Genomic DNA, 72,089 nt, shown 5'->3' with positions numbered 1-72,089 from the left:
AATTACACCCTCATTTTATTACCATGTCAACATTCCATTTCTTCTAAATGTTACTAGTCTTAGACTCATTTGAGCTCATTCAGGCAATACTAAGCTTTATATAATTTATAGAACCCATCAGCTTTCTCTCATTTTCATGAGCTTAATCCCGAGGGCTTATCCATTCTTGTCACTTTCTCATTCGCCCTTTCGTATCTTTACTCCTGTATTCCTACAACCTTATCATTCTATCATAGACCTATCAGTACCTAGAAACCATAGGCTGGAAGATATACCACTGATGACGCTGCTATCATTCCTGGATACTGAATCCCAGTGCCTCTAGTCTTTTACCTAAAGTATGGACCACTCTCATCCTTCTATACTCGAGTATTTCATAGGTTTTTCATCTTTACCTTACATACTTTAAAATATCACCTCACATTCTTCTATCTCTCTTTCATAACCTCCCTCCGATATAGGTATAAATCACATCAACCATTTGAAGCTTTATTGTAATACTTGCACCTCTGGTGTCTATACAATTCGGTGGGAGCTCCATACTGAATTCTTATGAGGCTAGTATTTTTCTAACCGGCTTTATCGTAGAGCCGTTATAGAATATGGTTTGTGTAATATCTCTCTTGCACCTCTAATATTAGAGTGATTCTGCTATGTTCTCAATCATGATTCCTATAACTTCTGGGTCCAATAATCGGATTCCTGATTTACTTCGATGATGTCACTCTTTAGTTTCCTCCTTCTTCTGATCGGCCTTTATGTCGACCTAAGTTATATCCTGATCTATGGTTCATGGTATTAGTTATTCTGTTTAGCCTTTCATGGGCGCTGAGGAATATGCATGATACAATTCTTTAACAATTTAATCTTTCGTCTATGACCTGGGCTAAGATCTTTCTTTTAACGTATACTAGAATCTTGTACGGTTGTATATGCTACATGTGTAAAACTCTGAACCTTAAGTGCGTTTATGATGTAGCCAACTCTGGATCATTTATCGAATAATTTCTTCCGTTCCATATTAGCTTTCTTTTAATGTAACTATTACTTTTCCTGGTCTTTTTACCCCCTTGTTGCATCCATACTTAGATTATCTTAGTAGCCACATATGCCAGAGTTTTCGTGTAACTCATATGATCTTGAATATTACTTTTGATTTTACTTCCAATTCATTAGCCACGGTAGGTGTCACTTTCCTTTGGAGTGCTTACAATGTTTTTGTGAGACTATTGTTACACGACCATTTCCTCTTTAGGTCGTTGTGCTTAGTTTGAAGCCTTCTTCCTTATTTCCTCAGCTAGTGTTTCATTGTAGTACTTAGGGAGAACCCTTGACTCTCGTAAAGCTGTAAGCTTATTACGGACCTTTTGATGTCCTTCCTTGCCGATAATCTTCCGTAGTTGCTTACCTCCACATCCTTGTACTTGTACAGTTGCTTCTAAACTGATATTTTGACTGTCTTCCCAGTGGCACTTTTTTAAATTCCCGTAACACTTATACGGTACCTTTAACTACCCCGACTCTTATTTGAATATATATCAAGTATTATAATGACATTACTGCGAAGCTGAATTCTTCATGTTGGGGTTTACTATCTCTTGTCTAGTAATGACTAGGCTCTTCCGAAATCAACTACTAACTACTCGTCGGCCCATTCTCATATCCATATTCTACATAATCTTTCTTGGTTTATTTCCTTGTCTTAACTTACCTCACATATTGGCTCCTTATCTATTAATAACATCCCGAGCAGGAACCCTCTTCCTTTTCTTGACGTCGTACTTACATAACGTTCTAGAATCATAGCATGTCTGTAACATTTGGATAAGTGCAATCTCATCCCTTTCTCATTTTTATCGCATCCTTCCTTTATCATTCCATTTATCCATTTTAGGGGAGTAATAAGACTTGGAACTATAACGACTTGCCTATTGATGTTTTTCCTCTCCACCCTTGGCACCCTTTCGCATCATCAATGACCCTTACTCGCCTTGCGGTAATCCTTCTACACCAAGGATAACAAAACTCCTCACTCGCAATGGTGACACTTAGTGTAACTGGCACATACAGTCCCTTAAGCTGAACTTTGCTCATATTGCTTGATTTAGGGAAGCGTCTCCCTAAATGACCATTCTCTGAATTCATCATGGATCTTCTTCTGTTGTCCATTCTATTATTGCCAGAATGCAATCTGAAATTCTCATGATGCTGGCTATTATCAAATTATTCAGTTCCTAATTCATGTTTATTTTATCTTGTTCACCAGTCCATACTGATTTCTATTACTCTGGGGTATAACTTTTCCTTCTTCTAATCACATTAGAGTGACAAACTTATTCTCAAAATGAGGATGTGACTGTATGGCCTATACTCTTTTGTTGTCTTAAGGCCCATCACCTCTCGTCCCTTTCTTTATTTGACTATAGATTCTGTAACACTCTACCATTGCCATCCATGTATCACATCTCACTCAAAATGCTTCATTATCCCTTCAAGGTTTCCTGTTCCTATCTTTGTAGTATGCATATCTAACTGTACTACTTTAGAATGTACCATCTAGGTATCTCACAAGGAGATCTATTAGCACATTTGCAATATCCTTTGGCAATGTCAACTAACGCAAATAATTCATCCACCATTTTGGATCACTCTAACACCATCCAGATCGTGATATTATGTCCTTCTCTTAAACCATATATGTTATCTCCCATAGAGAATAATTGAGATAGGTGTAGCTAATTGTATATATCTCCGTTACAGTTGAAAGTAACTCGGATTGCTTATATTCCCCTGCTTGAATTGTAAATATTGTTAATCTTCATTAACTGGGTACCTCGTATCCTTCTTCAGCTTGCTTCTTTTACTTGTTGAAACTTATGTCTATCTTTCGATTCTCTTATTCCTTTTTACCATATGAGTGGATAGATATTATTTCCTCAAGGCTCCTTATCGAGAAGCTTACACGTCCTAGTACATACATGTTCTGTTGAAGACCTCACATTTATTCATCATAATCATGATGCAAAATTGAGTTCCTCTAACTCAACTTTTCCACAACTACATTAAATCTCTTACCAACTGCCTTTTGGACGTAGGTATTGTCTTATTATGAATGAGATAGAATTCAGGAATTTGAATTTCTACGACTGAGCTCTACCACACGATCTGGAGTAAGAAGAAAAAGTGACAGTCTTAAATGCCATGTAGCCTCCTGCTTATAAGTGTGGTGCATGACATACCCATAAATAAGACTCTACTAGACACGACTTGTAGACTCCCTAGGACAGAACTGCTCTGATACCACTTTTATCACGACCCAAACCTATGGGCCGTAATGAGCACCCTGATGCCTTAATTAAACGAGTATCAACATAACATATCTTTCTTATTATACTTTCATTGGCAAATGGGCCAAATAGGCCGTCATGGGCTAAGCAGAATAAACATTGGGGAATACTCAATATAGGATGGCCAACCTGATATAAAAACTTATACATGTGATATACGGGCCTGTAAGGCCAACATGATCATTTGTAAACTCAAAACATATGTCGGCAAGGCCATATAAGCATCTGTATACATGACATCTGTCTACAAGCCTCTAAGAGTACATACTTAAATGGTCGGGACAGGGCCCTGGTATACCAAACAATACGCGTCTAAATCATACTGACTAAACAAGCAACTCTAGAGCAAATGGAGCGCACCAACATCTTCCGCTGAGCTGATAGCCTACTTGGAGGACTCTCGACCTGTCTATCGGGACCTGCAGGCATGAAATACAGCATCCCCAAGCAAAAGGGATGTCAGTACGAATAATGTATCCAGTATGTAAGGAAAATAAATAAGTACATAAAAGACATGGAATAAATATAGAGTCAATGACTCAACTTGTAAGTCTGGATAACTCTGTAAATCATGAAATACATATAGTGTCTTGCATATGCATATGAATGTCATGTCGTGCATAGGTACATGTGTTCATAGTATCATCAAGCCTCTGAGGGCATCCCATCATATCATCTCGGCCACTGTGGGCAAAATCATCAATGTATTCCAGTTGATCAAGTGGTGGTGCATATATAATGCCGTAACCTTTTTCCATATCCCATATACATATATATACATATATACACGTATATAATGCTATCTGGTCATGGGTCAATGTACATGAATGCAATGCATGAGAAATATGTCAATAAAATTTCTTGGAGTATTGTGACTTTAAATAATATCATGAAATAAACTTTATAAACTTACGTATTTTTTTAGACCCATGAACAGACAATAGGATAATAAGAAATATGGGAATCAAGAACATAAGCATTTCTATGAATAGAGTCATTTATGGAAGTTATGCATTTGCTCGTTTCATTTGTATCGTATGGATCATGCCAAAAAGAAAGAAGAGATAGCCTTAACATACCTGGAGTAGGGAAAAATCCGTATGATGTTCTTGGAAAAGGTTGCACTCTACTCCTCTAGAACCGCAAAATTATATGTTGTTAGGGTTCTAATAATTCTCGTCGGATTTCTTTTGTAGGAAATGGTTGAAGAAATCGCGTTGCTAATGTTAGTTGTAGGAATTTGAAGGAATTTTGTAGGATTTTTAGAAGTCACGTTACTAATCTTTGCAAGTGCTTTACATCTGATTGTATTGCAAAGGTTAAGAAGGAATGTGTCTTAGGTTGCCATGTTAGGAAAGTGTCTTAGGAAAATATTTGTATTTAAAATCCAAATAATAAGGTGTCTTGTAGTCACTATATTAGATTGCCATTTAATCCCAAATCACCCTTAGTCATTTGTTTGGTTAGGTCATTGCTGCCACGTGGGGGGGGGGGAAATTTTAGGCTTTATCCTCTAATTTATTAATTAATTAGGTAATGTCATGTTACCCGGTAATTAATAAATTACCCGTGTAATTAAGAATTTTATTAATTTACTTAAAATTATACTTATTTTTAATATACCCTTTTATATATCATACTATTATGGTCACCTTGTATGGTACTAGTCCATAAATATTGGGTAGTAACGCTCGGCCCATATTTTATGCCAACATGCCAAACTTGGACGAAAATTCATTTTCTTTGACTTGTTTCCCCTCTCACCTTCACGAATTTACTCATCACTTGTTTGAAATAACATAATCCTTATAATCTCTAAATAATATTCTCCTTGGACTGATTTCAATTACCTTATGACAAATTCAACGGACAGTACTACAGGTTGCAACATCTTTGTAATTTAATACTGCGAAGCGTAACATCATCGTAATGTAGCACTGCAAGGCGTACATCATCGTAATATAGCACTGCAAGGCATACATCATCGTAATATAATACTACCGGACATAATATCGACGTAATATTGTGGGGTGTAACACTCCTGACCCAAAATGGCCACCGGCTCCACATCATATGTCAAATGACCATCCAACTAAATCGTGCTGAAATCCAAAATATGAGACAGATCGCCAACATAATTTCGGAGCATAGAAACATGAAATACTGGATGCACACTCGACAGACTAGGCAGCAAGGCAAGCATGTAAGCCACCTCCCCAATCCACTGAAGCACCTCAAATGACCCAATATACGGAGGGCTCAACTTGTCGTTCTTCACGAACCTCATAACACCCTTCATGGGTGATACATTAATCAGTACCTTTAGTGTCAATCAATGTCTGGATCTTATCCTTCTTAGTGCAACATTCATCGATGGTGTGTCCCTTCATGCCCGAGTGATAGGCACGTGTCTTATTCGGATTAACCCACTAGGAAGAGTTTTCCATTCCAACAACGGGAATGGGGGTGACATAATTGGCAGCCTTCAGTCTTTCGTAGAGCTGATCAATGGGTTCAACAATATGAGTGTATTGTCTGGGTGGTCTGCGACCGAAATTTTCTTTGGGTTTCTGGTAGTTTTGGCGAGCTGGTGGTTGTGAGTAGTAATATGCAGGTTATGTGTTATAAGTATGGTAGGTTGCGGCGGGTTGTTGGTATTTGGGAGGTGAAGGCTGATATGTGGGTGGTGGGGTTTGGTATGTTAGAGAAGATTTTGGTCCTTGGGCTACCATCACGGTTCCTACTTCTTTCTTTTTGGATATACCCCCTGATTGCAAACTTTTATTTGTAGCCTGTAATGCCTTAAAATTAGTTACCATTCTGCTCTTGATTCCTTCTTCAATCCTTTCCCCCAATATGATGATGTCGGAGAATTTATGATTCTCAATAACCATTAACTTTTCATACTATTGTGGAGCTTGTGCCCGAACAAAGAACTTGTTTATCTGCTCTTCTTCCAATGTCGACCTCATTTTCGCAGCTTCCGATCTCGATCGAGTAGCATACTCGTGGAAAGTCTCTGTTGGCTTCTTCTTGAGATTCTGGATATAGTATATATCGTGTGCATTCTCCATATTAAACCTGAACTGATCCATGAAATGCGATGCCATACTTACCCAACTAACCCACTTCTTTGGATTTTGACTGATGCACCAAGATAGGGCATCTCTAGTGAAGCTCCTCATGAAGAATTTCATGTGAATCCTTTCATCCTTTCCAACTCCTATGAGCTTGTCACATTATGTCCTTAGGTGCACCTTTGGGTCACCTGTTCCATCAAACATCTCGAACTTAGGAGGTTTGTAACCGTCTGGTGAATGCACAAGTCCTCAAAGTTCAATCCCTCAATGTCTTTACCCCCTTTGACACCTTGAACTCGACTTGTGAGTTTCTTAAGTTCCTCTTCCATATTCTTGATGAGTAGGTCCTTCTAGGTAGATTAAGGTATGTATAGGGTTTGTTGTGGAGTGTGGGGTACGGTTTCCACATATATGGGATTACTTTGATAGACTCTAGAAATTTGGGTATAATGGTGGTCGTTAGTTGAGTTTTGAGGACCGGGAATAGGTTGTGATGCATTCTGAGGAGTGTGATAGGTAGTGATTTGTGGATATTAGGTTGGCTGATGATGATGTTGTGGAGAAGTCGGTACTGGTGGAGGATTGGGATTTTGAGGCGGTGTGGCATATTGGTGAGGTGCGGGAGGATTTTGTGGATGCTAGTTTGGTGTATTTTGGGGAGGTTCTAGGTTTTTTGGTGTTTTTATGGTTAATGACGGGGACGTTCAGGGTAAGGGAGACATTTGCCTAGTTTTGGACCTGCTCAAGTTCCCCTTGTAACTCCAATATCTTTTGTTCCAACAATAAAACTAAGTCGTTCGTTGCTGGAGTGCTTCGACTATCTGAGGTTTCCACATTCTCTTCATGCGTGGCATTGTCTTTCTTGATATTGCTTGAATCATCCATTCTGGCCTTTCCTTTGCTTTTTGGATCGTTTGGAGGAGGAGGAGGTGGAGGACCTCTTGATCTTGTATGATATGCTGACGATGACAGTATGCATGAACCAACCTTAGGGGATGGGAATAAACAAATCAAGAAAAGAAGAAAACAAAAAGGTAAACAAGTCAGTGAGGGGTATTAAAAGGTTGTCTGCCGTGTTTAAATAGATATTGCAGAATTATAAATTAGTTTCCTAATTTGGGCACCTCATTATGCCCGAGTAGGCCTAAACGACATATAGATTTGGAGAAAATTGATGCCAATAACTGCATCATTTCATTAATATGATAAATAAACTGAATCTCTACTAAAATGACAATAATGATAAAAAGTTACTAATGGCATGTTCCTTATTACAACCAAAGCCTAAAACGAGTCTAGAAAGCAAGTAAAACATAATTTCTAATCTATTTGGTCCCAAAAGGACCTTCTCCTTGCTTGGCCTTCGTTGCTCCATCGATCAAGTTCTCCAGGCCGCGCATGTCCAGCAGCAGATACGCCCTTTCTAGGAGACCTCATTCACTTTCATCCATGTTTTGATAGCCTGTAGCCCTGTTTCTCATCTTTTCTTCCAGGTCCATCAATCCCTACTCTAAATATTATAACCTCTCTGTTGATTTAGTAGAAATTTCTCCCCACTCATTGATTGCTTCCATGTCCGCTTTGTGCTATTCCAAATATTTGTCCTCAGATTCAAAAATCCTTTTGTGTAACCTCCTATATTTGACTTGGGCCTCGGTAGCGTCGTCTATGACTCTATTTTCCAAATCAATTCCTGGCTTCACTTCTCCTTCTATGTCATCGACCAACCATGATAGATAAAAGTGTGCATGGCCAGCATGGTACCGATCTGGTTCAATGGTATCCTTTTCCACTATGACCTTTAGATGCCACATGTGTTGTGCCTCATACTTGAATGGAATAGCATCATCATGGAAATCTGCTTTGTAGTGAACCATCTTGGAGACCCGGGGTATAACTTGTTTCCTCCCAGCTTGCCTCATGACTCTGATAAGGGCATACGGATAAATACCCCTTAATTAAATTAGCACTATATGAGGAATATCTCTTGACTTGATGATGAACTCGCTAGTAGGGAACCACTCAAACATCCAATGAACCTTGTCGTTGGTCAAATTGCTAAAGATATGTAACCATTCCACAACATTTCCTGGTTGTGCAAACCTGTCCGGGATGAAGGTCATTCTTTCTGGATGGTGAAAAGCTATGTGATCGTTCCATGATTGCTGCAGAAATTCCTAATGGTATTGTCCCCTTTGAAGAAGTTCCAACAGTCATACTTGTAGTAGCAAATTACAACCCTCAAAATGTCTGAATCCCTTCTTGCAGCGGTCCAAAGCTCGGTATATTTCTGCCACGATCATTGGGATAATAGTGTAGGTCTGTCCCTCAATTCCTTACATTAGGGTCTTGGTAACCATAGCTAAACGGATGTGAATTCTTTCATTGGGAATACCAGCATCCCCAGAAAACAGACAATGAACACAAAAACCCGACTGTGGGTCCAACCCAATGAAGTAATGGCAAACTCACCATGGTAAAGGCAGTAGGATTTGTTGTGCCCATAATGTTCTTAGAGGAAGTTGAACGGTATGTAAGACTTCTTCAGGCAGATCAACTCATCATTCTTTCTTAAACCAATCATTTTTCGAACCCTCGAGAAGTGCAATTTTCAGGTACAAATAGACCAGGGCTATCCCAGGGAAGTCCAGCAAAGCCCCCTATTTCCTCTAGAAGGGGAGTCATTTATATATCCTCGAAATGGAAAACAACCCTCTTTTCATCCCAAAACATAGTAGCAGCCTCAATCAGTACATTATTCGGTTGAATGTCTAGCAAAGAAGGTAAATTCCCAAGAACTCTTTTCACATGCTTTTTGTCGCTTGGTGCAACATTTTCCCACCAATCCAGTAGCAAAGGTGAGATATTCCGGACCATGCTGAATATGGGGACCTCATGCCTTATTTCTGCAAAACAAATAAAGTTAGCCCTCACCCCCCGGATTCAGCTATTTACACGTAAATGATCAACATACTGGCATATTTTCTCCAAATAATGCACTGATCATGATTGTGTCCATTGGGATCATGGAAATCCCGACGGACTTTGGACAAGGTTTGTCTTAGTAAGTTATTGAGTGGACAGTGTTCTAACTCGTACTAGGTTTATACATGATGCATGCATAGTTGATTTTAGAATGGGATTTATAGGAGAGTCTAGACTGGTACCCTCAAGTGGACAACTTGAGAGGGAAAGACATGGAACCATCGATTGCACTGCTGATCGATTAGTTTTACCACAAATAATCCTTTTCAAATTTAAAGGGTGATTTTAGGAAGAGCGCGGACACTCATCAAGTGCCGCTATGGTATTAATACACATGAATGGAATATGACACGGAGCATGCTTTATGAAAAAATAAAATAACACGTTGTCAAGTATTTTCACATGTTGAAAATAAATGCAGTATTGAATGAAAGCAAATGCATGAATGAAAGAAAAACAGGGAAGAAGTTAGTTCACGTAATGAGAGAATAAATCAAATAAAGGGATAAGAATTGGAGAAAGGCATGATATAGCAAATTTAAAAGTTTTGAACAAGTGAACATGATTAGGAGATAAGGGGAAACGCACGTTGTAATCAAATTAAATGAAGAGTTGAATATAAGGGGGAAAAAGGAAAAAGGATGTGCATGTAGCAATAAAAAGGGAAAATGGGAGCGGGAGATTCAGGTAACAGAAAAGTCAAAGACACACCTATCAGAGAAGGCAAATTCACAAAGATCAAGTTCATTTATGGTAAGAGCCTAAAAATATCCTCAGCAGAGTCGCCATGCTGTCACGCGCCTTTTTCTCGCGAAATCGGGTTTCGACATTGTGACAACTCCTTTAAGGAAGGGTTTAAAAATAAGAGTCGCCACCTAATAGTTTTTAAGGTGCTTTAGGGCATCTATTTGCAAATAACTCTGTCTAACCAGTTTACATCACCAAAGATCGGGTAAGGGCTCGAAATTACCTCGAAGAGAAAGTTTTAAGTACTCTTCGAGGTCCACAAATATGGGTCTCGGCCGAACTCAATTATATGAATTAGTCTATATGATTAAAGATTAGAAAAATAGAGGGATTTGAGGAGTTTACAAATAATAGATTGAAAGGCAAGGTGGGGGGGGGGTCCTAAGTTTTTTAGCCTAAAGGATTACCCCGTGCAATGTAAAATAAGAAATCCTTCCTAATTTCACTAACACCACAGAATTGTTATTACAAAATAATTATTACAGTCCAGAAGTTAATGTAATAAATTACAAAGTAAGTATAACTATACGGAGCCTACAACAGGCCCAAATAAACCTGGACATGCCAGACCTTCAACCTACAGCAGCTCCAAAATTCATGTTCACAGATATAAGCTAACCAGTTGTTGAGCATACAAAACCCAAATCCCTAGTGTGTTAGAGTTCTCAAGGGCTTCAAGAACCTAGGGCAGTGCTCACACTAGGGAAATTAACAGAGATCATTCAGAGGAGGGACTAGAGACCAAGTTATAGTGTGTCAGAGTTCACAAGGGCCTCACATGGATCCCGAGCAGTGCTAACACTAAAGAGAGGTCAAAGGATAGAACCTGAATAGCCTTGGCTTTCAGCCATCTAAGAAAAGAACTTAAGCAAGAGGTGAAAGAGAAAAGACTAAAGTTGAGGGAAAGGAATTGAGGGGTTTAAACAAACACGACCAAATTGAACATACTAGACAAACAGTTGAACAAATCCCAGAACCTAAGAGCCAGCTTAATGTAAAAATAAAAAAAAATCAACACTTGGCATAGACACAGTTACATGCTAAAGAGAGGCTGATAAGACCGTGTTTGTAGGATTGACTGGGGTTATCATTACTAGACAAGTTGAAACATTATTGGGAACTATGATAAGTATATAGGCAACATTATACTAAACCACATAATCACAGAAATTGGAGGGCATCATGTTAGCAATGGGGTAGGATCATAAACACTTATGCCTAAACATGTTACAGAGATTCTCGATAGCATGAAAGGCACACAAGTAGCAAATAAGCATTCAAGCATTGTTATAGATGTCTAATTAACAGAATATGATTCAGCTTATGCTAAAAGTTTAGCCTAACACCTTAAAGTGACAATTTAAAACATGTTGAGATCACAAGAAAATACTAAAGGGATATGGGGTCAAATAAGCATGTTGCGGGCCATAATGACTAACACTGAAAGGTTCAACACAGACTACTGCAGGGATTTAGGGGGTGGGTGAATAGATATGTTCATAAGCATTCAAGAGTCACTACACTAACTGAATAGGCTCTAAATAAGCTAAGATTACTCAATTAGGCATATATAGTCTTAGAACTAGTAGCATTAAGAGTGAGTAGATGCAAGAGTCAACAGAGTGATGCTAAAAAGTGAACCAGGAACATGTTAAGCCATAGATTCAGAGATGAGAACACATAAGGATGAAATTGCGAGAGTTAAGTAACTCACCAGTTAAATGAGAAATGCAATAAAAGAACAAAAGGCCATAGTGTTCTGAATCAACAATGAGAAGTAAAACCCAGAAACTCAATGGCCTTGTCTTTTAGCCAGCCAAGACCACAGCATAGAATGAGAAATAATAGAGTAAAGTTTAGATCTAGTGATGTTATAATGACTTCCAACTCTATCCTAAGGGGAAATGGGGAGGGTTTATATAGTGTAGAAATCGAGCAAGTAAACATGGCAAACAAGCCGTTCAAACACAAATAAGGGAAAAATTATTCAGGAATCAATTAGGATCGATTTTAGGGCATAAATCAAAGAGTTTCAGTAAATCAATAGAGAAAATACCAAATAGTACCAAAATCATTATTAAGGCAAAGAATAAAGCAGAAAAAAGAAAAATCTAAAGTATCCAAACACAAGAAAGGAAAAGAATCGAAATCAGTAAGGGGGGAAATTCCAGAACCCTAATTTTAGGTGTAGTACACAAATTGACGAAAAATAAAAAAATAAAAATCATATGCTGCATGTGATGAACATAGACATAAATCCATTCAAAATAAAAAATCGAGTCTGATTTGGTCTGATTTTAAAAAGATCTAAAACCTTAAATTAGAGTAAATAAAAGAAATCAATAAAAATAGGTAGATTCACGTGTAATAGAGTGAATATTGACGAAATACTGCTAAAAACAAAATTTGAACCAGTATAGGTTCGAATCAAAGAGAATATGAAACCCTAACCTTTAAGGTTAAGTGCGAATCAACGAGATATGAGTAATCGATACGAAATAACGCGTTTGGACTTAAGGTCATCCAGATTCAAGAGGTAAACACTGATTGAGATAGAATCAAAGCGGGGTACTAGCCATGTTTAAGCAATTACCTAAGTTATTCCATAACATAGCACCAAATAAGGGAAATATCTCGAGATGATATGTAAATGGGGAAAGAATCCCATTAGGAATGGGATTTGGGGAGATTTAAGTGAGGCGACAGAATTAGGGTTCATCAGAGGGGGAAACAGGGGCGGCGGGATTAGAGAAAATGAGGGATAGGGTTTGGGGTGCAGAGATATAAGGAATAGGGGTGGTTTTCTGTGAGACGTTGATCATTTTTTATCAACGGTTGGGATTTAAGTGGACTGGGTTGAGTTTTTAAACGGGTAAAGGTAGTTGGGCCAGGGTATTAGGCTTAGGTAAATTGGGTTGGTTTGGGTAATTTTAGGTGCGAAATCAATAGAAAAATTTGGGCCAGATTTAAAATACCCAAATTTAACCAATAAATAATTTGTAAAAAAAATAGATAAATAACAAAAATATCATTTGTGCATAAAAAGAATAAAAATAATTATTTAATATTATAAAAATATATAAGGTTATATTTTGCATAAATAAAGTAATTATAAGCATGTATGGGTTATTATTGCAAAATCTGCAATTTAGCCTTCAAATGCAAATGTAATTGCACTAAAATATTTAAAACCTAATATGAATGTAAATGATAAGTCTAGATGATAAAATTATCATAAAAATAATTTGTAAGGTAATTAATTGATATTTATATAATGAAAATGCAGAAATAAAATGATTTAAAGCCTTTAAAAATTATAAAACATTATGAAAAATATTTGTTCATGCTTGTAAATCAAATTATGATGCATGTTCACTATTTTGAGAGTATATATATATATATATATATATATATATATATATATATATATATATATATATATATATTTGAAAAATATGAGGGAAAAATTAGGTATCAACAGCTACATCTTCAAATCCAACTCCCATCGAACACAGCAACAATAGCAGCCAACATCTGCACACAAGGTGTAGAAGTGAGTATGAGTTTAACCGATCACATGTACACAATAAGTAACAAACCTAACCTTAGGTTGAAAGTAGTGACAAGTTGGAACAAAGGTCGGGGCCAACATCCAATAGCCAACAATTGTTCATAACAACGCAAAACAAGTAATAAAAGAAGTGACTCGGAGATAAAATGCTCAGCTTTTTTATAGTTTCCCAAAAAAAATAGTTTCGCTTTTCAAGTATATCAGTGAAAACTCAAATCCTTTACCGAAATCGTCGAATTTATGAGTAAGTTTGAAAACTATAAATTTTTCCGAAAAATAATTCTACAATAAATAAGATGTTTCATTTTCTTTCCAGATAGCAACCACGAAATACCTCTCTATGCCCATATATCAATATGTGCGAGAAGTCATGAATGACGTGATACCGTACATCATGAGAAAAATGCTTCTCTATGCTTGTATGTCATATGTGCATGTCAATGTCATGTATCTCAGAGATGAACTCATGTACTCACACTCTCAGAATTCTCAATCTCATTGTCTCACACTTTTCACTCATCATGCTCAATCACTCAGTACTGTATATAGTCAACCCGGTCCAGGGAAGATCCATCCCGGAGTATATACATCAACTGATCAACAGTCACTCAGTACTGAGTATGGCCAAATCCAGCCTGTAATGAAGATCCATCCCTAGGTATATAAATGCTTCGGAAAAGATCCATGTCCAGGGAAGATCCATCCCTCAATATAATCAACTGCGCTCACTAGGAGTGTGTGCAAACTCCGGAGGGACTCCTTCCGCCCAAGCGCTGTCATAAATCAGTATAACCGTTGCGGCGTGTAGCCTGATCGCATAAAGGTCACTCATAATTAGGCCCTCAGCCTCACAAAGTCACTAATCTCTCCAGTCTATTGGGCTCACAATGCCATAAAACTAGCCCAAAAATGATGATATGATGTGTCAATAAATGGTAACAGAGACTGAGATAACATATTTATATGAATGTGTATGGCCTAGTATATAAAGCAATGAAAGTAGATAACTCAACAACAAAAATGACCTCAGTGGGCCCTAGCAGGATAAGCATGTAGCCTAGACATGGTTTCTAACATGGATCATAGCTCAATAGCTCAATTACGTAGAAATTTTAAGATTACAGGTAACAACACAGTACCACAGAAATAACGGAGTCACAATTCACACATTGCACGCCCACACACCTATCACCTAGCATGACGTCACCAATGACATAACACGTAATTTGGGATTTCATACCCTCATTACCAAGTTTAGAAGTGTTACTTATCTCGAACAAGACAATTCTAATACTGAGCAAGCCAAGCGATGCTCCAAAAATACCATCTCGTGCATACCGACCTCCGAACGGCTCGAAATTAGCCAAAAGCAACACCAATACATCAAATAAAACCTAAGGAAACAATTCTAAATGATAAAGGTCGAATTCTTAATCAAAACCCAAAACCGGCAAAAAATCACACCCGGGCTCACGGCTCGGCACCCGAAAAAATTCACAAAATCCGACAACCCATTCAATTACGAGTCAAACCATACTAGTTTCACTCAAATCCGACTCCAAATCGGTGTTCCAAACTCAAAAATTCGCTTTATGAAACTTTAGGTAAAACCCTCAATTTTCTTTTTAAAATTCACAATCCAATTAACAAAAACGAAAATAGATTCACGAATTATAACCAAAATCGAGTAGAGAACTCTTACCCCTAATTCATATGGTGAAAATTGATTCAAGAATCGCCTCAATCCACACTCCATAGCTCCAAAAATGTAAAAATGGCCGAAACCCTCGAAATAGAGTACTTTATAATCTGCCTAGACAATCCTCTTATGCAAACACCGGAAGCTCATTGTGTTCGCGATGAAAAAAATGCACTACCACCAAAAGACTCTATGCGAACGCGAACAAGGCTCAGCTAACGCAAAGAACAAACACAACAGCCTTACCAAAATACCATATACAACCACAGCAATTGCCTCACGAATGTGGTATGCAAGGCTCCCAAAGCTATGCGATCGTGGGAAAATATCGCGAGCGCGAAGAGGAGTAACCTCTACCTAGCTCAGCCCAAAATTCACTACGTGAACGCGCGGATGCTTGCGCGAACGCGATGCACAATCCGCAGTAAGCTATGCGAACACATCTAGTGACTCGCGAGTTCGAAGCACAACTTCTTCCTAGCCAGAACCAACACTACGAGATCGCAATCCCTACTCCGCGATCTAAATTAAGGAAACTAGAAGCCGAGAATTCAACAGAACCAACAATGCAAAATGAAGGAAAAATAGTTCGAAATTAATCCGCAACACACCCAAGCCCCTCGGGACCCCGTTCGAACATACCAACGAGTCCCGAAACACAGCAAGGACATACTCGAGGACTCACATCACACATAACAATATCAAAACAACAAATCACACCTCAATTCAAACTTGATGAACTTTGAACTTTTCAACTTCCATAACTCTCGTGCCGAAACATAGCAAACCAATCCGGAATGAACCCAAATTTTGCACACAAGTCCCAAATGACATAATGAAGCTTTACCAATTCCCGGAACCACAATTCAAATTTGATATCAAAAAAGTCCACTCCCGGTCAAACTTTTCAAAAATCCAACTTGCGCCATTTCAAGCCAAATTCAACTACGGACCTCCAAATCACAATCCGAACACACTTCTAAGTCCAAAATAGCCCAATAGAGCTAACAGAACCATAAAAAATCCAATCCTAGGTCAAATACCAAAAAATCAATTGGTCAACTCTTCCAACTTAAAACTTAAACCATGAAATTCATTCTTCCAAATCATTTCTGAATAACCTGAAAACAAAAACCGATGATTCACATAAGTCATAATACATCATACAGAGCTACTCATTCCCATCAACTATTACATCTACTTAATGTAATTATCAACTTATAAGATAAACAATCACTGATATTTCTTGTATGTGCCATTAATATACTTATATTAGTGTGTAATTATTAATGAATAGGCAAATAAATAACTATCTGAGCTGAGGGTCTATCGGAAACAGCCTCTCTACCCTATCAGGGTAGGGGTAAGGTCTGCGTACACATGTCACAACCCCGGTTCGCCCTCTGTGAACCATCGTAACGGCACCTAGTCCTCTACGACTAGGTAAGCCTAAATTGCAGAAGATAACTAAAGTGCAGAATAAAAATAAACTAAAACAGAATGAAGAGTGATAAAAAAGTATTTAACAGTGCTGCTCGGCATACACAATATTTAACTCCCAGAAACCAATACATATCTCTAAGACACAGAAACCCATGAATCACAAGCTAAGGATCACTACACAGTACTCTAACTCCAGAATAGCTAACAAGGAAAAGAAATACAGAAGGGCAAATGTTTAAAACCTAGAATAGAAAGGGATTCCTTGGTATGCGGACGCGGCAGATATACCTCAAAGTCGCTGGAACAGTCACCTCGCCTCAAGAGTGATAGGACTGAGTCGCAGTACCTAGATCTGCACATGAAAAACATGCGCAGAAGGGGCATGAGTACACCACAACGGTACTCAGTAAGTGCCAAGCCTAACCACGGTCGGGTAGTGACGAGGAAGGTCAGGGCCCTACTGAGGTTAAATAAAATATAAAGTTTGACAGTGTAGAATAGAACAATATAAATAAATACGGCGGTAAAAGTAACACAGGATATAAAAGGGCAACAACAACTATTACAGAGACAAGGCAAAACACGGAAAAAATGTGACTTAGCACCAAAATAACAACCGGGGATCTCCCAGGATACCGTCCTGTAGTCCTATATGTACATATCTAATGGATTTTTTGGGATCTCGTCCCGTAGTCTAACTCATAGTGCGCGGGGATCTACCGAAATCCCGTTCCGTAGTCCCAAATATAAATACCAGTACTGGGGGAATTTACTAGGTGTATTCCCATAGTTCCATATAACTGTGCAGGGGGATCTACCGGAATCCCGCATCCGTAGTCCCAAAATAAACAGACAAGGGGGAGCTACCAGAATCCCACATCCGTAGTCCCAAAATAAATACACAACAGCAACAGGAAAATATACAGAAATGGCAAATTTCATATTAAGGCTACAAGTGATTCTAGCCTAGCATGCTGCAAAGAATTCAGGTAAGGCAGGTTGAGCAAATAAATCAATTAAGTCACTTAGACATGCTTTCCTAAGCTAGCAACAGGCTTAATAGTGCAAGTAATAAAAACAGGAAAGGAAACATACTAGTAATTACTTAAAGAAAACCGGATTTCCAACAATTAGCACAAGTACGCACTCGTCACCTTACGTACAAGGAATTTTAATTAACAAATATACCAAATCCTAAGGGAAAGGTCCCCCACACAAGGTTAGACAAGTTACTTACCTCAAACCGGATCAAAATCAACCCGAAACGACGCTCTTGCCACGGGTACTCGACTCTAAATGGCCCAAATCTATTAAATTCAATTTAATAATGTAAATAACACTTCATGTAACTGATTCTACAAAGAAATTCTAAGCTAATACGCGAAATTAGGTAAAATAACCAAAATGCCCCTCGGGCCCACATATCGAAATCGGGTAAAATTTATATTTTCAGAATCCTCTCACTCTCCCGAGTTCATGCATACCAAAATTATCCAAATCTAAGGTCAAATTCCCAATCAAAAGTCGAATTCTAGGTCTAAGAACTTTCTTCCCACTTTTCCCCAATTTTCATCTCCAATTTGAAATTAAATGATGAATTCATGTTTGGATTAATGGGTTACAAGCAAAGAGGAGTTAAGAATCGTTACCCAATCGGTATCTGAAAATCCCTCAAAATCTCGCTCAAATCCGTGCTTCCAAGCTTAAGTTTTGATAAAAATGACTAAACCCTCGATTTTGAAATTTAATATTCTGCCCAGCTATTTCCTTCTTCGCGAATGCGGAAGGACCCTCGTGTTCACGAAGAACAACTTTGCTTGGTCCAGCTTTCTTTCATCGCAAACGCGGTGCACAATCTCCTGCTCATACGTGAACGCGGGAAGAACACCGCGAACGCGTAGGTATAAAACCTCTCAGCTTCGCGAACGCGGGAAAATCTTCGCGAACGCGAAGCATTAAATCTCCCCCATCCCCAGCTCCTCTTCGCGAATGTGAGGCCCCACTCGCGAACGCGAAAAAGGAAACTAGAACTGGGCTGCTGCAATTTTCTGCAATTTCTCTAAGTTCCAAAAAATGACCCGTTGAGCAACCGAAACACACCCGAGGCCCCCGGGACCTACACCAAACCTATCAACCAATCCTAAAACATCATTAAAACTTGTTACAACCTTTGGAACACTCAAAACAACATCAAAACACCTATTTTTCATCGGATTCAAACCTAAGAATTTCAAAAACTCTAAAAATACGCTTTCGATCAAAAAGTCTATCAAACCTCATCCGAATGACTTGAAATTTCACACACACGTCACATTAAACACTACGGAGCTACTCCATTCCGACCCTCGGATCAAAATCTCACTATCGAACAGGAAACTTCAAAAATTCAACTTTCGGCATTTCAAGCCTAAATTAGCTACGGAATTCCAAAACACAATCCGAACACGCCCCTAAGCCCGAAATTGCCAAACGGAGCTAATGGAACCATCTATTTCGATTCCTAGGCCGTCTTCACAGTGTTTCGACTACGGTCAACTTTCCAACACTTAAGCTCTCATTTAGGGACTAAGTGTCCCAAAACTCTCCAAAACTCAAAACCGAACATCTCGACAATCAAAATAGCAGAAATAAACTTGGGGAAAGCAATTAATAGGAGATCGAGCCATTAATTCTTAAGACGACCGGCCGGGTCATCACAACACATTACCCTCCCCAGATCCAACTTTATGGGATTTTACTGGGTAATTGTTATTTTATGTTATTTGGGCTAATAAATAACTAATATTACTTAAGGATACCATAAATCGACTTCTACTTAGGATCATTTTCAATTTATATGCTAATTACCATTACTATATTATTATTTATTATAACTATTACAATACAGTTCCACTTACTGTAATTATCAATAAATAGGCTAATCAATTCACTAACATTATTATGTAAGCACTTATGAGGGACTTACGCACGGTCTCCCTCGCTATTATTTATAAACAATATAAAATAATTATGTATAAGATTATATATTTATACTACCAATAGAATTCTATCGGTAAAGTAAAAAGTAATACAAAATAATTATATACTATGTATTAGTGAGTGACTCCCACAGTTGATATAATTTATTTTTTATTTATGTTTTGGTAATATACTGACGGAGGCTATCGATACTATAAAAAATATTCAAAAAAATTATAAATGCAATAGCGATTGAACCTGTCGGTGTACTGTATTTTCTTTTTCATTTATTTTTTAATTACACCGAGAGACACCATTGGTACTGTAAAAAATAGTTCAAAAATAATTATACTATAACTAGCGAGAGAGTCCGTAGATAATTTACCGACTGAATCCATCGGCACAACCAATTGACTTTTGACCGGTCAAAGTATCATTGTATATCAAGAGACGTCTGTCGAACATCTTTTTAATAATTAGAAATCAAAATGCTCAAATGTACAAACGAACTCTGGTGAAAGGTCCCTCAGAATAGCAATATGGAAAAGTTCGCCAGTACTATTGTTGTAATGATCCAGCGGGTCGTTTTGAGTATTTTAGCCTCGATCCCCTATTTATTGCCTCCTCTATGTTGTATTATGGTTCCGGAGCGAAATATGACACATAGTCCCTAAATTAGAACTTTAAGTTGAAAGAGTTGACCGTAGTTTAACTTTTGTATAGAAGACATTCCAATAGTTGCGTCTGGTGATTTTAGACTTAGGAGCATGTCCGGATGTTGATTTGGAGGTCTGTAGGTCTTTTCGGTGTGAGTTGGCGAAAGTTAGAAAATTTAAGGTTTGGAAGATTGGAAAGTTTGACCGGGAGTTGACTTTATTGATATGAGGGTCGAATCCTGACTTTAGAAGTTGGAATAGGCCCCTCATGTCATTTATGACTTGTATGAAAAATTTGAAGTCAATCGGAGATGTTTTGGTATGAAATCGGCATTAGATTTTGGAATTCAGAAGTTCATAGTTTCATAGGCTTGGATTGGGTTGTGATTCGTAGAATTGATGTTGTTTGATGTGATTTTTGGCTTCGAGTAGGTCCGTTAGGTGTTTTGGAACTTGTTGGTATTGTTACATCCCGCATTTTCGTATGTTAAAATTTCGTTGTAAGTTAATCGACGTAAGTTCGGGAATGAGATTATTTTGAGATTCTAAGCATTATGCTATTTCAAACAAGTGATGAGTAAATTCATGAAGGTGAGAGGGGAAGCAAGTCAAAGAAAATGAATTTTCGTCCAAGTTGACATATTGGGATAAAATACGAGCCGAGCGATAATACCCCATATTTACGGACTAGTACCATACAAGATACCATATGACCATGATAGTAGGATGTATAAAGTGTATTAAAAATAAGTAGAATTTTAAGTAATTTGAGATAATTCTTAATTATGTGGGTAATTGATTAATTACTGTCACACCTCCTTTTTCCGCCCCCGCGAGGGGTGAAAGAGTTTTTTCCAATTAAAGGACAATCAAAACGGGATTTGTTTGTTTATTTCAGAGTCGCCACTTGGGAGATTTAGGGTGTCCCAAGTCACCAATTTTAATCCCGAATCAAGGAAATGAATGACTCTGTACTACAGTCTGCGAACCAGAAATCTGGATAAGGAATTCTATTAACCCGGGAGAAGGTATTAGGCATTCCCGAGTTCCGTGGTTCTAGCACGGGCGCTCAACTATTATATTTGACTTATTTATCTGATTTTATTTAACAATTAAGAACTTATATGCAAATTTAACTTTGACCCGCCTTTATCATTATTGTTATTATTATTATTTTATACAAGAATTGCAACGTCGTGAAAACACATCTCGAATCACGTCACAACCAGTGTACACGTGATTTGTTGACGCATTTTGACTCCGCCAAGATTGGGATTTGAATTACATAAATGCACACCCATATTTAAGAAAATAATTTGTTAAAGACGCGCCTAGAGCGACTAGCGTATTGTTGTTTTGGGAAAGGCCGTAAAATTTCACTAGATGGCCAACTCCGATGTTCTAAATAATTAATGCATACATTTGTGAGGGCCCTGCAATCTATACATTTTACTAGGCGAGGCTCATCTCATTTTTTTAAATGGACAAATCTTAAAGCGACTACATTTTTCTATTAAAATTAGTCTCTAAAATAAAGAAAGAAATCCTAATTAATTACGAGCTTTTTTATTTATTTATTTAAGAAAGCATGACATACTAATTGCTAGATTAATACAAATATTGATGAAAAAGAATTTCACTTAAAAATTTCGAAATTATAAATAAAATAAAAATTCGATAACTAATATTCAAAAGAATCAAATATAGTTAGATTAAAACTTGCATTGTTATAAAAAAATCAATTGAGATTAATTATTCACAACTATTTGAAACTAGATTTAACCATAATTACTAAATGAAAACAGAAATGTATACCCGCATTATACTGGTGGGCGACCTAGGACATGAAATGAAAAACAGAAATGAATACCCGCATTATACTGGTGGGCAACCTAGAACATGAAATAAAAACAGAAATGCATACCCGCATTATACTGGTGGGCAACCTAGGACATGAAAAAAACAGAAATGTATACCCGCATTATACTGGTGGGCGACCTAGAACAGAAATGAAAACAGAAATGTATACCCGCATTATACTGGTGGGCGACCTAGGACATGAAATGAAAAACAGAAATGTATACCTGCATTATACTGGTGGGCGACCTAGAACAGAAATGAAAACAGAAATGTATACCCGCATTATACTGGTGGGCGACCTAGAACAGAAATGTATTCCCACATTATACAGGTGGGCGACCTAAAACAGAAATGAAAAGACAGAAATGTATTCCCGCATTATACTGGTGGGCGACCTAGAACATGAAATGAAAAACAGAAATGTATACTCGCATTATACTGGTGGGCGACCTAGAACAGAAATGAAAACAGAAATGTATACCTGCATTATACTGGTGGGCGACCTAGAATAGAAATGTATTCCTGCATTATACTGGTGGGCGACCTAGAACAGAAATAAAAACAGAGATGTATTCACGCATTATACTGGTGGACGACCTAGAACAGAAATGAAAAGACAGAAATGTATTCCCGCATTATACTGGAGGGCGCCTAGGACATGAAATGAAAAACAAAAAAGTATTCCTCTCGTTATACAGGTGGGTGCCTGTCTTCAACAACTTTGAAAATAAGATGTCATTCCTTTCTTTAGGCTGGCGAGATTTCAACAACTTTTAAAAATGAAATGCCTTTCCTCTCTTCAGGCAGGCTCCTGACTTCAACAACAACTTTGAAAATAAAATGTCATTCCTTTCTTCAGGCGGGCTCCTGACTTCAACAACAACTTTGAAAATAAAATGCCATTCCTTTCTTTAGGCTGGCGAGATTTCAACAACTTTTAAAAATAAAACGCCTTTCCTCTCTTCAGGAGGGCTCCTGATTTCAATAACATTGAAAATAAAATGTCATTCCTTTCTTTAGGCTGGCGAGATTTTAACAACTTTTAAAAATAAAACGTCTTTCCTCTCTTCAGGCGGGCTCCTGACTTCAACAACAACTTTGAAAATAAAATGCCATTCCTTTCTTTAGGCCGGCGAGATTTCATCACTTTGAAAATAAAATGCCATTCCTTTCTTTAGGCTGGCGAGATTTCAACAACTTTTTTTAAAAATAAAACGCATTTCCTCTCTTCAAGCGGGCTCCTGACTTCTTCAACTTAAAATTTAACAACCTCCGTTCTACAGGTGGGCTCCTGACTTCAACAATTTCTTAAATTTTAAGACCTCCATTCTCCAGGCGGGCTCCTGACTTCAACTTTGAAAAATAAATGTCTTTCCTCTCTTCAGGCGGGCTCCTGACTTCAACAACAACTTTGAAAATAAAATGTCATTCCTTTCTTTAGGCTGGCGAGATTTCAAGAATTTTTAAAAATAAAACGCCTTTCCTCTCTTCAGGCGGGCTCCTGACTTCAACAACTTTGAAAATAAAATGCCTCCATTCTCTAAGCGGGCTCCTGACTTCAACTCTAATATTTTTTAAAAATAAATCAAGCTCCTTTCGAGCTTTGGAGAAAGATTCATCGGACTAAGATTTGATATCTCAGGAGAAAATTTCATCAGACTAGGACTTTTATCCTAGGAGGAAAATGTAAAGATCAAAGGTTTGAGAAACTTACCTTTGTAATTCCTTTTTTTCTTTTCTTTTTCCCTTGCGTTGCTTTGTTCCTGTTTCAACTCTCAAGCAAAGAAAATTTTATCAGTTTTTAAAATGGTGGCCGACTTGTGGCCTTGCTGGGGATGATTTTCTCCTTTAAAAGCTCGTGTTGTCTTTCCCCGAGACTGCTGGGGATAACACTGATGGGGAATTATTTACTTACCTGTTGGGGAATAATATTATTGGGGAGTCTCCTTTCTTCCCCTTTTCTCCAAAGCCACTTCCTTCAAAACTTTTCTCTCTCAACATTGCTGGGGATAAAATGTTATCGGCCGGGGATAACGCTGTTGAGGATAACATTGCTGGGAGATTTTGATTCCTTCAAAACTAGTGCTTCACTCTTCTGAAGGCTGCTGGGAATGATACTGGCCTTTTGCTTTTTCCGAGCACAAGTTTAATCATTTTGTTCTGTCCGCTGGGGAACAACTTCCTTTATTAAAACTTGTTATGCTAGGGGTAAAACTGGTTCAAAGATCACTTCCCTTGAGACTGGTGCTATCTTTATTCTTCCCCAAATGGGTACCTGACTTCCAGAAAATTTTCTAAATGGAAGGAAAATTTTCTGCCCCAGTTTGATAATCTCCCTTGTGGAATGCATTTCTGTCATTAATGCCATTTCCTTTACCTGTTTTAAATCAAACAAAATTTGTTAGTTTAAAGCGCGGTGGTTGGTTGTGATACTCCACTGGGATGGCTTTTCCCTTTCTCCTTCCCTGCTCTGCGTTCCAAGAAACTTGCGGGGATGATATTATTTGCTGGGAATGATCCCTTTCTGCTGGGGATATCCCTCTTCTTTTGTGGCATAGTTCGGAAACTGTCATTTTACCGACCTTTTAGTCTAGTATGAATTTCCCAAATCATGCCCATTGCTCTTTTTGATTTGTCCACAGGCCTTGGCCTTGAGGTTTATAACCTTTGATTTCGGCAAGGGTATCCCTCTTGACACTCGTCAATCCTTTTGTCAATTCCCTTTTGTTGGGGATATCTTTCTTGACACTGGCCTTGCTCTTATTCCTTGCTGACTATACCACTTGGATGTACTAGTCAGATCTCATCTTGCATAATTGGAAAGCTGATGGCAGATTTTGAAGTTATTGCTCACTTGTTCTGACCAAACAGACTCTACTAGGGAATTTTCTATGAAAGGAGAAAGATAAACAAAAAGGGAACCGAATAAAAGACAAAGGAAAAAGATGACTCTTTAACAAGAGAAACTATAAATAAAAACCTATCAAACGCAGATACCGACTCTAATGGTCATGACATGCGCATGTGGCCTATCCTCTACCGTCAATCATCTTTCAAGATCTTCATTTGGCGATTCCCCATCTGATTCTCAATCTTATTCGACTTGTAGTGCGCAAAAGGTTTTCACTATCAAGCCTCTCTCATTTTGGTTTTTTTTTCTCAGCTTTCATCGTCTTATGGTGTCCGTGAAGATTTTCACCGATAAGACTCTCTTAGTTGTATCACTTTACAGCTGGGGATTTGGAGTGTTACCGATATGACTCTTTCTGCTGGGGATTAGAGTCCTTTCTACTGTGGAACAAAATGTTATATTCACCGATAAGACTCTCATTTGTCTTACTTGGCATCTTTTGAAGACTGATCAGAAGGTCTTTCTTTGGACCGTAATGTGGGTTTTGGATAGGCTAGAAAGAAAGGGTATTAAAGGCTCAAAAATAAATTTGGGGTTCAAAATTACAACCTTCGGAACCATATTTGCTTACAACAAGCGCCACTCTTGCCCCAATTTCTTGCTTGGGGATTATTTATTTATTTTATTTTATTTTTAATTTTTATTACACCATGACCGAGCCGTGAGGCGCCTACGTATCCTCTTTGAGGAATCAGGTCGAACGTAGTTCCCAATTCCTCTGTTTTCTTCTGACTTTTTTTTTTTTGTTATCATTTTTCTTTTCTTCTTTTTTTCATTTTTCTTTTGTTGATTTCTTTTTTTCTTTTTGTGTTTTTTTTTCTTTTTCTTTTCTTTTCCTTTTATGTTTGTGTTTCTACTCTTTGCTACTGATTCCGAAAGAGGGGTATGAAAGATCAATAAATAAGGCTCAAAGGGCTAACGAAGGATAAAGTGTTTGGATAGTAGAACAAAATGCCTTCGTCATTCCAATCTCCAAAACATGCCAAGTACAAACTACACAATTAAACAAACCGCCGAAAACATTGGTAACATCTTTTGATTGCACCAGAGAACCATATCCACACATAACATCGTTGGACAACGCTCTCATTTACTTGCCCCAATTTCTCATGGTTTGGGCTTCAAATGATCTCAAACCATTCTTATTTCCTTTATACGTTCCGATCACCTTTCCGGGGTTTTATGATTAACTTTTAAGATTAGGCCCAAGCTGTGTGCGCATGTCATGTCACGAGAATCGGCGCTGAACAAAAATGATAAAAGGACTAAACAAAAAGATGACTGGAAATAATAAAAGACCGGATTTGCTTTAGACTACCGGTGGAATGGTTTGAATAACGAGACAAAAAAAACAAACCAGAATAAAATCCTAAAACAAACTGGACAAAACTTAAACAAACCGCTATGACAAATGGAAAGATAAGAAAGTTTGACACAAGACAATATCCGGACTACAACCCTAAGAATAATCCGGTCAACAGAAATGACAACAAAATAAGCCACCACAAGCTTCTCTCTTGCTAACCAAGGAACGGAGCGTCCTCCCACTTTATCAAAACTGGCATCTTAGCCACTGAGCTTCGCATCAATACTGCCAAGACCATTACCAGCTTCAATATCATCAACCTCCGTCAACAAGTCCCCGATAGGATTTGAGTGCTTCTGTTATCAGGCCTGATCCCCCTAGAGTGTGTATCATGAGGTGCAAGTAAAGGATTCTGCGCGATATTCTGGGTGTCATTGTCCGGCTTACCACAAACCAACCACCTTAACTTTCTTTGCGAAACAAACAGGTTAGAATGGACTTAGTCGGTCCTCATTATTAACAACATCTTTTTTTCTTTTTTTTTTCTCTTTTTTTCTTTCTTTTTTCGATTTTTTTTCATTTTTTCTTTTCTTTTTTTTTTTCATTTTTTTCATCATTTTTTTTCCATTTTTTTTCTTTTTTTTCATTTTTTTGTGTGGTCGAATCTTATGGAGATTGCCTACGTATCATGACCCCGCATGAATCAGACCTTGCGTAGTTTGGACCACAATGAAACATTTTTTTTATTAATTTTCATAATAAAACAAACTGGGTTTCACAGGTTTAAGGATGACTTAAAAACTCGAAAATCAAACAACCCACATATTCTAATCAAAAGCTTTACAAACTCAAAACAAAAGGCCAACTCCCTTTCTCCGTTTGACAAATTCAACCAAACGGTTATTTTTGCAAATGTGCCTCCTTCCAAATTTCACATGAATTTTGTGGCCGGGGAGGAATATTTTATGACACTTTACAAACTTGTCCGTTCTTTTACGAAAATAGCCTTTCGACAACTGAAAGATACTCTAAGGCTATTTCGGCAAGAACGGCTTAAGACACTGCCAAAGCTAGCTCGGCTTATTTTGACCAAAAACCCAAACGGTATTCACCTGACCGTTGACTTTTTTTTTTCAAATTACAATAAAAACCTGGTGTTGCAAACACGGCCCTTCAGAGCCTCGGGGACGAAGATTTTTAAGGCTGTGTGGGTCAACTGGACAAAAAATACTAAAAAAAATGACCCAAAGGTGGCTGTTTATGCAAAGTCAGCCCTCCGGCGTCCTTTTCGGGAACATTCGGCTATGCCTTGAAAAACAGCGTCACCCGACTTCTTTATGATGAAATTAAAATTTGACACATATATATTTTATTTATTTATTTGCTATTTTTTGCAAAAGGGGAGGTTGGACATCACCCGACTTATTTATGACAAAATTAAAAATTTTGACATGTTTTTTTATTGGTTTTTGGCTATTTTAGCAAAAGGGGAGGTTGGACCCGATGAGGATTGCCTACGTATCTCACATTCGGTGAGAATCAAACCCGCGTAGTTCGGGAGATCATAAATAAAGTAAATAAACTAACTTTTTTTTTGATTTTTTTTTTATTTTTTGAAAGAAAGACTTATAAAGAAGAAAAGGATCATTTTTGCAAAGAAAGATTCTTAAAGAAAAAAGATTTATTTTTTTATTTTTTTTGAATTTCGAAAGAAAAACTTCTAAAGAAGAAAGAAAATATTTTTCGAACTTTACTTCCAACGAAAGAAACGCTACTAAAAATATTTTTGAATTTTGAATTCTCTTTTCAATTTTGAAAGAAGAATGAAAATATTTTTCGGATTTTTTTTTGGAAGAAATTAAAAGAAAATATTTTTATTTTTATTTATTTTTTCTTAAAAAAAACAATTAAAAGACTTTCTAAAGAAATCAATAATGGAAAATATTTTGGATTTTTTTTAAAAAAAAATTGGGGGTAAAAAACTTTTCTAGAAAGGAAATAAAGAAAAATAATTTTTGGATTTGTATATATATATATATATTGCAACAAATAATAAAAACACATTCAACGCACGACTATTTTTATTTTTATTTTTGGCATTTTCATAAATAAATAATAAAAAACCATTTTAAAAACAAGACTCTTTTTCATTTTCATTTTTCATGGCAAGACAAACTATTTTTTTCTTTTTTTTTTCTTTATTTAGAAAATAAGACAAAGTGAAGATTTTTTTTTCTTTTTCGTTTCACCAAAATGACCGACCTATTCTTCAAACTTAAAACAAAAGACTCTTTTTTTTATATATATATTATTTTTGAGTGAAATAAAACATTTTTCTTTTCTTCATTTTTTAAAGATTTCGGCAGAATTTCGACAGTATTTGGGCATTGTTTTTTTTTTTTTCAAAAATAAACAATTAACTCCCTAACCGCTATTTCTTCTTCTTTTTTTTCCTCAATTTCACAATATTCCTGATATTCAAAAGTCGGTCAACACACAAGTCCGAATTAAATAAATGCTCAAGTAGCAGCAAGTAAGATGCACCAGGATGGTCATTTTCATTTTTGGTGCACCTGTCCTAGACAGACCCAACCCCTGTGTTGAGCCTCCAAAGTTAGATGCACGTGATGAAAACATACGTTCCTACTAGGGATCCGGCATGAAGTTGAGTTATTCTAAGTTCATAACCTGGGCATTTGTTCTAGACTGTGTACCCGAGCGGACAACTCGAGTCGAGGAGAGGGCTACGTACCGGGGACCCGCGGGGTCGTCCGGCTTTGTAACTTGTCCGACCTCTTTCTTATTTCAGGTATTGACACTAACAGAATAGGGAGTCTCGACCAGCGAGCTTCTCCCCGGAGGTAAGAAGAGAAGGGTTTCGGCACAGTTTATATACAGTTCACATAATATCAAAGCGGTAAAAGCATCTTTTAGCACATTGAGCCCAAACATGTAACAAAATCAGATAAAACCAAATATAACAATTTATCTAAGCTCGAATTTCTAACCCTGAACCAGTGGTTCTGAGTATTTTTCCCCAGCAGACTCGCTAGAGCTGTCACACCTCCTTTTTCTGCGCCCGCGAGTGGTGAAGGAGTTTTTTCCAATTGAAGGACAATCAAAACGGGATTTGTTTGTTTATTTCAGAGTCGCCACTTGGGAGATTTAGGGTGTCCCAAGTCACCAATTTTAATCCCGAATCGAGGAAAAGAATGACTCTGTATTACAGTCTGCGAACCAGAAATCCGGATAAGGAATTCTGTTAACCCGGGAGAAGGTGTTAGGCATTCCCGAGTTCCGTGGTTCTAGCACGGTCGCTCAACTGTTATATTCGGCTTGATTATCTGATATAATACGTATTATAAACTTATGTGCAAATTTTATCCTTTAGCCGCTTTTATTATTTTTTATTTATTGTTATTATTTTACGAAGAATTGCAACATTGTGAAAACGTATTTCAAACCACGTCGCAATCAATGCACCCGTGGTTATCGACACATTTCGACTCCGTTGAGATTTGGATTTGGGTTACATAAATGCACACCCATATTTAAGAAAATAATTTGTTAAAGACGCGCCTAGAGCGACTAGCGTATTGTTGTTTTGGGAAAGGCCGTAAAATTTCACTAGACGGCCAACTCCGATGTTCTAAATAATTAATGCATACATTTGTGAGGGCGCCGCAATCTATACATTTTACTAGGCGAGGCTCATCTCATTTATTTTAAATGGACAAATCTTAAAGCGACTACATTTTTCTATTAAAATTAGTCTCTAAAATAAAGAAAGAAATCCTAATTAATTACGAGCTTTTTTTATTTTATTTAAGAAAGCATGCCATACTAATTGCTAGATTAATACAAATATTGATGAAAAAGAATTTCACTTAAAAATTTCGAAATTATAAATATAATAAAAATTCGACAACTAATATTCAAAAGAATCAAATATAGTTAGATTAAAACTCGCATTGTTATAAAAAAATCTATTGAGATTAATTATTCACAACTATTTGAAACTAGATTTAACCATAATTACTAAAGCTTATTAGAAAGTTTATTAAACTTAAACGTTCTTCTAATCTTGTTTGAACTCAAATCATGCCTTAATGCCTAATTCACGAAATTTAGTTTAAATTCATGCCTTAGCTAAATTTAGCTACTTGTTCACGATTAACCTACTGTTGATAATCTTAAAACCTTCATAACTAGTGAATTAACCCGTTTTGCCAAAACGATTCATTAAAGACTAACTTATGTTATTTTCTCTTATTCCAATTATTATTCAGTAATACATGAAATAGCCTAAATACAATCAATAAAAGGAATAAAGAAAAAACGAAATTAACACTTCAAAATTCCATTCTTCATATGTATTCATGCTTCCACATTATTAGCTTGCAATAACTAGTATTACAGTTGTGTACCTGATATTGGAAGCAAAAGAAAAGGGAGATCAACAGAAATTCAGTAGCATACAACAACAGTAACACCCAGCAGCCAGTAACAACTAGCAACGAGAAACCAGTGACAGATTTTGAAGTCAAGATAAAAATCCAGAAACACCGACAACAATCAACGGACATAAGCCAAGGGAATCTTTTCAGATTTGAAAGACTAATTAATGTTCAACCCTTAATTTCTGAATCCGTATATCAGAATATTTAAACTGTATATCAGGTGTATACTACTATCTCTTTTAATTTCTAGAATGTTTTTATTTGTATGTTTGGAAGTCTTAATATTTTCGGAATTTTTTCTCTCTTCAATATTCAGCTCCTTTTTTTTTCTCTCTCTCTTCTTTCTGTCCTCTCTAAAAATCTGATCAAGTCTCTTATTTATATCCCATCCCAAACCCTTTAATCAATTAATAAAACAAATACTTTCTCCTACCAAACCCACTATCTTCCCACTCATCCCCCTTTTAATCCCACTACCTAATGTTTTGTCCCCCAATACATTAAACAAATATATCAACCCCACCCCATTACATCTTGTCCCCCATGCTTAACATAAAAAATTACATTATTCCCCCACTAATTTATGTCTTGTCCGCCATTATATTAAACAATTGTTCAAATGTTTAATTCCAAAAATACCTCTCCGACCTTACTGAAATTACCAATTTACCCCTGAACATACTGTAAATTACCAAACTACCCCCATCAGCTATATCCAATTCACCTAATCAATTCCAACCAAAATACAGCAAATACAACCAATTTCTAAACAATTTTCAACAACAAATTCAAACTAAATGATGAACAACAAAGAAACAAAAAAAATTATTTTGATTGAACAATATTTTTTAACAACAAACAAACCTACTTTCAGATTCAACAACAACAAACAAGTATATTCAGATTTCTAAATTCAATAATCATTTGAACTTAAAATTAAATCTAACAACATTACAACCAACAATTTCTATATTAAAACTAAACAAGATCATGAAACAAACTGAAGAAATAATCAAAAATGATAAACAACAAACAAGAAGATCAAACTTATACTAATTTCGGATTCAAGAACAATCAAACAAAGTATGGACATAAATGAAAAGATTCAAAAACAACAACAAATAAGTTTTATTCAAATTCGAATTAAACTCGAATTAAGCTTAAACAAAACAAATAAACAAATTCAAATAACTAAACTTCAAATAATCAATTGATCTTTTAAAATTAATTCCAACAAAATTATAACAAAGATACATTGAATCAAAAAAAAAAATTAAAAACCAAAACATAACTTCACATTAAATCACTGAATTAAAAACGAACTTCAAACAAAATGAACACAAATTAATTCTATATTAAACAACAAACAACGGATTCAAGCGATTTAAACTAAATCTAACAATATTAAAATTAAACTAACAATTCCTTCTTACAAAAATAAATAAAATTAACATGAAATAAACTGAAAAACAATTAATTAAATTTTCATTTGAATCTGAAAATTAAATCAACAAAACACATGAACAAACTAAAAAATTAATTCAACGATAAACATGAACAAAACAAGAATCGAACATTTATCGATTTTAGATCCGAGAATATCAAAACAAAAATACGGGCAAAATGAAACTCAAACCTACTAACCGGATCGAAGCGACGATGAAGAAGATAGTTGTTTGGCGTCGTCTGAAGACGACGCAGCGACGATGATGAAAACAAGAATGCAGCAGCAACGACGAAGCTGCAAGAAGCAGAAGATGAAGTTGTGGTCGTTCATGGCTGGTTTGATGGCGATGAAGAAAACGAAGATCGAAACAATGGGGTTATGGGTGATGATGGTCGTGACGATGACAGAGCTGGAGGTCGACTGGGCAGTGTCGACGATTGGTCGTTCGACTGAAGGAGATGACGACGAAGTAGCAGAAGGAGCAGCAAACGCAATAGTGGCGTAGCAACATCATTGATGGGCAGCAGCAGACGCAGCAGTGGCGGAGCAGCAACAGCAGACGCAGCAGCGGCGGAGCAGCAGCAGCAGGCAACAGTGATGGATGTCGTTGGTTGTTTGGATGATTTCGACGTGAGTATGGCTGGTTGCTGCTGGGTTGTCATGAGGACGATGAAGCCACGAGAGGGGGGGAGGGGCAGCCATGGCAACTGGAGTTATCGTGGTCGATGGGTTGAGTCGAGGAAGAAGAAAACGCAGCGAGGGGTGGCTGTTTGGATGTGCAGGAGCAGGAGTTCATGTTGTGCATGTGTGTGTGTGTTGAAGGAGAAGAGGCGGGGGAGAAGGGAAGCCATGGTTGGAGCTCGGAGGTTTTGAGAAGATGAAGAGAAAGAGAGGGGGCGGGTAGTGTAGGTTTAGTTTTAGGGGTTTTTGGAGTGGAAAATGAAAAATGGGAAGATGGGGGTGGGTCTTTGAGGTTATGGACCGGGTTGACCCGGTTTGAAATGGGCCGGGTCGTAGGGAAGGTTGGGTATGTTTTGAGCCTGTGGCTTGAATTTGAAGAAGAGCCCAATTCCGATTCTCTTTATATTTTTTGCTCTATTTTCTTCTACTTTCTAATTAATAAAACTAAAATTCTAAATTAAGTTATAAACTAAATTAACTTATCAAAAATACTAAATAATTCCAAATAACTATTATCGCATATTTAAATAGCAATTAACGATAAAATCGCACAATTTAGACGTTAAATGCTAAAATGCAACGTACATTATTATTATTATTATTTTTTATGATTTTCTCATTTTTGTAAAAAAAACTTAAATAAATACTAAACGAAAATGTGACATATTTTATTTTTTTATATTTTTTAAACAAATAAACATGCACAGACAAAAAATACAAATAATTATACAAAAATACCACAAAAATTCTAAAATTGCACACAAAGGAAAATTATTTTATTTTGGATTTCTTTTTGGAGTAATTCTCATATACGGCAAAAATCACGTGCTTACAATTACCGGATAGCGAAATATTAATTAATTCAATTAATTGATTGTTGAATAATATCAAAATCCCCACCCCACCCCCCACGTGGCAGCAAGCCACCAAATCAAACAAATGACTCTTAGTCATTGTTGATTAGGTGGCAAACTAGTAGGATAACTAAAACTTTTCTAACAATCACAAGTTTACAACTTGAAATGAAACAACCTACATCAACATTCGTATAACAACTTCTCTGAATAAACAAGCAAATAAGAAGAAGTATCTAAATGCAACAATAAGCTTTCAACATCAGACGTTAACAATTTCAACAAGAATTATTAGCACCTTAGCAACGTAAAATTTTATGATACTAAAGGAGTACGGTGCAATCTTTTTCAAGAATATCATATGCATTTTTTCCTACTCCAGGTATGTTTAGGCTAAGCTTTTCCTTTATTTTGGCATGATCTCATAATTACACAAGTTTGATATTGAGGCATTAAGAGAAATTCATATTCCAAAAATTATGTATATTTTCCTAGTCTCGTAAGTTACAATATTATCCTTATCGGGACTTCATATTCAATTGAGTATTTCTTCTTCCAGTCAAGATATCAGAGAATCAATATATACAGTATTATAGTATTTTCATTACTATCGAGCTATAATCGATGGGCAGGCCCCTATTGGGCAACCTTTGATCAGATAGTAAGTTATATACCGAGCCTACTGTGGTCGAGCGCCTATGAGCAAGCCTACTTGGCCGAGATACAAAGCCTAGTATGGTCGAGCGCCTATGAGTGAACCTACTACGGCAGAGCAGTTATATATATATATACCGAGCCTTATAAGGCCGGACAACTATTTTACTTACTATATTGAGAGAATATCAGCATGTGAACATATCTTTAGATTATTTTTGACTCATAGTTGCTCTCAGTTATTATATTATGAGTTCAGTTTTAGCGTTCAGTATATTGCCTTACATACTCGGTACATTATTTCGTACTGGAGTCCCTTTTCTAGGGGCGCTATATTTCATACATGCAGGTTCATACAGACAGACGGGTAGACCTCCTCATTAGATATTTCCCGAGTTCAGCTTAATCGGTAAGCTCCATAACTTTTGGAGTTGTCGGGTCCAGAGCTTTACGTACATCTTTGTATATATGTATATATGTTATGATTAGGTTGGGTCCCTATTCCGATCATAGTATATCTATCAGTAGAGGCTTGTAGACATATCCTATCAGTTAATGTAGTATGATGGGCTTATAGGTCTTCTGTGTACATTTTGTTGGTTTGTCAATGTCACGATCTTAAACCGGACTCAGTCGTGATGGCGCCTATCGTGAAACAAGGCCAGCCGACACAATTCCCCAATATCAATTTAACAGTTATAATAATTCATTTTAAGTTATTAATAAGCTATAAATCCCAAAATAAAAAATAGATTAGAACAATACGGAAACAAACACAGCCCGACATCGGGGAGTCACCAGTCATGAGCATCTAAAATTTATCTAAGAGTATGAAAAGACTACATAGTCTATTACAAGCCAGATCAACAGGAAAAAAAAAGATAGGAAGGAGAAGCACTGGGCTGCGAATACCTAGCAGTTACCTAGTCAACTTCAAATAGCTTGCTGGAGAACAAATCAACAATCGCTAGCGTGACCCAAGACTCCTGAATCTGAACACGGGGTGCAATGAGTAATGTGAGTATGCCAACTCAGTAAGTAATAAAAGTAAAGGCAGGTCAGCGATAAGTAAACACATGAAAACACAACATAATGCTACAACAAAACAGTATAAAAGCAGAACAATGCAATAAAGCAGTCAAAACTCATAAAAACACCTTAGTTTAGTTAAAACCTCTTTAAAACGTCTTTTAACATTTCAAATGAGTGAATAAAACAGGAGAAAAGGATAAAAACACAAATCAGCCCCTCGGGCTATCTCACAATCACTCGTATTAGCCCCTCGGGCTATATCACATCTCACACTGGGTAACCATGCTCACTGGGGGTGTACAGACTCCGGGAGGGGCTCCTTACAGCCAAGCACAATATCAAGCCATCTCGTGGCATAATCAAATACGCACTCGGCCTTATAACAAGCCACCTTGTTGCGTAGCAAATCAGACCCTTGGCCTCATAATCATGAATCAGTATAACACTACTATGGCGTACAACCTGATCCCATAGTATCCTCACAACACAAGCCTTCGACATTACTCAGTCAGAATTCTCTCAAAGCCATTCGAACATAGTGAAACATGATGCTCAGCCCAAAATTTCATTTAAAATATCAAAAAACGAGTAAATATGGCTGAGTCATTAAAAGAGTAAAACACAGCATGACTGAGTACAAATATAAAGTCTAAACAATGAGGAATAGTTGTAAAAATACCCTAAGGGTCCAAAACAGTTGGCACGAGGCCCAAATATGGCATTCAACCCAAAACATGATGATAGCAGACAGTTTTCAATCAAATACGCGACTAAAAAGTCATTCAGATGGACTAATTCAGAATCCCCAATTGTGCACGACCCCAAGCTCGTCATCTAGCATGTGAGTCACCCCATAGTAGCACAACGATGTGAAATCTGGGGTTTCATACCCTCAGGACAGCATTTACAATCATTACTTACCTTTATCCGGTCCAAACTATAGCCTACGATGCCTTTGCCTCTCGCCTCAGCCTCAACTCACGTCGAATCTATCCAAAATCAGAATCATGACGTCAAAATATGCTAAGGGAACGAAACCCATGCGAAAATAATCAAATTACAACACAAATCCCGAAATTGACCAAACCCGACCCCCAGGCCCATATCTAGGAAACCGACAAAATCTACATCAATGGAATCTTTATTCTCCCCCGAGTTCATTCATATCAAAAGTACCAAAATCCGCCCACAAATGACCCCTCAAATCCTCAAGTCAAGGTCTCCAATACCAAACCCTGATTCCCAATATTAACCCTTAGTTTCCATTAATTTCAAGCCAAATCACTGAAATAACACCATATGTCACACCTCCTTTTTACCTACACCCCCGGAAGGGTGTATAAGGGAGGTTTTTTCAATTTAAGTGACAAACAAAACGGAATTTATTTATTAAAAGAATTCAGAGTCCCCACTTGGGATATTTATGGTGTCCCAAGTCACCGGTTCAAAATCCCGAATCGAGGAAAATGTTAACTCTGTATTACAGTCCGTGAACTAGAAATCCGAGTAAGGAATTCTGTTAACCCGGGAGAAGGTGTTAGGCATTCCCAGATTCTGTGGTTCTAGCACAGTCGCTTAACTGTTATATTTGGCCTAATTATATTGATTTACTGCACTTTTGAACCTATGTGCATTTTAACCTTTGAAAACCGCTTTTACTTATTTAGAGAATTAATTCAAGATTATTTAAAACATATTGAAAGCCATGCCACATGAAATGCACCCGTGGTTCACGACACGTTCTATTTAACCTTGTTGGAAATTAGAACCGGGCCACATGAAATGTACCCCCGGGTTTTAGTAATAACCGTGATAACTATATAATTAACGCGCCTAAAGCAAACTAGGACGTTCATTTTTTAAGATTATTTGGCCACGTTATGAAATAGGGAAGTTATGTAACTTACAAGAATGAATCCATAATTAATAAAATAAGCATACATCATGAGATGCCACAATAACTCTAGGAAATTTTACCACTACTAATGGCTTGAAGCAATCTATTGCAGCAATTTGCTGAACGGGATAACTATTAGAAATACACTATTCAAATTTACAATCAGTTGAAAATTGAACTTCAATGAAAGTAAATTTAGAAGGAAAAAAAATCTGTTTCCTAAGCCAAGCCATTAAAATTTGGGTCTAAAATGCAAATCAAATAATATGGCAAAGAAATATTAAACATAGAATGTTCTTGAAATTAGCTCTTCAGACTAAAAACGACTATGCGGTAAACTTGGAATCTTCACGTTGTACATTCAAGAATTCAATTTCTAATCATTATTAGTGAATATATGGTTAATGGATGAATCTCCGTTATTACTTTAAAAAGATTTAAGTACCAAGATAATTAAGTTACAATTAAAACTAAGATGTACCACACTTCTAAACTTCCGAAAATGTTCACGAAAATACGTCCAAATGGACTTCAAAGCCTTGGCCTAACAGTGTCATATTAAAGTATGTTTACCCCAGATTAATCACTAATAATAAACTATCCATTTACAACTTTTCGCATAACCAAATGAAAATAATCAACTAAATATTCAACAATCCACCAAACGGGTTCATTCTAGCCATAGTTATCATTGTCTGTTAACTACACGAACAAAGAAATCAATTTGAGCATTATTGAACCAATCCGAGTTTCATTTGTTAGTCTCAAAAATAACAGCGGATCAACACAAACTCAAAGCCCGACCTCAATTACAGTACCTTAACAGTGAGAAATCAACAAGAATTAAGCTTCAAAACACCACATATTACGCAAAAAATCAAGCTCAAAGAATCCATGTTGACTGAATTCGGTCAGTCATTTCCACAAGCACCTTATGTACATAACTGAAGCTTCGTTTCTCTAAGTCCCCATAATTCTATACCTTAGCCAAAATTTAACCATCAAATTGGGATTCAATAATCACCCAACAATAGCCATTTGCAGTTACACTCTCAAGAACAACAAAAATCTCGACAAGAGATTAACCCAACAAGAATAAAAAGTTGCAGAAATCTGGGCAGCGGGGAGAAAGGAAGAAGTACCAGTAAGTATATTGATATACGAGAGAGAAAAGAGAGACCTGAGATGCTTGGAGTTCGATCTTGCAAGGTTAACAATCGACTGGCCGAGCAAATGAATCGGCAATTCAGAGCATCTAAAATTAAAGCTTCATTCAACTGAAATTCGGCAATTACACAGTCATAATGAAGTTCCAAACAATGAAATTTCGAACTCGGACTGGATTCGCAACCTCGAACGGACGGAACTTCAATCGGTGCAGAAAATCATCTTAGGCGTTAGGTTTGGTTTTGATGGGTGTTTGGGATCGATGGCTGATGGGTTTTATGTGTTTAGAACCTGAAGAGGAAGTAGAACGAGAGGGATCGTTTTTGTTCTAGTAGAAGAGAGCTAGGGTCGTTTGGAGAAGACGATCCGAAGGGGTGGGGGTCTCTTTCAAAAGCTGCATAGCTTTTTAGCTTTCCCTCAGCGTTCTTCTTCTTTTTCGTTGCTTTTTATTTTATAGTCTAGGTTTTTGGTAGGGTTTTAGGTTAAGGGGTATGGGCCTAGGAATTATGGGCTTGGAAATTATGGGCTAGGTCCAAAATTAGGCCTAAAGATAGGTTGCTCGAGACCAAGCTCTATTCTTTCACTGCGAACGAGATTAAAAATACAGGCCCATTTGTTAATTATTCCTACTATTCAAATAATTATTAAAATAAAACTAACCATTAAAACAAATCTATTTTTGGTATTTTCAAATATCATATTAAAATAAAAATACGATACTATTGTTGTATATATTTTTTTTAAGATTTGCTTTTAGATTAAAAATGACTACAAAACATTAATGAACCTATTCTTGTGATTTTTTTATTTTCTTGTAAAAAAATAAAGTAAAAGAGTCAAAATTACTTAAAATATCTATATTATGCCTAAATTAAATATTTTACGCTAATATATGAAAATCTTGGGGAGGGTCAAAAATCACATGTCTACAGCTGCCCCTCTTTGACTGGAAACGCGAAGCGTTTTCGGACAAAGAATGACTAGACAGGTTTTTGACCGGACCCTTATTTGGAGAGACTAAAACTAAGAGAAAAGGGGAATGTGTTCGAGCCCTGGTATATGGGCTGCCTACATATCCTTGGCTATAAAGGAATCAAGCCACGTGTAGTTCAGAAATGAGTGAGGTGATGGAGTATACTGAGGTGGAGAGCCAGTCGAGGTGCCGTTCCATCGAGGTTCTGGTCCGCAGTCCTACTATTACATCAAAAACAAAACATGAAAAAGACTAGCTAAGCCTATCAACTACGAGTTACAAGATTCCTATCTATAAGTCTTCTGAAGCTTGATCTTGAGTCTTGAATGGTTCTTCATGCAGACTTTAGATTTGAACCTTGGCGCTTATTAGCTGCAGGTGCTAGCTCGTTCTTCTATAGCTTTTGGGTCAGGACCGGACATGTAGTTCTTGTGACTTCCACCACGTCTTAAGCAATTCACATCTTTCATCAACTTCTGCATTTGGATTCACTTCTTGCCTTTCTCTCTTTTTCTTTATTGTGACTAACTTCTGCTGATCACCTCGGACTGTTCACTCGCATTCTTGCCGCAAGATTCTTTGGTTGCTGACTTGAATTGCAATCTGAGATGCTTTTCCTTTTCTTCAGGTGGACGCCTGACTGTTGAACTTGAACCGTCTCCTCTTATTACTTGACACTGTTTTCCCTTGCACCTTGAACCATTTCCCATTAAACTATAACTGTCTCCCCTTATTCTCCAGGTGGGCGCCTGATTACAACAAAATAGACAAAACAAAGAAATTTTTCTGCCCCAGTTTGCATTAGGAAGATTTGTGAGTTGTTAGCAAAATTGTAAACCACTTGTACTATTGATGCAATCATGAAATTAAACTAAAGAATAAACTAGGAAAACTATAAACTAAGCTTGACCAAAGTAAAAACTGACCCTATTCTCCAGGCGGGGCCCCTGACTATTAACTTGAAATGTATTCCCTGCTCTCCAGGCGGGCTCCTGACTCCAAAATGTGAATATATTCCCATGCTATCCAGGCGGGCTCCTGACTTCAACAAAATAGACAAAACAAAGAAAATTTTCTGCCTTGGTTTGGTGGCTGGGCAAAGATGTAAGGGTAAAATGGATCACATTACCAAATATCAATAAGAACTTGAAAGCTGAAACATGAATTGTACTCCCTTGTTCTCCAGGCGGGCTCCTGATTGCTGACTTGAAAGTATTCCCTACTTTCCAGGCGAGCTCCTGATTGCTGACTTGAAAGTATTCCCTGCTTTTCAGGCGGGCTCCTGACTTCAACTTGAAAGTGCTCCCTGCTCTCCAGGCGGGCTCCTGACTTCAAGATAGACAAAACAAAGAATTTGAAAGCTAAAATTTAAATTGTACTCCCTTGTTCTCCAGGCGGGCTCCTGACTGCTACGCTTGAAAGTATTCCCTGCTCTCCAGGCGGGCTCCTGACTTCAACTTGAAAAACAAAGAATTTGAAATCTAAAATTTAAATTGTACTCCCTTGTTCTCCAGGCGGGCTCCTGACTGCTGACTTGAAAGTACTCCCTGCTCTCCAGGCGGGCTCCTGACTTCAACTTGAAATGTATTCCTTGCTCTCCATGCGGGCTCCTGACTTCTAACTTGAAATGTATTCCCTACTCTCCAAGCGGCCTCCTGACTTCAAGATAGACAAAACAAAGAATTTGAAAGCTAAAACTTAAATTGTACTCTCTTGTTCTCCAGGCGGGCTTCTGACTGCTACGTTTGAATATATTCCCTGCTCTCCAGGCGGGCTCCTGACTTCAACTTGAAATGTATTCCCTTCTCTCCAGGCGGGCTCCTGACTGCTACTCTTGAAATGTATTCCCTACTCTCCAGGCGGGCTCCTGACTTCAACATGGACAAAATAAAGAATTTGAAAGCTAAAATTTAAGTTGTACTCCCTTGTTCTCCAGGCGGGATCCTGACTGCTAACTTGAAATGTATTCCCCGCTTTCCAGGCGGGCTCCAGACTGCTGCGCTTGAAAGTATTCCCTGCTCTCCAGGCGGGCTCCTGACTGCTGGCTTGAAATGTATTCCCTGCTCTCCAGGCGGGCTCCTAACTTCAACAAAGACAAAACAAAGAATTTGAAAGCTAAAATTTAAATTGTACTCCCTTGTTCTCCAAGCGGGCTCCTGACTGCTGCGCTTGAAAGTATTCCCTACTCTCTAGGCGGGCTCCTGACATCAACTTGAAATGTATTCCCTGCTCTCCAGGCGGGCTCCTAACTTCAACATAGACAAAACAAAGAATTTGAAAGCTAAAATTTAAATTGTACTCCCTTGTTCTCTCCAGGCGGGCTCCTGGCTGCTAACTTGAAAGTATTCCCTGCTCTCCAGGCGGGCTCCTGACATCAACTTGAAATGTATTCCCTGCTCTCCAGACAGGCTCCTGACTTCAACAAAACAAACAAAAACAAAGAAAATTTTCTGCCCCAGTTCGGTGGCTGGGGACAGATGTGATTGTTAAACTGAATCATATTACCAAATATTACTAAGAATTTGAAAGCTAGGTCCCATTATGCAGGGGGGTCCTGATAACCCTTAACTAAACGATAATTTTAAATCTAAGTTATATCTTCTACAGGTGTGACTTCTGCTAAATCTTGCTATCTAAGAGAATCTTTAAACTACTCCCCATTATCCAGGAGGGTCCTGAAAATCAAATGTCAAATTTTATCTTAAGGGTGACAACTTTCATGTATGAATCATACTACTCTACATCAGAGTTTACGCTAAATGTTATTATCTAATCGAAATTTTAAAGCTAAGTCCCATTATTCAGGAGGGTCCTGGAAACTCTTAATTGATTCTTATCTCAAGCATGAAAACTTCTAAACCAACTTATATTCCTTTGGGATACATTTATGCTAGATTATACTATTTCTGTACTTTAAACTAGGTCCCATTTTCCAGGAGGGTCATGAAAATTGAAAATCAAACTTGTTTGGTGACTGCCTTTCTCCACGGAGGGTTTCTCCGAAACAACCGAAATTTCCTGCCCCTGTTTTAATCAAAGAAAAATTTTGTCAGTTTAAAATGTGGTGGTTGATTTGTGGCCTTGACTTTGAGGACGGTTGCTCCTTCACTTCCCATGATAACTTTGATTTCCACTCGAAGACCTTACTTGTTTATTGATTAACCACTTTCTTTGTCACCCTTATCACGGAAAATACTTCTGATCCATTCCAACCTAATACCCTTCATCTATTACATTGTTCTCTTGCATTGACATGTACTAAACCTTTGTGTTTCTCATGAATTCCAAAGCACGACAATTGCCACCCACTCATCGCGCATGTTGTTTTTCTTAACTTAAACCACTGGCCCTGGCCTTGAGGTCTGTTTCTCCTTCACTTGAACTTTGATTTCTGCTCGGAGGACCTCACTTGTCACTGATTAAACACCTTTTGTCGATCTTACCACAGAAAATACCTTTGATCCGTTCACCAAACCCCTCTATCTTGTTGCATTGTTTATGAATTGATATGTACCAAACCGTCGTGTTTCACCGAAAATACCTTCGATCGGTTCACCTAACACCCTCCATATGTTGCATTGTTCCTGAATTGATGTGTACCAAACCTTTGTATTTCATAAGGATCCCAAAGCATGTTGATTATTACCAGCTCAATGCGCTTGTTGTTCTTTCCTGACTTATGACACTTTGATGTACTGGCCAGATCCCGTTTTGTGCAATTGAAAAGCTGGTGGCAAATTTTGAAGTCATTTCTCACTTATTTTGACCAAACAGACTCAGGAAGAGAAAGTCAACAAGACAAAAAGAACAGAGTAAAGGGCAAAGGAAAGAGATGATTCCTAACAAGAAGACTACAAAGTTGAAACCTATAAGATGTGGATACCAACTCTAATGATCATGACATGCACCTGTAGCCTATTATGTGGAGCAAGTATGATGTTCAACCCATGTTATACCTCTGAACTGTGAAACTGGGCTTTAATTCTCCGATCATCCAATCTGATTCACAATCCTTATTCGACTTGTAGTGCCCGAAGGGTTTTCACCATCAAGCCTCTCTCATTTTGTTCTTTCTCTTAACTTACCGTCGCCTTACAGTGCCCGCGAGAGTTTTCACCAATAAGACTCTCTCATTTTTGGATTTCTCTCAGCTCTCGTTGCCCTACGGTGCCCATGAGGGTTTTCACCAATAAGACTCTCTCATTTTCATTATTTTTCTGCTTGGACCAGAGTGTTGCCCCTGACATGAATTACCTTTACTTGCTCGACTTGGCATTTCTCAAAGACTGATCAGAAGGTCTTTCTTTGGACCGTAATGTGGGCTTTTGGATAGGGTTAGAAGGAAAGAGTATAAAAGGCTCAAAACAATTCAAATGGGTTAAAGTTACAACTTTCGGAATCAAGTTTCTCACAACAACCACAACTTCTGCCCCAGTTTCTTTCATGTTGGATTTTTGGATTTTTGTTTTGATGAGACCGAACCGTGAGGCTGACTACGTATCCTTAAAAGGAGTCAGGTCGAACGTAGTTCATGACATAGGAATTATTTTGTTTGTTGTGATTTTTCTTTTCTTTTTCTTTTTCTTTTTCTTTTCTTTTCTTTCTTCCTTTTTCTCTTTTTGTTGTTTTGTTGTTTTTTCTTCCTTCTTTTCCCTCTTCTTTTTTTCTTTTTCTTCTTTTCTCTTTTCTTTCTTTTTCTTTCTTCCTTTTCTTATCTTTCATGCTTGTGTTTCTGATATTCGCTACTGATTCTGAAAGAGGGGTATAAAAAAAAATAAATAAGGCTCAAAAGGGGTGATGAGGGATAAAGTGTTTAGATAGCAGAACAAAATGCCTTCGTCATTCCAACCTTCAAAACATGTCAAGTAAAAACAACACAATTAAACAAACTAAGGAAAATATTCGAAACATCTTTTGGTTGCGCCAGACTTGATGACCGTACCCACACATTCGCCTTCTACATTTATTATATACAAAGAACCATTGGACAACACTCTCACTCTCATTAGCACGAACGGCCCCCTACAAATTTGGGGCAAACTTGCTTTTATCTTCAAATTGATGCGGCATGATGCATTTCAATAGGGGTTCTTTATGTTCTATCTGCCCCAGTTTCACACAATTCGGGCTTGAAGTGATCTCGAAATGCCTTTACTTATTTTCCTCAAATGTCCCTACATCTTCAATATTGTTTCATTGCTTTGTGATTAAACTGACTTTTAAAACCAGGTTGAGAATTACGCATGCATGTCACGTCATTAGAGTCAACAGGAAAAGACTATAAAAGGAAAAGAGAACTAAACAAAAATGACTAGAAATAATAGAAAACAGAAACTTGCATTAGACAGATGGTGAAAGGGTTTGGACAACAAAACAAGCAAACTAGACTGGGGTTACAAACCTAGAACAAACTTAGAAAATACTAAGTGAGATAATACGACCAAAGGAACTAGACAAAATAAAGGATAGAAGGATTTTAGTCACAAGATGATGTCCGGATTACAACCCTGCAATAACCCGGACAATAAAAATAACAACAAACTAAACCACCAAAAGCTCCTCTTTGGCTGACCAAGAACTGGAGCGTCTTCCCAATTACCAAGCATGGTATCTTAGCCACTAAATTCTACATCAGCAATACTAGGACCTCCACAAGTCTTCATCACATTATTCTTAACAAATTGCTTTTGGGTTCCTTTTGTCGGCTCGTTCTTAAGATCAACCCCTAATAGCACTGAAAGCTTAGTAGCACGTAGACCTCCAAGGCTCCTAGAAGAATTATCACATTCCTTTTCAGAATAAACCATACCCACCATATGCGTCTCATTATGCATAAACGATGGTCTTTGGCTAGTGTTTGCTGCATCTGGATTTTGTACGACAATGTTGCCTACATCAATAAGCTTCTGAATTGCTTTATTCAGATTCCAACACTTCTCTATGTCATGCCCCGGGGCATCTGAGCAATATGCGCACCTTTGAGAAAAATCAAACTTCTTTGACAGAGGGTTTGGCATTTTTATATGAATCAGCTTCAACATGTCCAATTGCTTCAACTTTTGGAACAAACTGGCATATGTGTCACGACCCAAACTGGAGGGCCATGACTAGCACCCGACCACACTTGCCGAGCACCAACGTACATTTCATCTAACCTTCATTATTATCTTTTAGGGCTAACGAGATCAATATAAATGGTAGACCTGGATCATGGACAACCAGTAATAAAATATGACGGCATGAACATACATAGCAGGGGATGACCAGACAATCAAGAAACTACATATAAGGTATGAGCTACCACGCTACTATGAAAGACTATACAACAAAAACTAGCCGACAAGGCATACCAAACTATACATGAGCCGACACCTGTCTATGAGCCTCTAAAAGAACATAAGTGCTGCAACATAGCCGGAACAGGGCCCCAACATACCCATAATGTCTATAACAAAAATTGCATACCAAGACCAAGGCAAGTCCGGAGAAGGGATCTCGCCAATCACCGCTGAACTGGACAGTCTACTGTGGTGGGGGAGCTGCACCTGCCTGTCTATCAGGACCTGCAGCACGACATGCAGCGTCCACAAATAAAAGGACGTCAGTACGAATAAAGTACTGAGTATGTAAGGCAAGGAACCATAAATACGATCAGTAATGTAAGCAAGGATAGAGAATATACAACCTGTAACATCTTAGTACCTCTGAGGGCTACTTACATGAAATGCATGATACATATGTATAAATACATAAACCTTTAAAGCATTCGCCTCTGTGGGCATCATCATCATCATATCGTACCCGGCCATAATAGGCTCGGTAGAATCGTACCCGGCCACGTGGAGCTCGGTAAAACCCAACTGATCAGTGGTTGCACAATAGGTGCCGTACCCGGCCAACTATAGCGTGGCTCGGTAGAGTAAAATAGATACATATATATAATGCATGCTCGACTCATGGAATCACATTCTAAACCTTTCGGAGTGACGTAAGGTCGGTATCCTCTGTACACGTTATTAGGACTAACTCTTCACTATGAACCTTATAAGAATTAGGAAGTACCAACAACATTGATAACATAAGAATAAGAGAAGAAACATTAACATCAATCGTTCCATAAGAGGGAAAACAATGTAAGTACTGCTAGCTTCTAAGAGTAGAGTATCTTGGAAGCTCGTTCAATTACGTTATGTACAATCGGAGTCGTGCAAAAGAAGGAAAGGGATAGCCTCACATACATTGTATATACTGCCCCAATATCAAGCTATGCAATTTTCAAAACTCCTTAGTCTACAATAAGAGAAATGATACTATCGTTATCATTTAAGCGTCATAACTATTATGTATCGACCACAACCTATTTTACGATGAAACGGACAACACCTCCCCTATATATATGACCTCACACCATTCAAAACAGTCACCAAACATCCCAAACAACATCAATAATAAACATATTGAGCCTCCCAAAATAGTCCACACACAGCCTAATCACTCCATACATACGACGACCACCGTAGTCGTGTCAAACAACCTGGAAATGTTACGAATAACTATCAGCCCATAACCCTACATATATATGGTGTTTCTCCACACCCTTCCTCCTCCAAAACTCCACAAGATAGTAGTAAAATATGCAGCCCAACAACAACGCAAAACAGTCCACAAAACAATAACATTACTACCAAGCCTTTCGATATATATCTCACAAGTTCTAGCTTCAATGGCTTAGCTGCAACTTGGATAATCTTAAATACATATAGAGTAAGAGGTTCCTTACCTTTATACAGAAAGAACAACTCCAATTTGACCTTAAATTTCCATGAAATATCCCTCCAATGCTGCCACAACAACAAAAAAGTGAAACTAGCGATCAATTAGTGTTTTTCGGCACTAGAATCACTTTAGAAGGCTTGAAATCACCTAGGATTGATATTAAGAACATGAGGGAGTATTTACAGAACATAAACCCTTTAAAACAACCTCCCACACGAGCTGGAACGACACAAAAATGAGCAACAACAAGAAGAACAAGAGACTTACTAGCACCACGGAATTCCCGACACTTGATTTGTGTTGTTTGCCCTTTTTTGGGTCTTGAATCTTGAGAGAACCTTGACAGGATGTTCCTAGGGTTCTAAGGTCTGAAAATAGTGAGAAGAAATGACTTAAAACGGGTTGGAGGCATCCTATATAGGTCCAAATATCTTAAACCGCCTTAGTAGGCCCCATAGAGAGGTGCTTGGCGCAGTCTCGCAAAAATGCGAATATCTCTCTACTCCGAGATCGTATCGATGAACGGTTTAATGAGTTGGAAACTAGACTCATAGATCTTTAATTATGTTGGTATATCACCCTGTAATTCATTGTAAATTATGAAAAAATATTAGAAACATTTTACCTAATGTTTAAGTAAAATTATGAACCTAAGTTGCGACAACTTTTGTCGACTTTTGTTTCATAACTCGTTTGACTTCAAGACTTATGATACGTATATTATATGATTAAAATACCTTAATAAATGATCTCTTGAGTGTAATAAGCACCGCTAGATTACCTGAAAATACGAGTTACAACATCCTTGATTCGTTTAACTTCTAATACTTGTTAATCACCCTTATACACTCTTGTATCACTTAAGACCAATAGGATTGACTTCTTATCATCTCAAAGATAATTCCTTCTTGGATTTATGTTAACTAATATATGGCATGAACTAACACATGTGGATATGGGTTGTAACACCCTCCCCCCCTTAGGAACATTCGTCCTCGAATGTAAGGGTTTATGGGGAGTTTAAATCATCGTGGATTCCAATGGAAATTTCCGATCAATTTTCCCCTATAAAATGGTCACTAGCAAAACTTGCAAGTAATTAAGCCCAACATATGGCTTCACAAGGCTACACAAAGCATTATGCGTATTTACATTATCTACATATCACCATTTTGTATTAAGGAGGAGTATTCTCAAATTATTGCTTACCTCATAGAGCCGTTTCACCTTCCAATGTATCCTGTCTTCCACCAGCATCCTTGTTATCTTCATTCTGGAATAAGTAAGGGTATTTAGACTTCATCTCCTCTTCTGCTTCCCATGTCATTTCTTCCATATTTTTGTTCCTCCACAATACTTTGACGGAAGCTACATCTTTTGTTCTCAGCTTGCGGACTTGCCGATCTAATATCGCCACTGGCACTTCTTCATATGATAGGTCCTCTGTAACTTGTACATCTTTGATAGGGACGACTCGAGAAGGGTCTCCAATACATTTTCTCAACATAGATACATGGAATACCGGGTGGACAAATTCCAATTCGGATGGCAATTCTAACTCATAAGCAACATGTCCAATTCGTCGAAGAATTTTATACGGCCCGATATACCTTGGACTCAGCTTACCTTTCTTCCCAAAACGCATAATACCCTTCATTGGTGAGATCCTAAGGAAAACTTTATCGCCAACCTCAAATTCTAGATCACGACGTCGGACATCAGAATAAGATTTTTGTCTGCTTTGTGCCGTCCTCAATCGCTCCTGTATCACTTTCACCTTCTCAATAGCTTGGTGAATCAAATCTAGCCCATATAATTCTGTTTCACTGAATTCGAACCATCCAACTGGTAATCTACATCTCCTCCCGTATAGTGCCTCGTATGGGGCCATTTTAATACTGGAATGGTAGCTATTATTGTAGGAGAATTCTATGAGTGGAAGATGATCATCCCAATTCCCCTTAAAATCTAGAACACATGCTCATAGCATATCTTCCAGTGTCTGAATGGTACGTTCAGCCTGTCCGTCAGTCTGCGGATGAAATGCAGTGCTGAGATTTACTTGTGTGCCTAAACCTTTCTGGAAAGACCTCCAAAAGTTAGCCGTAAATTGAGCTCCTCGGTCTGATATAATAGATACGGGCACACCATGAAGCCTAACAATCTCCTTGATATACAACTTCGCATAATCTTCAGCCGTGTAAGTTGTCTTCACTGGCAGAAAATGGGCACATTTTGTAAGTCGATCAATTATCACCCAGATGGAGTCAAACTTATGATAAGAGCGAGGTAATCCAATAATGAAGTCCATATTAATCACCTCCCACTTCCAGGTCGGAATCTCTATATTTTGAAGCAATCCACCGGGTTTCTGATGTTCTATCTTTACTTGTTGACAATTGGGACACTGGGCTACAAATTCTGCAATAGACTTCTTCATATTATCCCACCAATACTGCTCCTTGACATCATGATACATCTTTGTCGAGCCGGGATGGATGGAATATCGGGATTGATGAATCTCATTCATAATCTTCTCTCGCAACCCTGCCACATTAGGCACACACAATCGGCTCTGGTATCTCAGTGCCCCATCTTTTCCGATCCCAAAAGCCATACTTTTACACTGTTGAATGCTTTCTCTTAATCGTACTAAGATAGGATCTTCATATTGTCGTGCTTTTACCTCGGCTACCAAAGATGATTCTGATGTATTCTGTACAGTAACACCTCCGTCATCAGAGTCTAACAATCTGATTCTCATATTGGCTAGCTGATGAAGCTCTTTAATCAACCCCCATCTACCTGCCTCAATATGTACTAAGCTTCCCATTGATTTACGGCTGAGAGCGTCTGCCACAACATTGGCTTTACCGGGATGATACAATATCTCGACGTCGTAGTCTTTCAATAATTCAAGCCACCTACGCTGCCTCAAATTCAACTCTTTCTGCTTGAAGATGTATTGTAAACTCTTGTGATCTGTGTAGATGTCAACATGGACGCCGTATAAGTAGTGCCGCCATATCTTCAAAGCATATATTACTGCAGCCAATTCCAAATCATGGGTTGGATAATTCTTTTCATGCTTCTTCAATTGTCTTGATGCATAAGCAATCACATTCCCACGCTGCATCAATACGCACCCCAAACCTATACCTGAGGCATCACAATATACCACATAACCTTCTGTTCCTTCAGGAAGAGTGAGCACTGGTGCAGATGTCAATCGATTCTTCAGCTCCTGAAAACTACGTTCACAAGTGTCAGACCACTGGAATTTGGTAGCTTTTTGTGTTAACTTAGTCAATGGTGATGATATAGAGGAAAATCCTTCTACAAACCGCCTATAATATCCTGCTAGCCCTAGGAAGCTGCGGACTTCTGATGGTGTTGTAGGTCTCGGCCAATTCTTTACTGCATCGATCTTCTGAGTGTCGACACTAATACCCTCATCAGATATCACATGGCCAAGGAATGCTACTGAGTTCAGCCAGAATTCACATTTGGAGAGCTTAGCATATAACTTACGATCCTGAAGCGTCTGTAATACTATCCGCAAGTGGCCCGCATGTTCCGCCTCCGAACGAGAATACACTAGAATGTCATCAATGAATACAATCACGAACACATCAAGATAGGGCCTGAATATAGTATTCATGAGATCCATAAAAGCTGCTGGGGCATTTGTTAGCCCGAACGACATCACCAAGAACTCAAAGTGCCCATATCTTGTCCGGAAGGCCGTCTTTGGAATATCCTTCTCCCTAACCCTCACCTGATGATACCCTGAACGTAAATCAATCTTGGAGAAATACTTGGCACCCTGGAGTTGGTCAAACAGGTCATCAATTCTTGGAAGTGGATACTTGTTCTTTATAGTAGACTTATTCAACTGTCGATAGTCGATACACATCCGTAACGACCCGTCTTTCTTCCGCACGAATAGGACTGGTGCACCCCAAGGTGAAGTGCTAGGCCTAATAAAGCCCTTATCCAGCAAGTCCTTCAACTGCACCTTCAACTCTCGCAACTCTGCCGGGGCCATTCTGTATGGAGGAATAGAGATCGGTTGAGTGTCAGGCAACACATCAATGCTAAACTCAATCTCCCTTTCAGGAGGAAGGCATGGGAGTTCATCTAGGAAAACATCTGGGAATTCGTTGACCATAGGGATTGATTGTAAAGTAGGCGGTTTCGCCTCCGCATCCCTAACGCGAACGAGATGATAAATGTAACCTTTTGAGATCATTTTCCTTGCCTTAAGATAGGAAATAAACCTACCTTTCGGTGTAGCAATGTTCCCTTTCCATTCAATGACGGGTTCACCCGGAAATTGGAACCTAACCATCTTCGTACGACAGTCAACATTTGCATAGCATGAGGCCAACCAGTCCATTCCCATTATCACATCAAAATCAACCATTTCTAACTCAAATAAATTTGCCGAGGTTTGACGACTACAAATCATCACAGTGCAACCTCTATATACCCTTCTAGCAATCACAGAATCTCCTATCGGAGTAGATACCGCAAGGGGTTTACTTATCAATTCAGGTTCAATGCCAAACTTATTAGCCACAAAGGGTGTAACATATGATAATGTAGATCCCGGATCAATCAGCGCATATACATCATAAGAAAACACAGATATAATACCTGTAACAACATCTGGAGACGACTCGAGATCCTGTCGACCTACTAGAGCATAGGTTCGATTTTGAGCACCACTCGAACTCGGCACTGCACCTCTACCCCTACCACGACCTGTCGACTGCTGAAAACCCCGTGCTGGAGGTCGAACTGATGAGGAAGAACCAGACACAGATCCAGTCGGCTGAGCCATACCATCACCTCCTCTATTAGGACAATCCCGCATCATATGGCCAGGCTGCCCGCACGAATAGCATGCATCAGAACCTCGACGACACAGTCCAAAGTGGGCCTTGCCGCACTGATCACAATGTGGTGTTGGGGGTCTCATCTGACTAGTATCCCTGTGATGTTGCGAGCCAGATGCCCGCGAACTCTGACCTGGACCAGAATAGGATCGATCATATCGAGGCCTCTGAAACTGTGGAGGAGCACTAGCTACAGGTGGCGCCGAACTCCTCGAAAACTGTGGCCTGATGCGGCCTCTGAAGTCATCAGAATACCCTGCAAATCTCGCCCTCTTATGCTGGCCCCTATCCTGCTCCCTAACTGCCCTCTGCTGGCGCTTACGATCCTCTAGGGTCTGGGCATAAGCTTGAATACGGGAAATATCCATGCCCTCCACCAAGGAGGCTGTCGTACACTCATTTATCAGATGTGGTCCCAACCCATTCACGAACATATGCACCCTATCACTCATCTCGGCCACCATATGGGGAGCATACCTTGCCAAAGAATCAAACTGCATACTGTACTCTCGCACACTCATATTACCTTGTCTAAGGTTCAAGAACTTATCAGCTCTAGCTCGTCGTATCTCAACTGGCAAGTAGTGACGAAGAAAGGCCTCAGAAAATTCCTTCCACACAGCTGGAGGAGGGTTCGGACCCCTGGATCTCTCCCAACTATCATACCAGAGAACCGCTAAATCCCGTAGCCGATAAGAAGCCAACTCTACTGCCTCTGTATCACTAACATGCATAACCCGAAGTGTACGATGAACCTGGTCAATAAAAGTCTGTGGGTCCTCCTTGGGGTCTGATCCGGTAAACACTGGAGGGTCTAAATTAATAAAATCACGAACTCTTGTACTAACTGGTTTCTCAGCAGCACCTGTATTCTGCCTCTGAGCCTGAGCAGCTACCAAGCTAGTCAATAACTGCAAAGCACTCCGCATATCCTGGTCTGGAGTGCCAGACGGAGGAACTGGAGGCGCTGGGTGCCTTCTAATATCCTCTGGAGGAGATGGAGTAGATGAGGTATGAGAGGGCATCTCACTTTGAGCCTCACTTTGTCCTGCTCTGACTTGGGGCACCTGACTGGTACCCTCTCCCGCTGCTGTATCAAGCCGTCTACTAATCGTTTGCTTCCTAGTCGAAGGCATCACTGAAAAAAACAAGGTGAATATTAGAGACGAACACTTACGACTCAACTCTACGCACGATCTAGATTCAGGAAGAAGGTAACAACCCTAGATGTCATGTAGCCTCCTGATTATAAATGTGGCGCGCTACACATCCATAATCAAGACTCTACTAGACACGGCTCATAGACAACCCCTAGGACAGACTTGCTCTGATACCAAGTTTGTCACGACCCAAACTGAAGGGCCATGACTAGCACCCGACCACACTTGCCGAGCACCAACGTACATTTCATCTAACCTTCATTATTATCTTTTAGGGCTGACGAGATCAATATAAATGGTAGACCTGGATCATGGACAACCAGCAATAAAATATGACGGCATGAACATACATAGCAGGGGATGACCAGACAATCAAGAAACTACATATAAGGTATGAGCTACCACGCTACTATGAAAGACTATACAACAAAAACTAGCCGACAAGGCATACCAAACTATACATGAGCCGACACTTGTCTATGAGCCTCTAAAAGAACATAAGTGTTGCAACATAGCCGGAACAGGGCCCCGACATACCCATAATGTCTATAACAAAAATTGCATACCAAGACCAAGGCAAGTCCGGAGAAGGGATCTCGCCAATCACCGCTGAACTGGACAGTCTACTGTGGTGGGGGAGCTGCACCTGCCTGTCTATCAGGACCTGCAGCACGACATGCAGCGTCCACAAATAAAAGGACGTCAGTACGAATAAAGTACTGAGTATGTAAGGCAAGGAACCATAAATACGATCAGTAATGTAAGCAAGGATAGAGAATATACAACCTGTAACATCTTAGTACCTCTGAGGGCTACTTACATGAAATGCATGATACATATGTATAAATACATAAACCTTTAAAGCATTCGCCTCTGTGGGCATCATCATCATCATATCGTACCCGGCCATAATAGGCTCGGTAGAATCGTACCCGGCCACGTGGAGCTCGGTAAAACCCAACTGATCAGTGGTTGCACAATAGGTGCCGTACCCGGCCAACTATAGCGTGGCTCGGTAGAGTAAAATAGATACATATATATAATGCATGCTCGACTCATGGAATCACATTCTAAACCTTTCGGAGTGACGTAAGGTCGGTATCCTCTGTACACGTTATTAGGACTAACTCTTCACTATGAACCTTATAAGAATCAGGAAGTACCAACAACATTGATAACATAAGAATAAGAGAAGCAACATTAACATCAATCGTTCCATAAGAGGGAAAACAATGTAAGTACTGCTAGCTTCTAAGAGTAGAGTATCTTGGAAGCTCGTTCATTACATTATGTACAATCGGAGTCATGCAAAAGAAGGAAAGGGATAGCCTCACATACCTTGTATATACTGCCCCAATCTCAAGCTATGCAATTGTCAAAACTCCTTAGTCTACAATAAGAGAAATGATACTATCGTTATCATTTAAGCGTCATAACTATTATGTATCGACCACAACCTATTTTACGATGAAACGGACAGCACCTCCCCTATATATATGACCTCACACCATTCAAAACAGTCACCAAACAGCCCAAACAACATCAATAATAAACATATTGAGCCTCCCAAAATAGTCCACACACAGCCTAATCACTCCATACATACGACGACCACCGTAGTCGTGTCAAACAACCTGGAAATGTTACGAATAACTATCAGCCCATAACCCTACATATATATGGTGTTTCTCCACACCCTTACTCCTCCAAAACTCCACAAGATAGTAGTAAAATACGCAGCCCAACAGCAACGCAAAACAATCCACAAAACAATAACATTACTACCAAGCCTTTCGATATATATTTCACAAGTTCTAGCTTCAATGGCTTAGCCGCAACTTGAATAATCTTAAATACATATAGAGTAAGAGGTTCCTTACCTTTATACAGAAAGAAAAACTCCAATTCGACCTTAAATTAGCATGAAATATCCCTCCAATGCTGCCACAACAACAAAAAGGCGAAACTAGTGATCAATTAGTGTTTTTCGGCACTAGAATCACTTTAGAAGGCTTGAAATCACCTAGGATTGATATTAAGAACATGAGGGAGTATTTACAGAACATAAACCCTTTAAAACAACCTCCCACACGAGCTGGAACAACACAAAAATGAGCAACAACAAGAAGAACAAGAGACTTACTAGCGCCACGGAATTCCCGACACTTGATTTGTGTTGTTTGCCCTTTTTTGGGTCTTGAATCTTGAGAGAACCTTGAGAGGATGTTCCTAGGGTTCTAAGGTCTGAAAATAGTGAAAAGAAATGACTTAAAACGGGTTGGAGGCATCCTATATAGGTCCAAATATCTTAAACCGACTTAGTGGGCCCCATAGAGAGGTGCTTGGCGCAGTCTCGCGAAAACGCGAATATCTCTCTACTCCGAGATCGTATCGATGAACGGTTTAATGCGTTGGAAACTAGACTCATAGATATTTAATTTGGTGGGTATATCACCCCGTAATTCCTTGTAAATTATGAGAAAAGATTAGAAATATTTTACCTAATGTTTAAGTAACATTATGAACCTAAGTTGCGACAACTTTTGTCGACTTTTGTTTCATAACTCGTTTGACTTAAAGACTTATGATACGGATATTATATGATTAAAATACCTTAATAAATGATCTCTTGAGTGTATTAAGCACCACTAGATTACCTGAAAATACGAGTTACAACATCCTTGATTCGTTTAACTTCTAATACTTGTTAATCACCCTTATACACTCTTGTATCACTTAAGACCAATAGGATTGACTTCTTATCATCTCAAAGATAATTCCTTCTTGGATTTATGTTAACTAATATATGGCATGAACTAACACATGTGGATATGGGTTGTAACACCCTCCCCCCTTAGGAACATTCGTCCTCGAATGTAAGGGTTTATGGGGAGTTTAAATCATCGTGGATTCCAATGGAAATTTCCGATCAATTTTCCCCTATAAAATGGTCACTAGAGGCTGAAAGCATTTAGCAAGAACGACCACTGGACCCTGTCGTCGCCGGGGCTCACTAACATCTTTTCTATCAATGAGAGGACTATCCCGAGCAATTTGTTCGTTCCATCTGAGCAAAAAATCCCTAAAACCTTTCTTGGGTTTCTTTTCCATTTGAGATAGGGAGGAGCGATCTGGGACAACACTTGATCTGTATTGAAAGTGTCGGACAAAATCTTGAGCCATGTCACCCAATGTAGGCCACTTACCAACATCTTGACGATTATGACATTCCAAAGCTGGCCCAATCAGGTTCTCACTGAAGTACGCCATCAACAAATCATCTTTCTCGCCAACACTTCTCATTTTGTTGCAATAATCCCTCAAATGGGCTACCGGATCTCCACACCCATCATACATGTTAAACATTGGCACTTTAAACCCGGCAGGCAGACGAACGTCGGGGGACATAGACAATTCTTTGTAAGACATGCTACCCTGGTCTCCCATTCCTTGCTTGTTCTTTGAGGACTGTTCTATGCCTTTCGGCCTTTTGGGTATCCCATCTCGCCCTTTTCTTCCTGTGAACTCTTCATTTACAACATGAGGCCCGTCTCGCGGACCCTGCTTGTATGAGTTGGGAACGTTGTGGGCAACCTCTGAGGAGCAATATTGGGCATCATGAGCTTTGAATGAGTATGCATTGTCGGGGATAGTAGATGGGACAGGAGGGAGATTTTGGGGAGAGGTAATTGGAGAATGAGTGATGGAGCTACTGGGATGGTTGGGAAAGCCATGATAAGCAGGTGAATCTGGAGAGTATGGGGGATCTTCTGGAACTGTGACCGGCGTTCGGGTAAGGGTAGAATTTAGGAAGCTAGGTGGTGGCGGGGGTGGTGCCTTCCCGGACATCCAAGCCTGATACATGTCTGCCATGTGTTGTCTTAACATCCTCACCTTTTCAAACAACCCATTGTCCTGTTCAACCGACTCAGTTCCGTTATTGTCTGTCATTGCCTTTTGATTTTGTGTTGTAGAGAAGAGTTACCACTTTAAACCACAAACCAACCACCCTTGTGAATATAACAAAAATGAAGACATCACGTTAGCGTTAGGGCATTTAACATAAGATAATCTCACTTTATGTGCAATGCACCTAGCCACAGTTGTCGGTTCTAAAATGACTTCGAGGGTACAAAGGTCAGTTGGCATCATCCCAATTTGTTCATTTCAATCCTCTCTTTTATTTGCTTTTCCAACACTTGCTTGATCATTTTCCTTCCCCTTTTCTTTCTGATTATCGCTCTTTTCTTCCCTCTCATTTCTTACATACCATGATCTCATCTTCTTTTTTTTTTCTTTCTCTTTTACCCTTTTTTTACATTCTTTTAATAAAAAAAAATGATTCGATCGAACCCTATGTAGGTTGCCTAAGTATCATGACGCTGCATGAATCAGATCTTTGCGTAGTTCTGGAAGATCGGAAATAAAGGAAACAAACTGACGTTCTCTGTTTCTACCTTAATGACTCTGATGATAAAAGGGAAATAAAAGAAACAAATCTTTTTTTTTGTTTTTAAAAATTCTAGACTTAATGTTCTATAACCTATTCTAAACTCAAGCCTAACGAACATATATTTTGCTTTTTTTTGTTTTTTTTTGAAACAAACACTCCATGGGAAATTATTAAGGAAAACCCTTAGAAGAGAAAACAAATATTTTTGATTTGTTTTTTTAAGGAGGAAATCTAAACAATAAACCATAGAAATATATTTTGAATTTTTCATTCGATATCCTGACGCGATATTCCGTAATGAGCAAAAAAAAAATAAAATAAAATGCTTTTGGATTTCAATTTTGATTACCTAAAAAAAATTCTAATGATAAACAAAAGATAAAGTATTTTTTCTATGTACAATATCCTAAAGTTCTAATGAAAATAAAAGAATTTTTTTTTCTCATTTTTCTCTAATTTTCCAAAGAGACACCTCAACGGAAAATCTTTTTGAATTTTGGAATTAACACCCTAAAGCAAGCTTTTAAAGAAGTACTAAATTTTTTTTTTAATTTTGGTCCTAATATACTAAAGGAAACTTAAAAACAATTCATTTTAAGTCCTAGATATTAATTGCCTAAAGGAAAAACAACCTCAAAATTTTTTCATTTCTAGAATTAGCATTGTAAATATAATTTATAATGAAATATAAAATGCAACATCTCTTTTTTTTGGATTTTTACTTGTAACACATTTCCAAATGCAAAATAAGAAATATAGTAACAAAAGACTATACAAACTTAACTAGACAATACAAACTCTAACATCACCTAAAAGACTAAATACTACTATACAGGACTAGAAAAATAAAACAAAAACAATTGACTCCAAAACATAAAATGGCTCCTCGAGCAGCTCCTGAATGCTGTGATCCTGGGGTATCTGTCATATTCAAACTTCGGTAAATAAATCCACACCTGTATGAGAAAACTTTAAATCAACACTATGTGAGACAATAACACTCCCTACTGGACACATGGAAGACATGGTTGAGGCTATTTTTGCAAACTGACTTATTTGGCCAAAAGGTGGCTAGAAGTGCAAAATTTGGCTAAGACCCCGCAAAACCAAGAACCTAAGATTTACTAGGAAGACCGGACCCTATGTGGGTTGCCTACGTATCACGCCCCGAAAGACGAGAATCAAGTATGCGTAGTTCGGGCAGATTGGATACGGGCGAGAATAATAAAAAAACAACTTACATATAGAAAACACATCTTCTCTTTTTTTTTCGAAAAATGATGAAACATATAAAATCTTTTTGGATTTTTTTTTCTATTTTCTTTTATTTTTGAAAAATGATAAAGAGTGCAAAATCTTTTTGATGTTTCCATGCTCTTTTTAATCTTAATAAAATGTAACAAAAATATAATTGGGCCCTACGCGCTTCATCCTCACACTTCAACCTCTTTCTTTTTCTTTTTTTTTCTTCTTTCTTTTTTCATTGTTTTTTTTTCATTTCTTCATTTACCCTCAGCTATCATTGGTCAGCTAAATGACCCTTTTACCCTTGAATAAATGCAGCATGTAGCACATAAGATGCATCAGGATGGTCTTTTATTTTTTGGGGTATACCTGTCCTAGACGGAATATCAAAGCGGTAAAAGCAATCAATTAGCACATTAGGCCCAAATCATGTAACAAAATCAAATAATGGATAAAGCCAACTATAACAATTATTCTAAGCTCGAATTCTTGAACCCTGAACCAGAGATTCTGGGTACGATCCCCAGCAGAGTCGCTAGAGCTATCACACCTCCTTTTTACCTACACCCCCGGAAGGGTGTATAAGGGAGTTTTTTACAATTTAAGTGACAATCGAAATGGAATTTATTTATTTAAAGAATTTAGAGTCGCCACTTGGGATATTTATAGTGTCCCAAGTCACCGGTTCAAAATCCCGAATCGAGGAAAATGTTGACTCTGTATTACAATCCGCGAACTAGAAATTCGAGTAAGAAATTTTGTTAACCCGGGAGAAGGTGTTAGGCATTCCCAGATTCCGTGGTTCTAGCACGGTCACTAAACTGTTATATTTGGCCTAATTATTTTGATTTACTGCACTTTTGAACCTATGTGCATTTTAACCTTTGAAAACCGCTTTTACTTATTTAGAGAATTAATTCAAGGTTATTTAAAACATATTGCAAGCCACGCCACATCAAATGCACCCGTGGTTCACGACATGTTCTATATAACCTTGTTGGAAATTAGAACCGGGCCACATGAAATGTACCCCCGGGTTTTAGTAATAACCGTGATAACTATATAATTAACGTGCCTAAAGCAAACTAGGACGTTCATTTTTTAAGATTATTTGGCCACGTTATGAAATAGGGTAGTTATGTAACTTACAAGAATGAATCCATAATTAATAAAATAAGCATAAATTATGAGATGCCACAATAACTCTAGGAAAGTTTACTACTACTAATGGCTTGCAGCAATCTATTGCAGCAATTTGCTGAACGGGATAACTATTAGAAATACACCATTCAAATTTACAATCAGTTGAAAATTGAACTTCAATGAAAGTAAACTAAGAAGGAAAAAAAATCTGTTTCCTAAGCCAAGCCATTAAAATTTGGGTCTAAAATGCAAATCAAATAATATGGCAAAGAAATATTAAACATAGAATGTTCTTGAAATTAGCTCTTTAGACTGAAAACGACTATGCGGTAAACTCGGAATCTTCACGTTGTACATTCAAGAATTCAATTTCTAATCATTATTAGTGAATATATGGTTAATGGATGAATCTATGTTATTACTTTAAAAAGATATAAGTACCAAGATAATTAAGTTACAATTAAAACTAAGATGCACCACACTTCTAAACTTCCAAAAATGTTCACGAAAATACGTCCAAATGGACTTCAAAGCCTTGGCCTAACAGTGTCATATTAAAGTATGTTTACCCCAGATTAATCACCAATAACAAACTATCCATTTACAGCTTTTCGCATAACCAAATGAAAATAATCAACTAAATATTCAACAATCCACCAAATGGGTTCATTCTAGCCATAGTTATCATTGTTTGTCAACTACACGAACAAAGAAATCAATTTGAGCATTGTTGAACCAATCCGAGTTTCATTTGTTAGTCTAAAAAATAACAGTGGATCAACACAAACTCAAAGCTCGACCTCAATTACAGTACCTTAACAGTGAGAAATCAACAAGAATTAAGCTTCAAAACACCACATATTACGCAAAAATCAAGCTCAAAGAATCCATGTTGACTGAATTCGGTCAGTCATTTCCACAAGCACCTTATGTACATAACTGAAGCTTCGTTTCTCTAAGTCCCCATAAATCTATACCTTAGCCAAAATTTAACCATCAAACTGGGATTCAATAATCACCCAACAATAGTCATTTGCAGTTAAACTCTCAAGAACAACAAAAATCTCGACAAGAGATTAACCTAACAAGAATAAAATGTTGCAGAAATCCTGGCAGCGGGGAGAAAGGAAGAAGTACCAATGAGTATATTGAAATACGAGAGAGAAAAGAGAGACCTGAGATGCTTGGAGTTCGAGCTTGCAAGGTTTACAATCGACTAGCCGAGCAAATGAATCGGCAATTCAGAGCATCTGAAATTAAAGCTTCATTCAACTGAAATTCGGCAATTACACAGTCATAATGAAGTGCCAAACGACAAAATTTCGAACTCGGACCGGATTCGCAACCTCGAACGGACGGAACTTCAATCGGCGCCGAAAATCATCTTAGGCGTTAGGTTTGATTTTGATGGGTGTTTGGGATCGATGGTTGATGGGTTTTATATGTTTAGAACCTGAAGAGGAAGCAAAACGAGAGGGATCATTTTTGCTCCAGTAGAAGAGAGCTAGGGTCATTTGGAGAAGACGATCCGAAGGGGTGGGGGGTCTCTTTCAAAAGCTGCGCAGCTTTTTAGCTTTCCCTCAGTGTTCTTCTTCTTTTTCGTTCCTTTTTATTTTATAGTCTAGGTTTTTGGTAGGGTTTTAGGTTAAGGGGTATCGGCCTAGGAATTATGGGCTTGGTAATTATGGGCTAGGTCAAAAATTAGGCCTAAAGATGGGCTGCTCGAGCCCAAGCTCTATTCTTTCGCTGCGAACGAGATTGAAAATACGGGCCCATTTGTTAATTATTCCTACTATTCAAATAATTATTAAAATAAAACTAACCATTAAAATAAATCTATTGTTGGTATTTTCAAATATCATATTAAAATAAAAATACGATATTATTGTTGTATATATATATATTTTTTTAAGATTTTATTTTAGATTAAAAATGACTACAAAACATTAATGAACCTATTCTTGTGATTTTTTTGTTTTCTTGTTATAAAATAAAGTAAAAGAGTCAAAATTACTTAAAATATCTATATTATGCCTAAATTAAATATTTTACGCTAATATATGAAAAATCTTGGGGAGGGTCAAAAATCGCATGTCTACACCATAGAAACGAGTCTAGGGTCCAAAAACCTTACCTCAACGAAATCCCCTTGATATCCCTCTTCAAATAGCTCTCTCAAGCTCGAACCCGCATGAAAATGGTGAAGAATAACCCAAAAATCGCGAAGAAAATCTTTTATACTATCTAACCCAGGCTTTTTGCACCTGCGGTACATTTTCGCTTCTGCGCTACCGCTTCTGCGGTTTTCCCGTATCCGACAGTCACCGCACCTGTGATCACCTTCTCGCACCTGCGCCATCGCAGGTGCGCCCAAATTCCGCATCTGCGGGCTCCAACCTTTCCCTCTCTTGGTCGCATCTGCAACTTCACTTCCGCTTCTGCGGGCTCACACCTGCGGTCCCCAAGCCGCAGGTGCAGTTATGACAGAAAACACAGCTTTAGCTGCAAATTCCCTAACTCCTAACTTCCTGTAAACCATCCGAAATCACCCCTATGCCGCCGGGACCCCAACCAAAAGCACGAACAAGTCATGTACCACTACCCAATCTTATACCAATATTGAAAACAACCCAAACAACATCGAATCAACAAAATAACATCGGATTCAAGCGTGAGGTTCCAAAATTCTTCTGAATTCTGCTTCTGATCAAAAAGTCTATCAAACCTCGTCCGAATGACCTGAAAGTTTGCACACACATCACAAATGACACAACGAACCTACTGCCACTTACGAAATTCCATTCCGACCCCTATATCAAAATCTCACCTATCAACCAAAAAATGCCATAATTTCAATTTCGCCAATTCAAGCCTAAATCTACTCTGGACCTCCAAAACACATTGTGATCACACTCCTAAGTCCCAAATCACCTCCCAAAACTATCCGAACCATCTGAATTCACATCCGAGTCCTCTTTCATATAAGTCAATGACTGGTTGACTTTTTTAACTTAAGCTTACTCAAAAGATACTAAGTGTCTCCAAATTACCAAAACCTCTCCGAACCCGAACCAACCAACCCGATAACACATAATACTAATAAACAATGCAATAAGAAGCAGAAATAGGGGAAACAAAGCTGTAACTCATGAAACAACTGGCCGGGTCATTACATCCTCCCCCTCTTAAACAAACGTTTGTCCTAGAACAGGTCAAGAAACATACCTAAAGTCTCAAACAGGTGTGGATATATGCTCCGCATCTCTCGCTCGGTCTCCCAGGTAGTCTCCTCCACAGGCCAATCTATCCACTACACTTTCACTGAAGCTATATCCTTAGATCTCAACTTTCAAACCTGACGCTCCAAAATAGCTACTGGCTCCACATCATAAGTAAAATCATCATCTAACTGAACCGTGCTGAAATCCAAAACATGAGACGGAGCGCCAATATACCTCCGGAGCATTGAAACACGGAATATCGGATGCACACTCGATAAGTTGGGTGGCAAAGCAAGCTCATAAGCCACCTCGCCAATCCTCCAAAGCACCTCAAAAGGCCCAATGAACCGAGTACTCTATTTACCCTTCTTCCCAAATCTCATAACACCCTTCATGGGTGAAACCTTCAATAGAACCTTCTCACCAACCATGTATGACACATCCCGAACCTTCCTATCAGCATAACTCTTTTGTCTTGACTGCGCTGTACGAAACCTCTCCTGAATCACCTTCACCTTGTCTAAAGCATCCTGTACCAAGTCTGTACGCAATAGCCTAGCCTCATCTGGCTCAAACCAACCGATCGGAGATCTACACCGTCTCCCATACAAAGCTTCATATGGAGCCATTTGAATACTCGACTGATAATTATTTCTATAAGAAACTCTGCAAGTGGTAGAAACAGATCCCATGACCCTCCAAAATCAATGACACAAGCGCACAACATGTCCTCCAATATCTGAATAGTGCGCTCGGACTGCCCGTCTGTCTGAGAGTGAAAAGTTGTGCTCAACTCAAGTGGAGTACCCAACTCTCTCTGCACGACTCTCCAAAACTGTTAAGTAAACTGAGTACCTCTATCTGAAATGATGGAAACCGGGACACTATGCAACCAAAAAATCTCTCAAATATAGATCCCTGCCAACCACTCTGAAGAATAGGTAGTACACACCGGAATTAAGTACACAGACTTGTTCAACCAATCCACAATCACCCAAATAGCATCGAACTTCTTTAAAGTCTGTGGGAGTCCAGCAACAAAATCCGTGGTGATCCGCTCCCACTTCCACTCTGGAATATCCATCTGCTGAAGCAAGCCACCTGGTCTCTGATGCTCATATTTCACCTACTGACAATTGAGACACTGATCTACAAATCCCACAATGTCCTTCTTTATTCTCCTCTACAAATAGTGCTGTCTCAGATGCTGATACATCTTCGCGGCACCCGGATGGATGGAATACCGCGAGCTATGGGCCTCCTCTAGAATCAACTCCCGAAGCCCATCCATATTGGGCACACATATCCGGCCTTGCATCCTCAACACCTTGTCATCACCAATAGCCACATCTCTGGCATCATCGTGTTTAACTATATCCTTAAGGACAAGCAAATAAGGATCGTCATACTAGCGCTCTCTCATGCGATCAAATAAGGAAGACTGAGAAATAACACAGGCCAATACCCGACTGAGCTCCGAAATATCTAATATCACGAACCAATTGGCCAAGGCTTTAACATCAACTGCAAGAGGTCTCTCCCCAACTGGAATATATGCCAAACTCCCCATGCTCACCACCTTCCGGCTCAAAGCATCGGCCACTACATTGGCCTTCCCCGGATGGTACAAGATAGTTATATCATAATCCTTTAGTAGTTCCAACCATCTCCGCTGACTTAAATTGAGATCCTTCTATTTGAACAAGTGTTGGAGGCTAAGATGATCAGTAAATACCTCACAAGACATACCATACTAATAATGCCTCCAAATCTTCAATGTGTGAACAATGGCAGCCAACTCCAAATCATGAACAGGATAGTTCTTCTCATAGAGCTTCAACTGGCGAGAAGCATAAGCAATAACTCTACCCTCCTACATCAACACACACCTAATACCAACTCTCGAAGCATCACAATACACTACATATGAACCTGAAGCTGATGGCAAAACTAACACTAGAGTTGTGATCAAGGCAGTCTTGAGCTTCTGAAAGCTCTCCTCACACTCATCCAACCACCTGAATGGATCACCCTTTTGAGCGAACTTGGCCAAGGGTGATGTGATAGATGAAAATTCCTTAACAAACTGACGGTAATAACCCGCCAACCCAAGAAATTTGCGAATCTCTGTGGCTGAGGATGGTCTGGGCCAACTCTGAACTGCCTCTATCTTTTTCGGATCAACCTGAATACCCTCGCTGGACAACAGGTGCCCCAAGAAAGCCACTGAACTGAGCCAAAACTCATATTTGGAGAACTTTGCATAAAGCTTGTCCTCCCTTAACCTCTGCAACACAACTCTCAAAGGCTCTATGTGCTCCTCCTAACTATGCGAGTACACCATAATATCATCAATGAAAACAATCACGAATGAGTCAAGATAAGGTTGAAACACGTTGTTCATCAAATGAATGAATGTTGTTGGGGCATTGGTCAGCCCGAAAGACATAACAAGGAACTTATAATGACCATATCTAGTTCTAAAGGCTGTCTTAAGAATATCTGAGTCCCTGATCTTCAACTGGTGATAACTTGAACGGAGATCAATCTTGGAGAACACTCTCGCTCCCTGAAGCTGGTCAAATAAATCACCAATACGAGGCAAATGATACTTGTTCTTAATTGTTACTTTGTTCAACTGCCTATAATCAATGCGCATCCTCATCGTGCCATCTTTCTTCTTCACAAATAGAACAGAGGCACCCCAAGGCAACACACTAGGCCGAATAAACCCCTTATCAAGGAGTTCCTGAAGTTGCTTCTTCAACTCCGCTGGTGCCATGCGATACGGTGGAATAGAAATGGGCTGAGTGCCCGACACCAGATCAATACTAAAATCAATATCCCTGTCCAGTGGCATGCCCGGCAGGTCTGCAGGAAACACATCGGGAAAATCCCTCACAACAGGAACATAATCATAGCATGTTTGGCCAAGCTTCTAAAATCTACTTATTTTGAGAAGTGCTTTTTCCAAAGGTGCTTTTCAGAAAAGTACTTTGGTGAGAATCTATTTGTGTTTGGCTAATTAAGTTGAAAAGAACTTTTGAACAGTAATTAGTATTTGGCCACGCTTTTGAAAACTGCTTCTAAGTGTATTTTTCTCAAAAGTACTTCTAAAAAAAGTGCTTTTGGAGAGAAGCTACATTTTTCTGCTTCTCAAAAACTACTTTTGCTTCTCCTCAAAAGCATTTTTTCTCTTTAAAAGCTTGGCCAAATACCTCAATTTTTGGCAAAAAGTGATTTTGGCCAAAAAAGCACTTTTGGCCCAAAAAAAAGCTTGGTCAAATAGTCTATCAATACTAGGAGTCTCTGCACTGACATCCATCACAAAGGGTAAGTATGAAAGACAACCCTTTCCAACCATCCGCTGGACTTCAAGAACGAAATCACCCTACTGGGGACAAAATCTGTCGAACCTCGCCACTCAATCTGTGGCACATCCGGCATAGCCAATGTCAATGTCTTAGCATGACAGTCCAAAATAGCACGACACGGAGATGACCAATCCACGCCCAATATCACATCAAAGTCCACCATACAAAGCAATAATAGATCCACTCGGGTCTCCAAACCCCCAATAGTCACCACACACGTCCGGTATACACGTTCCACAACAATAGTATTGCCCACCGGAGTAGATACACGAACGGATGAAACAAGAGACTCACGGGGCATATCCAAATAATAAGCAAAATATGATGACACATATGAAAAAGTGAAATCGGAATCAAATAACACAAAGGCATATCTGTGGCAGACTAAGACAATACCTATAATCACAACATCTAAAGCAATAGCATCGGGTCAAGCCAGGAGTGCATAAAAATAGGCCTGACCACCACCTAATCGACCTCCCCCTCTAGGGAAACCCCTAGCTGACTGACCTCTACCCCTAGCTGGGTGGGTGGGTGGTAAAGTAACTGGCACTAAAGCCGATGGCTTACTCTTTTGCTAAGACGAACCCCCAAAATGACGAGGACACTGCCTCCACATGTGGCCCAACTCTCCACACTCATAACAACTCCTAGTGCAAGAGACGGGGACTGAAGGGAACCCCTAGTACCGAAATGACTAACAGATGCACCGGGCATAGAAAAGCCCTAAACTGATAGAGCACGGGACGAACTCTAGGCTAGAAGGGTATTGAGTGATGAATGGCCCTGATGAGAACTGTGAGAACGATGACTCAATGATGCCCCACAATAAACTATGCGAGCTGACTAAGCATGTCTAAATGATCAGCCCCTACCGTGCTAAAACTGACCTCTCAAAGGAGCACCACCATAACTACCAGATCCCCGAGGCCTCTTGGCCTCCCTCTCATCTCGCTCCTGGCAACGAACTGACTCAATCTCGCTAGCAATATCAACAACCTCCTCAAAATTAGAACCAGACACCCTCTCCCTGGTCATGAGAATACAAAGATGATATTTGCGGCCATCAACGAACCTCATAATCCTATCCCTCTTCGTAGGAACCAACCAAACAGCATGACGAGCTAACTCTAAGAATGTCATCTCATACTACGTCATAGTAATATCTCCCTAACGCAACTACTCGAACTGCTTACACAGCTCCTTTCTGCGAGACTTTGGCACATACTTCTCCAAAAAGAGAACGGAGAGCTTCTGCCAGGTAAAGGGTGATGCAGCAACAGGCCTACACCTCTCATAAGCCTCCCACCAAGTGAAGGCAGCTTCAGAAAACTAGAAAGTAGTAAAAGCAACCCCGTTGTGCGAAGAATCCTGTGACACTTGTCCAAGAAACCCTAGGCATCCTCTCTCTTTGTACCACTGAAAGTCGGAGGCTGAAGTCTACCAAACCTCACCAATCTGCTCTGCTCGTCCTCTGGCATAACAAAAGCTACATAGTCCTGAGCAGCCATAACCGGCTTGGCTGGAGGTGCCCCTGGTGTCTGAAGTCCCTGCACGACCTACTCAAGTGTGCGAGCGGCGAAATCTGAGTGCCCCCTCCCCCGGGCCTGAGAAGTAGCTGCGACTATAGTAGTTGAGACCGCCAGAGCTAGGCTAGTGCATACTGATAGAATCTGTGTCAGGGCCTCCTATAGACACGGAATCACAATGGGCATAGCTTGTGCCTGAGCTAGTGCTGCTGGAGCGTCCAAAACTGGGACCTAATCATGAAATGGGGTGGTTGGTGGATCTGCAGGTGCTGCCCTAGCTGCTGTGCGTGCTACATCTCTGCCCCTACCACGGCCTCGATCATGTCCTCGGCCTCTGGTGGCCCCAACTGGTGGTATTGGTGGTCGTCCATCCTATCTGGTAGCACGTGTCCTCACCATCTGTTAGAGAATGGAATAAGAAAAGTTTATTACTCGGATCAACAGATTTGCATATCGAGAATTTCAAGAATATGAAGATTTTCCTAAAGGTTCTACAGCCTCCTAAGGATTGATATAGACGTCTCTGTACCGATCTGTGAGACTCTAGAAAACATGCTCATGATTCGTGAGACCTATATAACCTAGGCTCTAATACCAATTTGTCACGATTCTAAATCGGACCAGGTCGTGATGGCGCCTATCGTGAAACAAGGCCAGCCAACACAAACCCCGAATATAAATTAAACAGTTATAATAATTCATTTTAAGTCATTATAAGCTATAATTCCCGAAATAAAGAGTAGATTAGAACAATGCGGAAACAAACATGGGCCGACATCAGGGTGTCACTAGTCATGAGCATCTAAAATCTACCTAAGATTATGGAAGGACTACATAGTCTATTACAAGCCAGATCAACGGGAAAATAAAGATAGGAAAGAGAAGTACTGGGCTGCGAACGCCGGGCAGCGACCTAGTCAACTCCTAACAGCCTGCTAGAGAGCAAATCAGCAATCACTAGTGTGACTAGAAACTCCTGAATCTGCACACAGGATGCAGGGAGTAATGTGAGTACGCCAACTCAGTAAGTATAAAAGTAAAGGCAGCTGAACTATAAGAAAACACGTAAAAACACATCATAATGCTACAACAAAACATTATAAAACAAGAACAATGCAATAAAGAAGTAAAAGCTCATAAAAACACCTTAGTTCAATAAAATCCTCTTTAAAACATCTTTTAACAGTTCAAAAGAGAGAAGAAAATAGGATAAAAGGATAGAAACACAAATCAGCCCCCGGGCTATCTCACAATCACTCGTATCAGCCCCTCAGGCAATAACATGGAAAAACATCAGCCCCCCGGGCTATTTCACATCTCACACTGAGTACCCGCACTCTATGGAAGTGTACAGACTCTAGGAAGGGCTCCTTACAGCCCAAGCGCAATATCAAGCGATCTCGTGGCATAATCAAACAGACACTCTGCCTTATAACAAGCCACATCATGGCGTAGCAAATCAGGCCCTTGGCCTCATAATCATGAATTAATATAACACTGTTGCGGTGCATAAGCCAATCCCATAGTATCCTTACAAAACAGGCCATCGGTAAAACATGATGCTCAGCCCAAAATGTCATTTAAAATATCAAAAACGAGTAAATATGGCTGAGTCATGAAAATAGTAGAATACAACATGACTGAGTACAAATATGAAGTCAAAACAATGAGGAATAGTAGTAAAAATCCCCTAAGGGTCCAAAATAGTTGGCACGAGGCCCAAATATGACATTCAGCCCAAAACATGATGATAGCAGATAGTTTTCAATCAAATATACGACTAAACAGTCATACACGATGAACTAATTTACAATCCCCAATGGTGCACGACCGCACACTCGTCATCTAGTGTGTGTGTCACCTTAAAGCAGCACAACGATGTGAAATACGGGGTTTCATACCCTCAGGAAAGCATTTACAATCATTACATACCTTTATCCGGTCCAAACTCAAGCCCGCGATGCCTTTGCCTCTCGCCTCGGCCTCAACTCGCAACGAATCTATCCAAAATCAGAATCATGACATCAAAATATGCTAAGGGAACGAAGCCCATGCGAAATAATCAAATTACAACACAAATCCCGAAATTGACCAAACCCAACCCCCGGGCCCACGACTCGAAATCGACAAAATCTACAATAATGGAATCCTTATTCCCCCACGAGTTCATTCATATCAAAAGTACCAAAATCTGCCCACAAATGACCCCTCAAATCCTCAAGTCAACGTCTCCAATACCAAGCCCTAATTCCCAATTCTTAACCCTTAATTTCTATTAATTTCAAGCCAAAACAGTGAAATAACACTATAGAAATGAGTTTAGGGTCCAAAAACATTACCTCTATGAAATTCCCTTGAAATCCCTCTTCAAATAACTTCCTCAAGCTCAAACATGCATGAAATTGGTGAAAAATAACTCAAAAATTGTGAAGGAAATATTTTATACTTTCTAACCCAGGAGTTTCGCATCTGCGGTCTATTTCTACTTCTGCGCTACCGCTTCTACGGCCAAGCTCACTGCTTCTGCCGTTTTCACTTATCCGCCAGCCACTGCACCTACCATCACATTATCGCACCTGCACCATTACAGGTGCGCCCAAATTCTACATCTATGGGCTCCAGCCTTTCCCTCTCTTGGCTGCATCTGCAACTTCACTTTCGCTTGTGCAGGCTCGCACTTGCGGTCCCCAAGCTGCAGGTGCGGTTATGACAGAAAACTCAGCTTCAGCTGCAAATTCCCCAACTCCTAACTTCCCGTCAACCATCCGAAATCACCCCGAGGCCTCCGGGACCCCAACCAAAAGCACGAACAAGTCATATACCACTACCCAATCTTATACCAATTTCAAAACACCCCAAACAACATAGAATCAACCAAATAACATCGGATTCAAGCCTAAGGTTCCAAACTTCTTCCGAATTCCGCTTTTGATCAAAAAGTCTATCAAACCTCGTCCGAATGACCTAAAATTTTGCACATACGTCACAAATGACACAAAGAACCTACTGTCATTTCCAAAATTCCATTCCGACCTCTATATCATAATCTCACCTATCAACCGGAAAACACCAAAATCCCAATTATGCCAATTCAAGCCTAAATCTACTCCGGACCACCAAAATATATTAAGATCATGCTCCTAAGTCCCAAATCACCTCATGAAACTATCCAAACCATCAGAATTCATATCCGAGCCCTTTTTCACATAAGTCAATATCCAGTTGACTTTTCTAAATTAAGCTTACTCAAAACTGACTAAGTGTCTCAAACCTTACCAAAACCTCTCTGAACCCGAACCAACCAACCCGATAATACATAATACCGATAAACAATGCAATAAGAAGCCGAAATAGGGGAAACAAACCAGTAACTCATAAAACGACCGGCCGGTTCGTTACAGTCAGTTGTAGTAGTTATGACAGCCCTGTCGGCCTAGCTTTATATTGATATTTATTCAGCTTTCGCAACTATCTTTCAATGTGTCCCATGGCCAAAGTATGACATTATATGCTCAGAATCCTTTAGTCACAAGTTGGTACGAAAGGATAGGTGAGGACC

General features: G+C 38.8%; 1 protein-coding gene across 1 annotated transcript; it reads right to left on the bottom strand.

Annotated features, from left to right (window-relative positions):
• Positions 1-56,505: 56,505 nt before the first annotated feature.
• On the bottom strand, positions 56,506-57,516 carry LOC138879923 (uncharacterized). Its single transcript, XM_070159573.1, has one exon. The coding sequence runs from the start codon at positions 57,514-57,516 to the stop codon at positions 56,506-56,508; it is 1,011 nt and encodes a 336-aa protein (XP_070015674.1).
• Positions 57,517-72,089: the final 14,573 nt, after the last annotated feature.

Source organism: Nicotiana sylvestris, chromosome 10 (genome assembly GCF_000393655.2).
Source record: "Nicotiana sylvestris chromosome 10, ASM39365v2, whole genome shotgun sequence".
In the NCBI taxonomy this organism is placed as follows: Eukaryota; Viridiplantae; Streptophyta; class Magnoliopsida; order Solanales; family Solanaceae; genus Nicotiana; species Nicotiana sylvestris.
The sequence above is the reverse complement of the archived record's forward strand: the minus strand, read 5'-3'. Positions and strand labels throughout refer to the sequence as shown.

Coding starts and splice junctions, on each gene's coding strand:
- LOC138879923 (XM_070159573.1), bottom strand. CDS start 57,516: ATGACAGACAATAACGGAACTGAGTCGGTTGAACAGGACAATGGGTTG.